Raw genomic sequence first — 72,089 nt, 5'->3', positions numbered from 1 at the left:
TTCTGCTTCTAAGGAAACTACAAATCTGTAAACTGTTCAGAAACCTCAGATCTGGGGCAGTTGGGTGGCTCAGTCTGAGCCTTTGGCTCAGGTCACAATCTCTGGGTCCTGGGGTGGAGTCCCAAATCAGACTTCCTGCTCAGCAGGGAGTCGGCTTCTCTCTCTCTCTCTCTCTCTCTCTCTCTGTATCTCCCTCTGGCTCTTCCCCACTGCTCATTCTGTCTCTCTCTCAAAGAAAGAAAGAAATCTCAAATCTGCTCAGGAAATAAGAAGATAATTTAGAAACATTAGCAATTTGAATAATTTTTATTATTTTTTAAGCATATTTTTAAAAATTAGGGTAAAAACCATATTCTATTGGGCAGAATCAGGAAAATAAGGGATCAGTTTTAGAGGTGATGGTTCAGGGAAGGCTCATTAAGGCTCATTAAGGAGAGTATTAAACTACATTTTGAAGATGTGAAGAACAAAAACTGAAAGGTGTTTGAAGGACACTTCAGATAGGGGAAGCAATATGAGTACAATGAGGCGATCAAGGAAATCTGGAGAAAACATATTTCTGGGTAATTGAGGGACAAGGTTGGGAGAGAGAATTTTCACTACATAACTTATTTATTTATTTATTTTTTACCTTTCAAATGTTGAAACATATAAAAGTGTAACTTTTTCAAAAATAAGTAAGTAAATAAATAAATAAATAAACGATTTCAATGTAAAAAGACTGATGGGGACAAAAGTTAAGAGTAGGGAAAAGTGAGAGTGAGGAAATGTGGAAGAGGAGTTGTTAAAGGTACTGTAAGTGCCAACAGTATCCACAGGAATATGTGTTTTCTCTATCATTTCACCTGAAGAGACAAAATAACAGATTAATCAAAGAAACTCTAACATCACTGTAATGAAATGAGACTTAGCAGACCCAAAGTGAAAAGCCAATGTAGAACTCTGTGTTTGTTAGGCTGACCTAATCCCTCTACTGAGGGGAACCCGTAGAGTCAGTGAAATGTCTTTCTTATTGCTGGCTATTAGGAAAAAGATCACTTTTGTTATTTACTTTTGAAGTACTTTGTAGCCCTTAAGCCATTAATTATTTAAAGAGATATTCGTGTTCTTTCATGTGGTCTCTTTTGCTGAAGAGAGGACAGGGGAAAAGCACGTTTTCTTCAGTTCTCTTTTCAGAACCCAATATTATATCGTAACAACAACTTTTCATGAATGCAGGATGTTGACGTGTCTTAAATAGTTTAGAGAAAAGCTGCATTCTAGGGCTTAGCAACACTGAGTATTGACTGCAAGTTTTGAGATTATAAATAACTGAAAACAGTCTTTTAAGTCACACCTAATGCTGCCTCCTGCTCCTCGGTCTGGAACTAAATTTACCTGTAAGTTTTTTAAGAGTTAAAACTGTATGAGGTGCTGAAATAAAACAAACACAAAAAAACTTGACCTATTGAAAAACAATCTGAGGGGTTTGAAGCGGCAGGGGGTGGGAGGTCGGGGGAACCAGGTGGTGGGTACTAGAGAGGGCACGGGTTGCATGGAGCACTGGGTGTGGTGCAAAAATAATGAATAATATTATGCTGAAAATTTTTAAAAAATACTATATTACATAAAAAAAAAACTTGGCCTATTAAAGATTAGACCTGAAACAGTAAAACTGAGGTATAATCTGCATTGTGAGATTAATTTCTTTACCCTGGTATTTTTTAATGAGCATTTTCAGTTTGTTTATTTGATTTATTTTTAAAAACTGATATGATATTTTGGGGAGCCTCAGTGGAACAGGCAGTTAAGCCTCTGACTTTTGGTTTTGACTCAGGTCGTGATCTCGGGGTGGTGATTTCCAGCTCAGAGCTGGGCTCCAAGCTCAGTACCAAGTCGGCTTGAGATTCTCTTTCCTTCTCTCTGCCCTTCCTGCTCATGCTCAATCTCTCTCTCTCTCTCTCTCTCTCTCTAAAATAAATAAATCTTAAAAAAAAGTTTTTTTAATCCATATATCATTTCACTTCTGTAAAGTGACAATGGTCATGTGAAATACTGCTGTATCCATTCTCCATGCTAGTAATGTTTTCTCTTGGTATGAAGCTCGAGAGTTGAAAAAGTTATCTCCCATAGTTCGTGAGGTCTTTACAATAAATAGCCCTGTTCCCATTCTCATTTTGCCCAACAGAAGTGCCCATATTCTGAGGGTGATTTGACAAAATGTCTCTTAGCTGGGAAGTATCAGAGTCAAACCCAAGTTGTCTGAATTCAATTTTCCATTTTTTGACCCCACGACTGCCTCATCGCTTCTTCCTTTATGTGGCCCATATTGGTACCCTGTGAACTCTCACACAATTTCCCTGCATGTTATTTTAGCATAACGAGAGCAAGACAGAATTAACAACAAAAACATTCATATAGATGAGCTTATCTGTTAAATATGGCTCAGTGAAACCTCAAACAAGAAAATATCCTTTACATGATAAAACCAGAATGGCTGAGAAGCCAGCCTGGTTTCTTCAAGTCAGATACTGGGGTTACTCATTATTAAAAAAAATTTTAAAGGGCAAAGCTATGATGCAAAACAGTTTGGGCCCGAAGCAAGGAGCAAACTACGTGACTACAAAGCAAGGCTTAGCATTTTTTTTCCTGTTCCACACAAAGATACCATTTGGAGCAGTTTTGTCACCTTTTAAAGAAATTTTTTGAATGTCTCCTGAAATTTTCAAAACATACTCAGTTTTAACAATCATCAATACTTTGCTGCATTGTTTCTCTCTCCTGCACTTTAAAAATCATTTTTTTGGGGGGTGCCTGCGTGGCTCAGTGGGTTGGGGCCTCTGCCTTCAGCTCGGGTCATGTTCCCAGGGTCCTGGGATCAAGCCCCGCATTAGCCTCTCTGCTCAGCGGGGAGCCTGCTTCCTCCTTTCTCTCTTTGCCTGCCTCTCGTCTACTTGTGATCTCTAGCTGTCAAATAAATAAATAAAATTTTTTAAAAAATCATTTTTTGGTTGGAACATTTGGAAAGTAAATTTCAGAAGTCATTACATCCGTCTCCTCAGTATTTGTGTGCATGTTTTAAAATAATAACATAGGGGGCATTTTCTTACATAACCATATGCCGTTATTTTATCTAATAACATTAACAGCAATTCCTGAATATTACTCAATGCTAAGTTCATAATCAAATTTTCTACATTAGCTAAAAACTTAAAAAAATAAAAAGAATATAAAAACTATTTTTTTAAAGATTTTATTTATGTTTTTGTTTGTCAGAGAGAGAGAGCACAAGTGGGGGATCAGCAGGCAGAGGGAGAAGCAGATTCTCCACTGAGCAGGGAGCTCAATGCAGGGCTCGATCCCAGGACCCTGGGATCATGACCTGAGCTGAAGGCAGACTTTTAACTGACTGAGCCACCCAGGTGTCCCTAAACATTCTTTTTAAACAATTTAAAATCTCTTAGTCTAAAACAGCTTTCTTTTCTCTCTCTCAACCTCTCTCTTCTCCTCCCTCTCTGATCAATTCTATTTTCTTATGGAGGAAACCAGGTCAATTTCCCACATCCTACATGTGGCTTATGCTCCCTTGCATTGCCTGTCTGTTGTCCTTCTTTGATTTCCAATGGCCTAAACACCTGAATAGAACAAAGTGAATTACACAGCCCCATCTATAAAGTATTCTTTTAAAAGAATATTTCACATAAACTTAGAAATAGTGTGACTCTCCGTCTTCAGTAGAATATACTATAAAGATGATAGTTCTACCACAGACTAATGACTTTTGAAGAATTAATGTGAAGGTTGCAAATGGGATTTTAATTCTAATTCTATTATTTCTTCTGTGTTTATTGGCTTGAATTCTTCTCTTTAGAAGGATTTTGTCCCCGGCGGCAACTAGGTAGCTCAGTTGGTTAAGCATCTGCCTTGGCTCAGGTCATGATCCTGGAGTCCCAACTGGAGTCCTTCAGCAGGATTCCTGCTCAGCAGGGAGTCTGCTTCCCTCTCTGCCCCTCATCTTGCTTGGGCTGTCTCTCACTGATGCTGTCTCCCAAATAAATAAATAAAATCCTTAAAAAAAAAAAAAGAATTTCGTCTTCATCAACTAGCTCAGTATAAACTGAAATGTAATTCATAAAATAGGAACAAGATAAATATTCTCTTCCTCACCTTTAATTATTAGAGTAACGAGTTTCCTTCCTTTTTCTTTCACCTTCTCCTCTATCTGTGCTCTCTTCTCCCTCTTTTTTTTCCTCTTTAATTTGAACTCATTTCTTTTTCTAAATTTAATGTGTTTGACTTAAATTTATGGTCATTATTCTTTTGATACTTGAATTACCCCATTTTGGCCAATGGGAGATTTTTCTAACTTTTTCCAGTGTTCTTTTTGCAGGGATCTATACCCTTTGATGGTGTCCTTACTTTCTGGGAGAATATAAGGTCATAAGCTTATCATGTACATTTCCTGCCCCTATGGAGTCTGCCATTTCTCCAAAGATTTCTTTAAGTGGAAAATGGAATTTAGAAACCAGGATCTTGTCACTAGGGATATTGACTGCTATTGGCTTGTCATTGCTTCTTAGGCTTCTTCTTGAACAGAGCCAACTCTTGGTTTCCGTTCAAGTCATGATCTCAGGGTCCTGGGATTGAGCCCCTCATCGGGCTCCACACTGAGCCTGGAGTTGGCTTGTCCCTCTCCCTCTGCTCCTCCACCCTCTTTCGGTCTCCCTCATAAATAAAGAAAATCTTAAAAAAAAAAAAGAATATGGCAGCAACTTAATACCTAGTTAGGTTTATTTAATTCAGTTTATCTCAATATTTACAGTTTGCTTATTAGAGTTCTTTTTATTATATAAAAATATTTATAACCCCCCTCAAAGTAAAAATTGTGAAAAAAGTTTGCTTTTCCATCCCTGTCTTTTCTTCCTTCCCTCTCACTATAATAATTTTTATTAATTTTTGCTCTATTCATCCACTATTGTTTCTTTTTTGCACATATGAGCAAATATCCAGACTTTTACATAAAACATAACATTCTAGATATCATATTCTGTACTTTATTTCTTTCCTTTAATGATATATTTGAAAGATTACTGTATTTCAGTGTACAGAGGTTTTCCTCATTCTTTTTTACAGTTCTATCTTACTTCATTATGCCAATGTATCGGTTTATTGATGTGTTCCATGTTAATGATAATTTGGGTTATTTTCAGTCTTTTGCTATTATAAACACTGCCACAATAAGTAACCTGCACATGAGTACTTTGTGTTTTTCAATGCACAGTATTTTTTTAAAAGTAGGAGATAATGGAAACAAGAATTCTTTAGTAAAATTGCCACAACTCTTTCTATTATATAGTTTTAGCAAATGAGAGGAGCATTCTAATTACAATGGACCACACAGGTATAGATCTCTCAAAATCGAGCTACCCTATGAGCCAACGATTGCACTACTGGGTATTTACCCCAAAGATACAAATGTACTGATCCAAAGGGGCACATGCACCCAAATGTTTACAGCAACAATGTCCACAATAGCCAAACTGTGGAAAGAGCCTAGATGTCCATCAACAGATGAATGGATAAAGAAGATGTGGTGTGTGTGTGGGGGGGAGTCTGTGTATACACACACACACACACACACACACACACACACACAAAATGGAATATTATGCAGCCATCAAAAGCCCCACAAAATCTTGTCATTTGCAACCACGTGGATGGGACTAGAGGGTATTATGCTAAGCAAAGTAAGTCAATCAGAGAAAGAATTATCATATGATCTCACTGATATGAGGAATTTAAGAAACAAAACAGAAGATCATAGGGGAAGGGAGGAATAAAAGAAACAAGTGGAACCACAGAGAGAGACAAACCATAAGAGACTCTAAATCTCAAGAAACAAACTGTGGTTTACTGAAGTGGATAGGGTGGCTGGGTGATGGACACTGGGGTGGGTATGTGCTATGGTGAGAGCTGTGAATTGTGTAGGACTGATGACTCACACACCTGTACCCCTGAAACAAATAATACATTATATGTTAATTAAAATAAAAAATAAAATAAAAGTTAAAAAAAAACACATTTGTTTACAATTGATTGTTTTGTGGCTGTAAACTAGGTGTATTAGGTAAAGAAGGCTAACTGCTCTGATAAACAACAAAATTGTGGTAACAATGCAATAAAATTGTTGATATGGTGTTTCTAGTTGGCAAGTAGTCTTTTGTATGACCAATCTTGAGAATCTAAAATCCTCTCTTACTTTGGAGTCTCCTGCTTTGTGTACAAACCTCGAATACAGAAAAGGAGCGTGGAGAAGGCACACTCACTATTTAAAAGGCTTGCTGTAGAAATGACACATTCCATTTCCATACCTGGACAAGAATCGATCACATGGCCATCCCTCCTGGCAAGGAAGCAGGAGTTCTAGTGGAATGTTCAGGAAGAAGAAATGGGTTTGGTGCGCAATGAGCCAGTCTCTGCCATTCTGGGCTCTGATTACCTACTTCACATTCTTCAGTATATTTACTCAAATGTCTATATACAAATCTAAAACCCATATAAAGATCATGTCAGTGAAAAGGTGCTGTGTCCTTTCAAGACAGCCTTTGAAGTGTGTGCAGCAAATGGAACAAGGGAGCTTATGACAGGTGCAATTTTACAAATGCCTATATTTTTACATGAGCTATCATTCAAGGTAAAATTTCAGTACCTAGAAGTGACATGGAGACATTTGGCCACCTCCAAAATATGCAGTCTGATTAAAAATGCGTTGCTTTGTAGAAGTGGTTTCAAGTCATGTCTCCCAGTCTTTGAGGTCAATCAAATTACCACAGGCAACCAACGAAGAGTAGAGACTCCATATTTCAGATCCTATTCATCTGAAATTTTCGATGTCATTGGAGATTGAATTATAGCTTGACTTATCCATATAGAATGTTCATAAACCAACTTAATAGAGATCACAAGATAGAGAAATTTTCAAATACATATTTTAAAAGTTCTTGAGCTTTGATATATTTACAAATAATTAATGTTATATAATTTTTTAAAAGATTTTATTTATTTATTTGACAGGGGGAGAGAGAGAGAGAGATTAAAAGAGAGAACACAAGCAGGGGAAGTGGGAGAGGGAGAAGCAGGCTCCCCACTGAGCAGGGAGCCCAATGGGAGACTTGATCACAGGACCCTGTGATCATGACCTGAGTTAAAGGCAGATGCTTAAGGACTAAGTCAACCAGGCACCCCTAGAAATATTTTTTTAAGATTTTATTTATTTATTTGACAGACAGAGATCATAAGCAGGCAGAGAGGCAGGCAGAGAGAGGAGGAAGCAGGCTCCCCGCTGAGCAGAGCACCCAATGCGGGACTCGATCCCAGGACCCTGAGATCATGACCCAAGTTGAAGGCAGAGGCTTAACCCACTGAGCCACACAGGTGCCCTAGAAAATTTTTTTTAAGGCAAATTTGGTATTTTTCCTAGGCAATATGTTTAGCAGCTACTTGGAGTGTTATATATATTCACATGTGAAAGTATTATAAATTTCTTATATATTTATATTTATTTTTATATTTATCTAAGTATTTATCTTCAAGATACTGCATTTATCTTCAAGTACTCTGTAATTCATAACATTTATTAATTAGAACAAACCCTTTCTGCAGATTAGAAGTTCTACTATATTACAAAATCAGTGATGTGACACAAGTACTTCTACATTATAATAATATATAATAACACTGATTTGCCAGACTTTTCCCTCTCCTTACATATTTTGTAAAATTCCTAAATTGTCAGCTTCTTTTGCAGAAAAGGTGACTTGTTTCATTTTGAGACTTAAGATGAGTACACTGTTTTAATTTTAAAACAGGAAATAAAAATCTAAACAAAGAGCCAGCATGTAAATTTCCATATCCTGTGGTGAAATATGATAAATGACCTGGACAGCTCTTGCCTAGAGTTGTTGGATTAATCTATTAATGGAGGAAGAGATTGTCTCAGACCGTTTCCTGCTGAGATTCTGAGTAGTAGAGAAGGCTTATTGAAGAAATAAATGACTATTTCATGAAACATCAGGACACTAGAAGACAATGAAAACAGAATTCATCCAGAAAGAACAACACTGATGCCTTAAACACTGTTGTTCAGTTAGAGAGTTTACATATTTCGTTTAAGACAGATAAAGTAACAGGTACATATGGTCAAAGGCACTAATTAAATTCTCTTCTGAAAGGTTTTTCATTCAGAAAATTCCTTAAAGCAATTATAATAGCTAACAAGATGATTCTCAGTTAGTTAGCTGTATTAGTTAGCTTTCCCTGGATTGTTCAGTGCTAATAAACAGTTTCAAACTGCTCTCACCCCTCCACTGCCCCAACACACAAAAGAAAGATGAGAAAATCTAAGGGTCTGGAAAAGACTTTTGGCGTCTCTCTTGAACCATTTACATCCAACTGAGAGGACCATGGGGTCACACGTAACTCTACAAAGTTTTAACAATGGGTGTGATAGCCACTCCTTTCATATGGTTTTTCCCATGGTATTGAGTTTGTGGAGGAGTATGAAGTAGAAATTTCTTGGCCTTAGACTCCTGTCTTTTTTTTTTTTTTTTTTTTTTTTTTTGTAGTGTTTCATTTTCCTCTTCAGGATGAAGATAGCATTTGGATTCCCTCTCATACTAAGATAACTACGTGGAATTTCAAACTTAAAGAAGTTAGCCAATGGGCTTGTCTTAGTTATCTGTGCCTTGTAACATTGGGCATAAGAAATTTAAGTAACAGCCAAGAGTTTAGATAAAACCAGATTGAGTCTCAGAATCTCTGGCAACATCATTATTTTTGGTAAACAGAATAGTAAGGATCCAAAACTGATTAATGTTCATTTCCCACACTTGTAGAAATGTTTTGAACAACATCTTGTTAGATATTGTACCTATGGGAAATTTTCTAGTTTAGTATGGAATCATTATGCCCAGTGAGACACCACACACATTTCGCTTCCTTGGGTCTTTTCCTTTGGCTGCTCTTTAGCTCTCAATTGTAATCACAGTTTTCCTTGGTGCTGTCATCTGAGGTGTTCAATTAACTAAACAAGTAGGCCATTACACTGATGTGGCTCTAATGTCACAGCAGCCTAAAAATCTAAGCCCGTAAATGCCTCTAGGTTATGAAATAGAAAGTAAGATAACCAATGACAAATAGTCAACTAAGCTTTAAGCTATAGCCAATCAATCAATCAATCCTGCTTCCACACCTTCCTATGTAAGTCTTTTCCCCCAGCTCCTGTCAGTGGAGGGTCCCTAACTATTTCTGGTTTGGTGTTGCCCAATTCCAATAAATTTTTGTTCTTATAAACTCTTACACCTTTTAATATGCCTCAGCTTATCTTTTAATGGTTCTGATATCACTATCGAAATTTTTTGTTAGGTATACTCTGTGGGATAGATCTTTGAAAAATTTTCTTTTCACAAGCTCCTGCCCTTATTTCCAACAAACCTTCTTGAAAATTCCACTTGATTTCCTCTGTCAGCTTAAATATTTCATAACTCTCCTAAATTAGTTCTTCCTCTCTCTACCCTCTTGGTTTCCCCATTTCTTTATTTAATTTTATTTTTTAAATTTTTTATTTTATGTAGGCTCTATACCCAATGGCAGGACTCAGATCCATGGCCCCAAGACCAAGAGTTGCAGGTTCCAGTGACTGAGCCACCCAGATATTCCACCCCATTTCTTTAGATGCTACTTCAGATCCCAGACCACAAATGTAAAAATCTAGGTATCTTTTTTGATGCCCTTTCATTTATTTATGTCCACCTCCCATGCCTTCCTGAATGTCATACCCAGTCAGCTACTAAATCTTATTGATTCTTCTTTCAAGATGTTTTACATCCTTCTCTTGGCTACAGTGTTAGACTGGTTTTAGGTTTTATATCTAGGTGACATATATCATCTTCGCCAGGTTTCTAACAGAAGTTTTCCCTTTTATGATTTGCCTTATACTTCATGCTATATTAGAATCTTAAAAGCAATGAACACTGTATCTTCCCTTCTCAGAAATATTAATTGGTTTCTCAGTTCTTCAGGGTAAAAAGTCTGCTATCTTTCTCCAAGATTTAGGCTGTTGACTTACTGTAATGGTTAAGATCAAGTTGAACTGCAAGTGACAGACAATCCAAAATAAAAGTGATTTGAACAAAACAGATGTAAAAGTTCAGAGAGAACCAGGGCTGGTTTAATACTCCATACTACCACTTGCTTTTTCTATTTCATTATTCCTTCGTGTGTTACTTATATTCTGAAGTTCATTTCATGGTCCAAAATGGCTTTCCAACTCTATCTTCATTCCAGTCTGCAAGAAGAAGAAAAGGGCTTGTCTTTTTTAGGGAAATTTCCAGGACAGTGTGCCTACTGCTGCTCACACCCTTTGGTGAAAATTTATTTTTCTGGCTGAGTGTACTTATATTCTGATGAGCAAGTGCCCCACTAAAAATTGAAAGTGCTATTCCTCAAGAAGTTGTGAGAATAGATATAGGGATATGACCAGGAATCTCTTCCGCACCTAACCTTCTAGCTGCTGCTTCTTTACACCAGTCTGCCAGTCTAGTTAAATTCTCCCTGGGTCCATTTAAACATAAACGCTTCAGAACACTCCAGTTCACACTTGTGTCTGTCCTTTAGAGAAAATGTTGATTTGGCAACCAATCAGGAACTTATTTTGTAACAGGCTTATTAATGGAGTCTTAATGATTAGAGCATTGCTTAAATTTTCCTCCTTGTCTAATCCTTTCAGCTAGATCAAGGAAGAACCTAAGCTCTACATAGCCTATCTCCCAACTGTGATTGCTTGGCATGTTGCCTGGCATACAGTACAACTTAATGACTATATTCTAGTTTACCTAACAGGCTGGGAGCACCAATCTGGCATTTATCACACCTATTTCTTTATTAGGGAGGGATTATGCATCAAGCGTTTTGATGCACAGTATTTACTATTTAGCTGGTGGGATAAGTTATAAACTACTAATATAGGTGAAATCTTATTTGGGAAAACGGGATCAAAACATAGACTCCCTCCCTCTACTCATTAAATCTTAAAGACCAATAATAGGTAATGAAAAATATGAGAAAAAAAAAGACTCAATTTTTTTACTTTGAAAAAGCAGGTTTCCAAACATTCTGAGGACTGTTAGGTATAGAAAAAACAAATTTAGTACTGTATTAAAAGATATATTGGGCCCCCATGACCTTTGAATTGTTTTTCCTGAAATGGCTATGGACTGGGGTAGAGTAGCTTCAGCTGATCTTCTTTGTAACCTACACTTTGAACTTCTGAATTAAGTATATGAAATCTGTGGTCATGGGAAGTATATAACTGGGCAATTGGGATTTTAAAACTATGGCCTTGGTTTCATCAACACTGTAAACACATAGTTTTCTCTTAATGTAATCATCTTTATATGATGAATTCAGGGAGGACTACAGCCTTTGTCCCACAAATGTTAATACACTATTCCATATGTTCTTTTTAAAAGATTTATTAGTGAGAGAGAGCATGCTCAAGCAGGGATAGCAGCAGCAGGAGAGGAGAGAGAAAGAATCCACAAGCAGACTCCCCAGCTGAGAGCAGAGCCTAATGCAGGGGCAGATCCCAGGATCCAGAGATGAAGACCAGAGCTGAAACCAAAGTTGGCTGCTCAGCCAACTGAGCCACTTAGGTGCCCCCTCCCCCATATTCTTTATACTTCATGAAATCCTTTCACAGTTCTATGAGGTTGGTTTATCTGATGTTATGAATCCCTATTTGAAGAAACTGTGGCTTAGAGTTTAAGTTACTTCAGGCTGTATAACAAGTGTGTGCTACCCAGACCCGTTCCATTTTTCTTGTTTTTTTTATTTAACTCTGGATCAGTATGTTGTATTATATCACACGGGAACTCAGAGTTCTTGAAGGCACATTCTTTCCTGAATGTATTAGATAGTGAGAACTAGGATTCTAATGTGGATTACCTAAAAAGAAGAATTCTGCCATTATCTATCTAGGCTGATACCTTTTGAAATAACTTGTTTGTATTTGCTTAAAAATACATGTTTAAAGCAAAATGTTATTCAGAAATTTGAGATTCCCAAATGTGACAGTCTCAAATTCTCACCATAAAATGTAAAAATCAACAGTAGTTAAGGATAGTGTTTGAGAGGAGGTAATAATTGGTCATAGAAAGTTTGGCTGAGTTAGGATAAGGCCATTAAGGAGAGAATCAATAATAGTGAGGTCATCTACTTCATATGTAGACTTTTATGGCAAAAGAGGACTTAAATAACCATTGGATATGGCATTGTACAAAATAATTATATAGCTTTGGCAATATACATTATATACTTGTAGTAGTATACACACAAGTACAGGAGAGATGATCCAAGAATATTAACATACTTGTAGTATGCATTTTCCAGAGAAGCAAAAAGAGTAGGTAATCACAAAACTGCTGGGAAAATGAAGAAACTGATGTTGTCCTGCTATCAGAAGGAAGAGGAAAACCATGGAAGGTATTAAACCAATTTAGGATTTTAGTTTGGAGGATGGATGCCTTGGTTGTGTATACATAGGCAGTTTTTAGGCTTGCCACTTTCAAATCAATGGAAGACAATGTACTGGACAGGAAAAAATATTTAGGAATCAAAAATACTTTATTTCACCCCTCCCCAGCATCCAAGGTAGAAGATAATCGTAGTTATGATTGAGTGCTTATTGTGTGACAAACATATGCTAGAGGGTACATTGAATGCCCTCTCCTTTACTCTTTCAACAACCATGTGAAAATAGGTGATACTATACCCTTTTCTTAGAACTAGAAGTTCCAAAAGGTTAGTAAGTATGATAACAGTGAGAAAGAAGAGCAGAATCTATTTCTACCTGTTCCTGAGCTCGTTCTGTTAAACTCTATTCAGTGAGGCAACAGTGAATTCCTTTAGTTGGACCTCGTAACAAAGAGAACATAGTCTCTAAACTGGAAAAGGTATTAATGCTGGCTTGTGAGTTGTTTATCAGAAAGGCCCAGTGGAGCCTAGGTTAACTGTTACATCGGGTCCCACAGCTTTTACTGCCATTGTATCAGTTCGGTGGGGGAACTGATTAATTCTTCTATTGATGACATCATGAACAATTCCTCAGTTCCAGGGGGTGGGGGGAGCGATAAAAAACCTTAGTATTGAAATTATTGGGGATCTCTTCTCTCGAATTTATCTTCCAGAAATGGAGAATTCCTCTAATTTGATAAAATCTTTCAAACTGAAACTTTAATGTACTTAATACATATTTCAAAATTACTTCATGTCGGAAACACTGTTAAAGTGTAATAACTCTAATTATGAAAGATTTACATCACCACAAGCATCTGGAGATGCACACAGGTGTTATTAATCTATTAGTTGGAAGGCTAAGTAGCTGGCATTATGATAGTACTCTGTGTACAGGACTATTTTTTAAGCCCACCATTTGCAATTGATTACATGGACCATCTGTAACTGTCTGTGAATCATGTTAGGAGTTACCCCACTGACATTTATCGAACATTTGTCATGTAGCAAAATGTCTTGTATAGAAAAGTTGACACATAATGGCTTTCAGGTTTCACTAAATCAACTTTAGATACCAGGCTGTAAGTACAACCCATTGATATGTAGTCTCCAGAAAAATACGGTTTATGATTCGATTAGGGAATACAGCCTCACCCCGAGCCCTCCGCGCGTAGAGCAAAAGGTCTTTTGTGACCAGAGAGGTGACTTTGCTCCACCGTTTGTTCCCGTGGAACTCTCGAGTGGCGTCAAAAGTGGCGAGGAAAGAAAATGTGGGACATACAGCTAAAGATGACGTGGGAGCAGCGGGTCGCGATCGTTCGGGCGGCTGGGGATTTGCTTACGGGGAAGACGCGAAATCTCTGTTAAGCCTGTGGTTCACCGAGGAGTGAACCATTCTCACTCCACGCGAACGCGCCACCTGTCAGACCACAGGAGGCGCTGGGGATGGAGAGGGCGGCGGGGAAGAAGGTGCCCCGGGTCCCGGCAAAAAAAAAAAAAAAAAAAGGCTGTGAGCCAGCGAGCGGGTCTCGGCTCTCGAAGCGCTCTGGTCGGAGTGACAAAGCAGTGGGGTTAGGGGAAGGAGTGCGAGCTAGATCCGGAGGCCACCACACGCAGACCCCGGGATCAGACTGGGAGACCGCGGGCGCCACCGCGTGCCCCTCCCCTGAGCCAGCCTCTCAGCTCCTCCTCCCAGACACGTGACCACAGCCGGCGGGTCTCCTCGCTCCCGCAGCGTAGCTCGCTCTGTTTCTTCCCTCCCGCCGCCGTGCCCTTCGTCTCCTCAGTTCCCATCCCTCCGCCCTCCCCCCACCTCCTTCCCCACGCCCCAATAGCGGCTGGAGCTGAGGAGTGCCCGCCCCTCTGCCCTATTCTTCGCTTGTTCATTGGCTGAGGCTTCAAGGACGCGTCCCGAGGGCGGGTGGCAGCCATTGGTGGGATGAGCAATCCGAGTTCCCGGATGAGGGAACATTCAGCAGTATAAAGGGAGCGGGGAAGGCGGGAGACAGCGCAGTTTGAATCGCGGTGCGACGAAGGAGTAGGCGGTGGGATCTCGCTGGCTGGCTGACTAGTCCTTTCTCTGCCTTGCTTGTTTGAGCTTCAGCAGAATTCGAAATGGTAAACTTCGCGGAGGCGCTCGGAGACTTCGCGGGTTTTTGCCGATGGGAGAAAAACCCGTTACACACGGGAGATGGGGGTGAAGTGGCGACGGTTGGGAACGCGCGGAGACAGGATTTGGAAGAGCGGGGGGAGGTGTTTTGTCGGCGGCGAGCGGAGCAGCCTCCGATCTCGCGGCGGGCGGCGACGGTTGGGTGGCGCGCGCAGCGCCGCTGGGGGCCGGCGGGCGGACGGAGGCGCGCGGCCGCGGCGGGCGCGCTGCGGGGGGCGGGCGGGCGGGGTCGCCCTTGCGGCGCGCGGCTGGCCGGAGACCCCGGCTGGGCACGGGGCCGCGCTCGCGCCCGGGCCGCGCCGCGGTGGGGGAGGGGCGCGCCGCCCTGGTAATCCTATATTCCCCATTCCTCCTTCGCTCGCGGGCGTGTGCGCGCCGCAGGCTGGCGGTAAGGCTGGGAAGGACTCCGGAAAGGCCAAGACAAAGGCGGTTTCCCGCTCACAGAGAGCCGGCTTGCAGGTCAGTGGTGGTTCGTGCAGTCTGGGAATTGTGGCGTTTTTCTTTCCACCGCTTTTCGTGTTTATCATCGCTCTAGATGGGCGTTTCGTCCTTGCGTGGGTGATGCGGTGTCGCGACTTGGTTTGCCGATACGATAAATATCGGAGGGGGGGCGATCACGTGTGTCGATGCTGGGGCGCGTTGCTGCACCAGCGTATATGCTCCTTGGTTTGGCGCGCGTGTGATATTACCATCTTTGACTCTAACATCTTTGTGCATTTATGTTTGTGTGCTTAAAATTAAGTTCCCGGTGGGCCGTATTCATCGACACCTGAAATCTAGGACGACCAGTCATGGACGTGTGGGCGCGACTGCCGCTGTGTACAGCGCAGCCATCCTGGAGTATCTCACCGCAGAGGTAAATGGGTGTACGCCTATAATCTGGAAAAGGTTTTGGGGGGGTTGGGGGGAGGCGGCGAGAGGGAAGGAGGAAAGTGATGCAAGAAAAACTCCCAGGCCCTAAACGCGGCTAGAAGCTTCTGAGAACGCTAGAGGGGGCTGGTGTTCATTAAGGAATCCTTTTGAGCTTGGTTGAGTTTGCTGATCTTGGAAATAAAATTGCGTGCCCCCTTTTGCATGTGTTGCCATTCAGGTAGTAGGGGAAGACATCATTTGGTAGACTTACCTTCATGAAGATTTGATTCTACTCTCTGGGCTTCCGCTTTAAGGAAAGTTGGAAGGAGATTGATTAGAATCTGCCTTGTAGGTACTTGAATTGGCAGGAAATGCATCAAAAGACTTGAAGGTAAAGCGTATTACCCCTCGTCACTTGCAACTTGCTATTCGTGGAGATGAAGAATTGGACTCTCTCATCAAGGCTACAATTGCTGGTGGTGGTATGTAAACACTAAAATTTTATTCCTTCGTAGAAAAAACTTTGTAGCTCGTTATTTTTTAGTACAGAAGAACCCATATTTTTATGGATCTTAAGTGTGGTTGCATTATGAAATTTGATTTGTGTATGTAACTTAGTGAATATTTACATACTTGAGCTTTGCATTTAAAGACCTTTTCCAAGCTGAACATTAAACTGACTTAGTTTTATGTTTTATGTGATGTTTATATATATTAAAAAGTAGTATTAATCGCTGTTCCTCTCCTAGGTGTCATTCCACACATCCACAAATCTCTGATTGGGAAGAAAGGACAACAGAAGACTGTTTAAAGGATGCCTGGATTCCTTATTATCTCAGGACTCTAAATACTCTTAACAGCTGTCCAGTGTTGGTGATTCCAGTGGACTGTATCTCTGTGAAAAACACAATTTTGCCTTTTTGTAATTCTATTTGAGCAAGTTGGAAGTTTAATTAGCTTTCCAACCAACCAAATTTCTGCATTCGAGTCTTAACCATATTTAAGTGTTACTGTGGCTTCAAAGAAGCTATTGATTCTGAAGTAGTGGGTTTTGATTGAGTTGACTGTTTTTAAAAAACTGTTTGGATTTTAATTGTGATGCAGAAGTTATAGTAACAAACATTTGGTTTTGTACAGACATTATTTCCACTCCAGTGGATAAGCTCAATAAAGGTCATATCCCAAACTTTGTGTTTTAAATTTGCTTGATTGTAATGGGAATTCCTTTCTTTTGAGTAGGGATCTCATACAGCAGTTAACATAAGCCTATTTATTCTCTTGAAATGAACTTGGTACAACCAAGTCAGCAGACCCAAGTGTAATTTTTTTTAATGTTATGTAATGAGCTATTAAAAATTTTAAAACGTTGGCAGGAGCTGCAGTGGGGCAAGTTGCTGTTTCTTAGGCTAAGCTTGGCCATCTCGGTTTGTCGGTGGTGTCTGCTCTGTGTGATCGCATCACACTGGTGGGCTATTGCCTTGGTGGATTTGGGGAGGAAGAGGGCATTATAGCTACCTCCACAGCTTCCTCCCCAAATCGGCTCGCCTCCGCCCGCTATATTAGACTTTGGAGATAATAGATTTTCATGTGCTATGGTGTTTTGAAGTTTACTTGAACTAAATTTATCAGTTAACATCTTGGTGGGGGGCTTCATGCTCTTCCCATTTTCCAGAAGAGTGTCAGTATTTATTTGCAAGTCCTGAGTTACATATGTATATTTGCATGCTGACAATAGCTTGATTGAACATGGTTAAAAAATGAGTATTTTTTGGTTGGGTCGAGTGGACCATTTTGACACTTGATTTGTGAAGTTCCTGTCCTAATCTGTTAAATTTGGATGACATTACCAAGCAATAAGTGGTCCCTTTCGCCCCACCAAGGAGACTCAACATGACATTAAAGATCACGAGGAAATGCTATGAAAATGGGGGAAAGGAAAAATCCAACAAGTCATTTTCTGTGGTGGAATATATTTAAAGGGGGTGCCTTCTTGTTTTGGTCATAAAGGATTTGGATTAGGGCTTTTCACCGGAATAATTTGCAAACTGCAAATAAAGTGTTAATATCTTGTGGAGGTACCGAGAAGCAATTTAATGCAATAGGAGTCAGGAAAATGGTGTGTAGCTGAAATTAAAAGGAAATAAAACAATACCGTAGTTAGGGTATAAAAGGATACTGTGGTTAGGTCAAACGGCGCTCTAATGAGCTGAACACCTGTGCCGGAAGCACTTCCTAGGGACTGACAGCGCGGTACTCACCTGACCGAAACCTTCCAAGGCTGAAGGGGCCTAGAAGCGGCCCTTTGATCCCTGGGATTTTTCCCGTAAACCAGCGGCCCCAGCCCCCATCCGTAGCTCCGGCCGCCCGGAAGGCGGGCTCCCGCCTGCGCTGGCCGCGTTGGGAGGTCAGGGGGCACGGCGCTGCGAAGGCGGGAGGCCCGGTCCCCGCCTCGACGGAATCCCCCGGCGGGCAGCCGGGCTGGTATCGCCCGCCTACTCCCCCCTCACCCTCCCCCCCCGTCTCCGGCGTTGGTCGGCTCCGAGCGTGTCGGCGCCGCGCACTGACAGCCGAGCCGGCTCCGACTCCCAGGCCCGGGAGCTCGGTCCAGGGGCCCGGAGGGATGAGGCTCGCGCCGTAGGGGCCCGCGGGGGGCGGGGAGGCCGCCGTGAGGAGGCGGAGCTGTGAGCCCGCCAGTCCGCCCGGGCCGCCGCCGCCGCCACGGTGCCCTGCTCTCCTCCCCGCTCGCCACCGCACGCCCCCCCCCGGGTCGGCTCGCCTCCGCCGCGGCCGGGCGTCCGTTTCCCCACCCCCACCCCCTCCGTAGCTGCGCTACCGGAGGAAACGGAAGAAAGCGCGAGCCATGGAGGGGAACCGGGATGAGGCGGAGAAATGTGTGGAGATCGCCCGGGAGGCCCTCAACGCCGGCAACCGTGAGAAGGCCCAGCGCTTCCTGCAAAAGGCGGAGAAGCTCTACCCACTGCCCTCGGCCCGCGGTGAGGCCCTCAGTGCCCCTTCCCTTCCTGCCGGGTCCCCAGACCGCCGCGTAGTCCGCCCCCGCCCCCACCGTCGCCCCTCCGGGAACCGGCGGCACCCCCGGCCTGCCAGACCCTGCCGCAGGGCCCCGGGAGGAACATCCCGACACACCCCCGCCCCGGCCCCGACTGCCCCGGCCTGGGCCTGGGGTGGGCTGCCCGAGATTCCCTCTGCACTAGCTTGCCTTCCAGATGCCGGCTCTCAGCTGACAGACGAGTGCTGCCGGTGCTCGGGTCCGTTTTGTAAAGGTCTAGCTGTCATTCTGCCAGGAGATTCCTCTGAGCCCGTCTTACCTGAGAGGGGCTTTATAAATGGCTGTTCGGTTGTGTGGCCCCCTCCCACCGCATCTTAATCCTCAAATAAGGCCTAGGCCCCTAAGGAAGTGAGAGGAATGGGGGACTCTGGTGGCCCCTGTACAGGTCTCCGTTCCACCACCTCTGGGCTAGAACCCTATTCCCAGAGCAAACATTTCGAATACCTGAGATGACATTGCTTTTCCCCGTTAGAGCTTTTTTGTTTTTTTGTTTTGTTTGTTTTGTTTTGTTTTATTGGTTGGTTGTTTTTTTAGAAGAGAGGAGCACAAATTTGGCAAGAATGATAGTCAGCAATGATTTCCTGAATAGTATCTGACTGATACTATTTGATAACACCATAATTATGGATAAATCAGGCAAATCACTAAGGAATACCAGACTGGACTGACTTATTGCCCTGTTCAGGTCCTGCTCTGTAGGCTTTAAAGTAATAATAATAGCCAGCATTTACTGAGCACTTTAGTGCCGGGCCTTGTGCCTAGTGTTTTGTATAAAATATTTCATTTACTCCTCAGAACAGTCCTCTGTAGAGATGGAATTTGTTTAACCGGGTTTACCCATGTGTAAACATTTTTTGATGAATGAGTGAATCAGTGAGTGAATGAATAAAAATATTTCACCGAAGATCAGAGTAATTAGTACCAAAGTCAGAGTAGTACTTGAGCTTTCCAGCTCCAAAGAGCCTTTAACCATCATGCTCTATTATCTTGCCATTAGAATACTGTTTCACTGGAGGTTCAAGGTATTTCTAGGTTAAGAAAATTAATGATAAGTTAATAAGAACGTGAGGCTGTTTTATTGTTTTCTCAATTTTTTTATATTGTTGAACCCCTTGTATTCTTTGTTTTCTCTGTCATTTTTGTTACACTGCTGTTGAATACTGTACCAGAGAGGACAGGAAAAGGAAGTGAAAGGAAAGAAAGGAGTTAATATTTTTTTAAAATGTGGCACAAATATGTAACAAAATTTACCAAATCATTTTTAAGCATTTGTTTCAGTAGTATTAACCATTTTTAGATCTCTGGAATTTTTCCTCTTCTAGAGCTGAAATTCTATACCAACAAAGCAACTCCCCATTTTCCCTGCCTGCCAGCTTTGGCAACACTGTTCTTTATTTTTTAAATTCTACTACTTTAAATATGATCTGTAAGTGAAATCATACAGTGTTTGTCCTTTTTGACTGGTTTATTTCACTTAGCATAATGTCCATGAAGTACATGTTGTAGCATGCGATATGATTTTCTTTTTTAAGGCTATATAATATTTCATTTTGCGTGCGCACGCGCGCACACACACCCCAACATTTTCATTCATCTGCCAGTAGACATTAAGGTTGTTTTTATATTGTGGCTATTGTGAATAATGCTGCTGTGAACGTGGGTGTGCAAGTATCACATTGCAAGTTTCTTCTGCTTTCAGTTCTTTGAGATACATACCCAGAAATGGGATTGCTGGATCATATTGGCAGTTCTATTTTTAAATATTTGAGGAACTACTGTACTGTTTTCCAAACCAGTTGCACCATTTTACATTCCCGCCAATAGTGTGCACAAGAGTTAGTTTTTTCACATCTCCTCACCAAAAGTTTTTTAGATGTTTAACGGACTAGGCCACCCAGGCACCCTTACCCATTTTTAATTGGATTATTTGTTTTGTGGTTGAGTTGTAGGAGTCCTTTATATATTTTGAATATAAAGCCCTTATCAGATATATGATTTGCACATTTTTTCACCCATTCTGTAGGAAGTCTTTCATTCTGCTGGTTGTGTCCTTGATGTACAGAAGTTGTTAAGCTTCATGTAGTTTCATTTGTCTGCTTTTAAGCCTGTGTTTTTGGTGTTATATTTGAGAAACCATTGTGCAGAGTTAAAATTTGCATACTGTATGAATACATGATTTCATTTTAGCCATTATCTAGTACTAGAGGGACAGTTTTAACAGATGAAATACTTTGGCTTTTGAATCCTATCTTCTCCACTTTCTAGCTGTAACCTTAATCTTGGGCATAACCTCTGTAGCCTTTGGTTCTTTCATCTGCAAAATGGGGCTGTAATGTACTGATATCATGGGGCTATTGTAAGAGTTAAAGGACTTAATACATGCAATGCGTTTAACAGTAAGCACTCAGTTTTGGGGGTATCATTTCTATTTAACAAATGTGAGGCTCTGAGAAGCTTTAAACTTGTGGTTTGTTATTCTTATATAAACAATTTGTTGTTTTTGTTGTTTGCTTAATGATTCATTGAGAAATTTTATTCTTTCAGTGTTTTTTTTCTTCCTTTCTTTCTTTCTTTCTTTCTTTTAAGATTTTATTTATTTATTTAACAGACAGAGATCACAAGTAGGCAGAGAGGCAGGCAGACGGAGAGAGAGGTAGAAGCAGGCTCCCTGAAGCGGGGCTCGATCCCAGGCCGCCAGGATCATGACCTGAGCCAAAGGCAGAGGCTTTAACCCACTGAGCCACCCAGGCGCCCCTCAGTGGTTTTTTTCTTAACTAAGCTCTATGCCCAACATAGCTTGAACTCACAACCCTGAGATCAAGAGTCCTGTGCTTATGAACTGAACCAGCCAGGCATCCCTATCATATAAACAATTTGAATCAGTCTGCTAAAGGATACTGTAAGATATCAAAGCACAATACAGTTGTTGCTCTTAAAGACATGAACATAGAAAAAAATTAAGAAAAATAACTGAAAATTAATAGTACAATGTCTTGCAAAGACAGTTCTGTGATTACCAAGTAAAGTGGTAGGGTACAGTTGTGGTGTGGTCAGAAAATCTTAGTTCAGATGGAGACTTTGCCTCTAACAGTTTTATAACCAGGGACAAGTTACTTAACATCTCTAAGTCATTTTTTGTGTGAGTTGTGAAGGGTGAAATGTTATGTGTGAAATGAAGATTTTATCACAGGGCTGAGGTGAGCATTAGCTGAAATAAAGTTATGCTCAAATGCTTAGCAAAGTGCATTTTACACAGAATGTTCTCAGAAGATGTTTAATGGAATAATTTAAGGATTTAGGGGAGGGAAAGATCTAGAACATTTGTTTAAGTCCTAAGAAAATATTTAGTGTAGAAAGAAATTGAAGCTATTGGTTAAAATGAAATTTTAAAATTTTATCGCTAAATTTCTCCTATTCTTCTCCTATTCTGAAACTCTCCTATTCTTCTAGATTACTTCCAAATTCTTATAACTCAGGGTTTTGACTGAAGGTTCCTATGGATGTATTTTCCTACTAAGATAGGCAAAAGAAGACATTGCTTATTGACTTTCATTATTCTTAATCGGTGAATGGGAAAACGTGAGAGTAAATTCTAACCAAACTCAAGAATTTTTATCTTCTTTACATTTTATTTTTGCCAGGTGAGCATTTGGATTGATAAAACACTTTAAAAAGTTGGCAAGAGTTTTCCTTAGGGAAAACCTTGGTCTTAAAATGGATTAGGACATTATTGCTTTCTATGTTTTTAGTTGAGGATATTATTTTATGGATCATTTCAGTGGACTTCTAAGAGAACTGAATTTTACAAATATTCAAATATTTTCATACTAGGAGTTTGGTTTATGTTCAAAAGGATTGATATGTATGACTAGCTACTATATATTCTGGAAAAATAATGTCAGCAAGCAGAAAAGTAAACTACATTTTATTTTCTTAAACTGTATATTTATTGAATTATTGATATGTTTTGGACTTTCACAGAGGGATACAATCTCACTGTTTTAATGCTTTACATTGCTATTTACTTAGTATTAACTTTACTGTTTCATACTCATTGGGGCCAATTAGTATAGATATTTTCGTTGTTTGGTTTTTTTTTTTTTTTTTTTGAAGAAAAGCATTTTGATTGTTTTCAAGAATTCTTAGTAACTTGAACTAAATTGTGGCCTACAACTTCAAAAAAGGCCATCCTGTGTCTACTTTAATGAATGGATAACTCATGTGTAATTTGCAGCATCCGTCTGCACAATAGCACTTAAAATAGTCCTCTATTTTTTTCCCTCATATGGGAGATATATGTATAGAATTTTCCTTTTTTTTAATTAAGTTATTTCAAAATTTAAATCTAATAAAAAATTTAGAGTTCTATCCCTCTTTTGCCTCACTTCAAATAGTAAATTAAAGCTTTTCAAACTGTCATTACACATCTGGAGTATTAGCTAACCTAGTCCTTTTAAGGCAATTCGATTTTCTTTCTATTTCTGACTTAATTAAAATTTAGTGACGAGTACAAATTATACATTCAGAACAGTTACTTAGATAATATTGAGTTAAGTGTTATAAAATGATCTCCAAATTTCAGCTAATAGCCAAACTGTTTCAGACATTATAGTTAAAGAAAGAAGACTGAATTTGGTTTTGAACCTTAATTTAATAGTTGTGTGACCTTGCATATGTAACTATTTTTTGGAGCTTCAATTTTCTCATCTCTAAAATGGGGATACCTTTATTCAACACACATTTACTGAATCCACACTTCTTTGTGGTTATCCCGGGAGTCAGTGAACAGTAAGACAAAGTTCTTGTCCTTCTAGAGCTTACATTCTATAGAAATGAAGTATGACATATCTGCTAGACATAATAATGACTTCATTCCTGTGATTCTCCTTTCCTTTCTTGAAACTTAGTTATCTCATCTATAATTTTCACAAGACTATTATAAGAGTTTTGTATTAAGTGCTGTAAGAATGTCATGCATTATTACTAAGCCAAAAGTATTTGGGTGTACTGCCTTTGGGTCAACAGTATAATATTTATTTTCTGTCATTTTTAGATACCTGTTTGAGCACAAAATAATTGCTTTAAGTTAGGATTTTTCTCCATTTAGATTCAACTACTCATTCCATGCTTAGTTAACATGTGGTTCTCCCTCTTTTGCTGCATTCATCCTAGATTAAAAAGTCTTGCCATCACAAACCATTTTAGTCTTAATTATCCTTTTTACTCCCCTGGTATCTGACAGTATTTGCTTTGGCATATATAAGCTTGTATTTTCTGAAATGACACCTGTTTATATAACTTTATTCCCTTCAATAAAGATGATTTGCTAAATAATTAAATGAAAATCTTATAGCTATGTGGCTTAACATGCTAATATATTCACAAATGAAGCTTTTCAATAATCAGGTAAGTATGCAAATGTATATGTAAAAATTGTCACTAGCAAAATGTGGAAAGAGTATAAGTGTTCATCAGTGAGAATTGTTAAATAAATTACATTGCATTCAGATACTATGCACCTATTAAAAATAATAATGTGCCTCAATAATTCTCCATCCACTGATTCCCTCACCCTGCTCATTGGCCATAAATCCCCAGCTGTCTTTGCTGAATTTGAAGTTAAGCCTGATTACTCCCCTATTGCAGTAGTCCTGAATAATAAATAAATAAATAGTGACATGGACCGATATTTTGCTAAAAACTTAAATGCATGATGTTTTATGAATTAAATAAAGCTATCAACACATATAGATTATTCTAATTTTGTTTAAGCATACATAAAAAACTCGACAGTTAACTAGAGTAACTAAAGTCAAATATACCAAAGTGGTGAGTGATTTTCTTGTGTGGGATTTATAAGTGATTTTTACTTTGTTGTGTCTTTTTTAATGAGCTGAGAAACATTACTTTTGTAATTGCACAAATAAAAGCTGTTTCTGGTTTGTGAAGAGGAGGAAAACATCCATTTGTTTTTCAAATTATGCATCCTATTTTAGTTTAGCTAATAGGGGACATTCTATCTAACAGGTGTGCAATAGAAACAAGAAATAAAGACAGACCTTGGCTCTTCACTTTTGGATGATTCATATAAACATTTTTAATATTGTATTTACTTTTTCATTAGTCCCTAATATGGAGTATTCTTTTTTTTTTTAAGATTTTATTTATTTATTTGACAGAGAGAAAGAGACATCAAAAGAGGAGATTAGGCTGGGGAAGTGGAAGGAGAGAGAAGCAGGCTTCCCACAGAGCAGGGAGCCCAGTGTAGGGCTTGATCCCAGGCCACTGGGATCATGACCTGAGCCTAAGGCAGACACTTAATGACTGAGCCACCCAGGTGCCCCAATATGGAGTATTTTTAAATTAAATGTAGATTCTGTCAAAATCCCCAAAGCAAAGCAATAGGTGTGGAAAGTGAAGGCATAAAATGATACTGTGTAATTTTAAAAACCAAAGATAAATGTAGTCTGGTTTATAAGTACTATATTCGCCCTATTAATGTTTGTAATACTGCACATTATTTGCAAATGAGATCTCATGGTAGCTAATACAGAAAAATCCAATGTGTTCTAAATTCTGGCAGTATTTGAACTGAATCATATTACCTTCTCAGGGATTGGTTCCAGAAATTGTTAATAAAGAAAGCCTTGCTGATTCCATTTTTAAGATGACAAAACTGGATATTGAGACCCAGAGGTAATGGAACTTGTCCAAATTTTCACTCTTTGGAGTCAAAGAGTATTTGGTGTGAGTATATGTACACATGTAGCCATTGTTAAGCAGAGCCCCTATGCATGAAATTGTAGACAAATTTTCACTATCATAAAAATGTTGAAAATATAAAACAACAGTGATCCTGCTTCAGCAATAGTCAGCATCTAGCTATTAACCTGGAAGATGTCCAAAACAAACACTGGAGGAGTATTTTTGTGCTGAGAATGAAAGGGAATGCACAGATAACTTCTAAATTGCATGCATAGGGATTTTGTGTCTACCTGTAAATACTAAACGCACAAAACCATTTTCATATCTGGTTCCACAAGTTTTTAAAAAATTCTTCATTTATTAGCTGAACTACTTCTATAAAGAGATAGTTCCCCTTTCCTGTCTTTGGGTTATATAGTAGTACAGTTCATACAGGAAAGACAAGTGCTTGGTTGCTTTTATCAGTTTTCAAGAAAAGGAGTTTGTTCCCTGTTTTTCTACAAAAGCAACTAATTAGTATAATTGACCCTTGAACAACATGGGTTTGAACTGTGTGGATCCACTAATCAGATTTTTTTTTTCTAAATACAGTACAGTTCTATAAGTGTGTTTTTCTTATAATTTTCTTAGTAACATTTTTTCTCTTATTTTATTGTAAGACTATAGTATATAATACATATGATAGACAATATATGTGTTAATCAAGTATTTATGTCATTGTTAAGCTTCCTTCCAGTCAGTAAGTAGTAGGCTATTAGTAATTACGCTTTTACTGAGCCAAAAGTTATATGGGTATTTTTAATTGTATGTGGATTGGTGCCCCTAACTGCTGGGTTGTTCAGGGTCAACTGTTATTATTTTTGGGGTCTTTGGCCAGTATGGAGCCCCTTTACATTTAGCTCCTAAGTACACACAGAGTCCCAATAATCTTAAATAGTTAACCTCCTGTTTGGTGTAACAGAATGTTTCAGGCTCCTCTTGTACATATTCTGTGATAGATCTGGAATCAGTCATATCTACAGTAAGTTTCTATTAATAGAAAATGGTGTTTCAACATTGCAGTCTGGCAGTAAGGATGCTGTAGCTACTAGATTGTTCATTATTTATGGGCTTTTTTAGTGTACAGACTAGGAAATAACTTTTTTCTTCTGAATCTAAAATAGTTTATGAGTTTATACTTTTACTTCTCATTCATATTAAGCACTTTGGGGTGTTAAATTTCTCTAGTTTATATTTCTTTTTTTTCCTAGTTTGTATTTCTGTTTCCTTCCTTCCACAGTAGTAATGCTGGTTCTCAAGGCCATAGTAAATGATAGAATATGTCATGATTATTTTTTTGCTTTCTGCCGTACCATATACTTACATCATAGTTTCAGAGTATTTTTAAATTAAATGCAGATTCTGTCAAAATCCCCAAAGCAAAGCAATAGATTAAACAGGAATCCATGCAACTAATACCACTCCCCTAATGCATTTATTGAAAAGTTAAAATTTTTGGCATATACTCTCCCCATTTGCCCTCCCCATTTCAAGTTTTTTATTTAATTTGAAATAATTTAAAATTTCTATAAAAGTCACAAGAAAAGTATAGACTTCCCTTGTGTATCTAACTCAGGCTTTTTCTATTTGATAAAATTTTACTATATTTGCTTTATCATGCCCTTCCTCTGTCCTTTCTTGCTGTCTCCCCTGTCCTATGCATACATGCACAATTTGTTCTTATTATATTTTTTCCTGAACCAGTTAAGAGTAAGTTGTAGACAAGAGGTCCTGTTAGCCCTCAATAATTCAGTATATATTTCCTAAGACAGGGACACTCTTACATAACCACAGTATAACTGTTAAATTAATGAAACTAATGCATGTACCTCATTTAAATTCTGTCCATCTTCCCAATTATGTCTTTGATAGCAAAAAAGACACACTGCATTTATTTGACATGTTTTATTCTCCAGGTAGCATCTTATCTCTTTTCTCCTTTGACCTTTGGTGGGTACAGGCCAGTTATTTTGTAAAATTTCCCTCAATTTGGGTTTGACATTTCTTCATATGAGTTTTTGGCAGGAATACATAAGAAGTGATGTTGTTTTCTTAGTATAGAATATCAGGAGTGATATGGTCTTTATTGATTGATGCTTATTTTGATCATTTGTTTGAGTTGCTTGTTGTCAGGTTTCTCCATTCTGAACTTACTTTGTTTCCCCTTTGTAATATTTTATGGGGAAATACTTGAAACTGTATAAATGTCCTGTTCCCCAACAAACTTTACCCAACTCCTTTTAGAGTTCATCAATAATTCTTTTATGAATACATTTCTAATGGTTGTCAAATGGTGGTTTTCTAATTCTGTAATTCCTTCTACTATTTAGTAGTTGCATTCAACTTTATTAGTTTGGATTCATGGATTCCTGTTTAATCTATTACTAGCATTTTTTTAAAAAGATTTATTTATTTGAGAGAGAGTGAGCATGTGGGTGAGTGGAAGGAGGGGTTGAGGGAGAGGGAGAGAATCTCAAGTAGACTCCCCACTGACCATGGAGCCGATATGGGGCTCAGTCTCATGACTCATGAAATCATGACCTGAGCGAAAACCAAGAGTCAGACACGCAACCAGCTGAGCCACCCAGGTACCCCTATTGCTATCACTTTTAATTTTGTTGCTCATATTGCCTCAAATTTAGTCAGGAGTCCCTTCCAGCTGACTCCTTTGTCTTTTTTTTTTTTTTTTAAGATTTTATTTATTTATTTGACAGAGAGAGAGAGAGAGAACACAAACAGGGGGAGCAGCTGGAAGAAGGAGAAGCAGGCTCCTGCAGAGCAGGAAGCCCACCGTGGAGCACGATCCCAGGACTCCGGGATCGGGACCTGAGCCAAAGGCAGGCACTTAACCAACTGAGCCACTCAGGCACCCCTCCTTTGTCTTTTTGACTTATCTTCATCACTCTTTGAGCTTCCTTCCTTTCTGGCACAAAAAGATTTTCAGGTTCACTATTTTATTGTCCTGGGAATCAGCTATTTCTCCAAGGAGTTCCTATTTTTTTCAGTGATCAATGGTCCTTGGAAACTAAGATACACACACTAGGTAGGCTTCTTGCTATAGGATTGTCATTGCCTTTGGGCCGTCTCAGTCATTGGAGCTAAGAAATATATGTACGTGTGAATGTATGTTTTTATTTGTATGTGTATGTATTTCTGCGTGTTACATGTGTTTGTTTATGGACATACACACATTTATAGTAATTTAATCTTTATCAATTTTGATATCTGTGCAACACTCACAAACCTCCACCAGAGTTCATTCTAGCCTTCTGTTTCCATATTTGTAATGCCATTCTCAGCCGTGTTGTTGGCTATAACTCCCCTTTTGGTTCCAATAAGCTTCCTTCATTCAAACGTCAGCTGCAAAAGGGAGAGAAGGAAAGGGAAGAGAAGACCAATAATTTGTTTTTTCAAGTAAAAGACAAGCAATGGAATACTATGCAGCCATCAAAAGAAACGAAATATTGCCATTTGCGACAACATGGTTGGAACTAGAGCATATCATGCTTAGCGAAATAAGTCAAGCGGAGAAAGACAACTATCATATGATCTCCCTGATATGAGGAAGTGGTGATGCAACATGGGGGCTTAAGTGGGTAGGAGAAGAATTAATGAAACAAGATGGGATTGGGAGGGAGACAAACCAGAAGTGACTCTTAATCTCACAAAACAAACTGAGGGTTGCTGGGGGGAGGGGTGTTGGGAGAAGGGGGGTGGGGTTATGGACATTGGGGAGGGTATGTGCTTTGGTGAGTGCTGTGAAGTGTGTAAACCTAGCAATTCACAGACCTGTACCCCTGGAGATAAAAATATATGTTTATAAAAATAAAAAATTAAAAAAAAAAACAGATAACCTAAAAAAAAAAAAAGACAGGCCAGAGGAAGCTCATCATTTTAAAAATATTTAAATCTGTTTACAGTGTCAGAGCATATTGTTATTATATACTATATGCTCTTTCTTTTGTCATTTAGTCTTATCTCTGTAGGTCACTATACATTTAGTTCTCACCATCAGTTCGTATATCAATGTTATTTTTAATTATTTTGGATTCTTAAAGCTTTTTCTCTAGTAGATTTCTAGGAAGGGCTTATGGAAACTATGCTCCTAAGTTCTGGAATGCTGAAAACTGTTCATTTAGGGCTTAGTGCTTGACGTTAATTGGTGCGTACAAAATACTTGGCGGAAATTTTCTTTGCTTGGATATCTAAATATGTTATTCCATTGTTTTCTGCAAATACTACTTACAAGCAGAGTTTGATGACAATCTAATCTTCTTTCACTTATAAATTGTTTTGTCTTTTTGCCTAGATGCTCGGTTAATTTTACTGGACTATATTTTGGTGTTGGTTATTTTGTGTCAGTATTCTTAGGTATGTGATTTGCCCCTTCACTATATGATTTTAGATGTTTTTATCAGAAAAGTTTTCTCCAGTTATTGTTTTATTGGTTTTATTCACTTATTTTTCTTTTTTAGGACTCCTGTTATATGTATGTTGGGTAGTCTATTTTCAGTATTTGCCATTTCTTTTTCTCATTTTTTGTCTTTTTCATTTTTTTAATTTAAAAATTTTTCCTCCTTTTAATATTCTCTTTTGCTTACACAAAATTATCTGTAGTTTATTAATTCCTTATTTCATCTAGTTTAGTCTTCTTTTTTGAATTTGTTTTTCTTTTATTTCTTATTGTTTCTTGAGCTTTATCATCTAAGCTCTAAATGAATAATTCTAGGGTTTTTTCCAGTTCAAATTTATGGTATACTTTCATATTATGTATAATTTTTTAAAGTCTTTTCAACTTGTTTTGAAGTAGTTACTTATAACATTTACCCGTTTTGTTTGCAGTATGTAAGTCTTTGTGGTATGTAATCATTGTCTTCAGAGATTTATTTTATTCCTATTCACTCTTTTTCTCACAATAACTTTGTATCAGATATCAGTTCTACCATTTTCTTTTACTAATTTTTTATACTCATTTTTATGTAACGTTAATTAGCCTTTCTAAATACTTAGAGATCCTTCTCCAGTTTTGGGGTAATGTTTGAAAATATGTCACCTTGCTATGTAAGTTCTCTCTCTTTTCTCCTTCCTCACTTAATCTGGAGTTTATTTCTTCTACCCCTGTCCTATTCAGTTTGGGTCCTGTTTGTGTGGCTTTGTTCTGGATGGGAGTTTTTAGTGTTTATAGTGCCTGGAGTTTCTATCCCCTTGAGAGTTTATTGTGGACCCTGTCACTCACTTGCTATGGTAATGAGCAAAACGCACTCTTTTTTTTTACATACTTTTCTCAGTTTTTCCTGTTATGTTGTAATATAGAAAATCCCTGTTGGTTATTTTGGAGTTCTTTTGTTCTGTGGACCAGCAAATGCCCTGTTACTGTGCTCTACTTCTTCCCACACAGGTGATAAAACCCACATAGATCTCATAACTATTAGTTCATCCATACCTTCTGGTATTGGGGATTTTGTGCATGGGGTTTGAATTTTACTATCTAATTGCCAAGATTTTATAAGGCAATTAGCAGAGATTTAAAATTTTAGTTGCTGTGTCACATCCTTCTTCCCAGAATTCTTCAACAAAATTTGTGAGGATTTTGTAACCTCTAGACCATGTTGTCTTCTGCTCTCAGGGTTAACATTATGAGGGCATTAAATACAAATTAAACTATAGTTAAAAATTAACTATATAACATATATTATCTTATTAATAACTAATAGGTTGTGGTCTAAGAGCCTTTCTGTGTCATCTGCAACTAGATATTATAAAAACAATTTCTTATGTCTTTGGTGACCTCTTGAATGCATTAGCTAGATGGTAGAAAGAAATATACACACATACTTATATACGTATACACATATATAAACTTTTATTATGATATAAATAATAAACAACTATATGTTTACAAATTTGCCAGCACTGCTAAGATCTTTAATATATATACAAATATGTGTGTGTGTGCGCGCGCACGCGTGTGTGTATGTGTGTATATATATAAAACAGCCTTATTGAGATTCAGTTCACATATGTATAATTCATTCATTTAAAGTACACCATTCAGGGGCACCTGGGTGGCTCGGTCGTTAAGCATCTGCCTTTGGCCAGGTTATGTTCCCAGGGTCCTGGGATCGAGCCCCACATTGGGCTCTTTGCTCAGCGGGAAGCCTGCTTCTCTTTCTTCCACTCCCCCTGCTTGTATTCCTTCTCTTGCTCTCTCTCTCTCTCTCTCTCTCTGTCAAACAAATAAATCAGATCTTAAAAAATAAATAAAGTATACCATTCATTGGGTTTTAGTACATTCACAGTTGTGCAACCATGGCAGCAAACAATTTTAGAACATTTTCTTCACCTCAAAAAGAACCCTATACTCATTAGCAGTTAATCCTCATTTGTCCCAAATTCCTCCTTTTCCTCCCCACTAGCCCTGGCAAGGACTAATAATACTTTCTTCTCTCTACATTTGCTTGCTTTATACATTTCATATTAATAGAATCATACAATATTTGTGACTCTTTTTTTTTTTTAAAGATTTTATTTATTTATTTGACAGAGAGAGATCACAAGTAGGCAGAGAGGCAGACAGAGAAAGAGGGGGAAGCAGGCTCCCCCGTGAGCAGAGAGCCCGATGTGGGGCTCGATCCCAGGACCCTGAGATCATGACCTGAGCCGAAGGCAGAGGCTTAACCCACTGAGCCACCCAGGCGCCCTTCTTTTTTTTTTTTTTACTGAGCATGTTTTCAAATTCATTTATGCTGTAGCATATATCAGTACTTCATTTTTTCCCCAAAGATTTTATTTATTTCAGAAAAAGAGAATGTGTACAAGTGGGGGAGGGGTAGAGAGCGAATCAGACTCCTCGCTGAGCAGGGTGTCCAATGCAGGGCTTGATCCCAGGACCCTGGGATCATGACTTGAGCCAAAGGCAGACACTTAACTGAACCACCCAGGCATGCCCTTTCACCCAAATCTGTATTGAAATTCTAGTTAGTTAATACACAATGCAATATTGGTTTTAAGAATGGAATTTGGTGGTTCAACACTTAATGTAACACCTAGTGCTTATAACAAGTGCCCTCCTTAATACGCATCACCCATCTAGCCATCACCCCACCCATCACCCATCACCCTACCCACCTACCTCCTACCTCCATCAACCCTCCGTTTGTTCTCTATCATTAAGAGTCTTTTATGGATTGTTTCCCTCTCTTTCTTTTTTTCCTTCCCCTCCCATATGTTCTTGGGTTTTGTTTCTTAAATTCTATGTATAAGTGAAATCATATGGTATTTATCTTTCTCTGACTTATTTCACTAGCAGAATACACTCTTACTCCATGTTGCACCATGTTGTTGCATATGGCAAGATTTCATTCTTTTTGATGGCTGAGTAATATTCCAGTGTGTGTGTGTGTGTGTGTGTGTGTGTGTGTGTGTGTGTATACACACCACATCTTCTTTATCATTCATCAGTTGATGGACATTTGGGCTCTTACCATATTTTGGCTATTGTTGATAATGCTGCTATAAATATAAACATCAGGGTGTATATATCACTTTGAATCTGTATTTTTGTATCATTTGGGTAAATACCTAATAGTGTAATTGCTAGACTGTAGTGTTTCTATTTTTAACTTTTTGAGGAACCTCCAAACTGTTTTCCAGAATGGCTGCACCAGTTTGCATTCCTATCAAGAGTGCAAAATGGTTCCCCTTTCTCTGCATCCTTAACAACACCTGTTGTTTCTTGTGTTGTTGATTTTAGCCATTCTGAGAGGTATGAGGTGGTATCTCATCATGGTTTTGATTTTTATTTCCCTGATGATGAGTGAAGCTGAGTATCTTTTCATGTGTCTGTTAGCCATTTGTATATCTTCTTTGGAAAAAATGTCTTCTTTAAAAGGTTTCTTTGGATAAATGTCTATTCATGTCTTCTTCCCATTTCTTAACTGGATTATCTGTCTTTTGGTTGTTGAGTTGACAAGTTTTTTATAGATTTGGGATACTAACCCTTTATCAGATAGGTTGTTTGCAAATATCTACTCCTGTTCCATAGGCTGCCTTTTAGTTTTTGTTGATTGTTTCCTTAGTACTTCCTTTCTTTTTATTGTTGATAATATTCCATTGTATGGACATATCACATTTTATCTGTTCATCAACTGATGAACATTTGGATTCTTTCCATTGTTTTTCTAGTATGAACAATGCTGCTATGAACATTTGTTAACCAGTTTTTGTGTAGATGTGTGTTTTTATTTTTCTTAGGTATATGTCTTTTTCAGATGTATGATTTCTTAAATATGTTCTCTCTTTCTATGGATTGTCTTTTTACTTTATTGGTAATATTCTTGGAGGGGACAGAGTTTTTAATTTTGGTGAGGTCTAGTTTCTTTATTTTTCTTTGTCACCTGTACTTTTATCTAAAAATGTTTTGCCTGACTCAAGGTCACAAAGGTATATTCCTATATTTTCTTCTAGGAAGAAAATTTTTCTTTACTTCTGTGTTTTCTTCATACACACACTTAGATGTGTAATATGGTTTTTTGTTATTGTGGTTGTTGTTGCTCTTTTTGGTATATCGTGTGACAAAGGGATCTATCTTCATTTTTGTTCGATTTAATTTTCATTTCTATTACGATTATTTCTTTGGTATACAAATTGTCTTAATTTTGTTCTAACCCATTTGTGATCTTTCAACTTAAGTTTTTAAATTGATTTTTTACTTAAATGCATTGTGCTCATATGATTGTGGAATATATGACTACTTAGAAATTCAAAGAGAATAACATTATGGTCTAGCTATAATGTAGTCAGTGTTTTTATTCCTTGTGTGTCTGTAAAGAATGAATATTCACCCGTTGTTAGGTATAATGTTATATCTCTTAGATCAAGCTTGATAAATTAGACATTTATATCTTTTGTATCCTAGTGATTTTTTTCATCGACCCAGTGTTAGTTAATAACTGACATTGAATTGTGATAAATTGTGTTCAATTGAAATGTGCTAAAATCTTCTACCACCAAGGTGGGTTTCTGTTTCTTCTTTTAGTTCTTTTTTTTTTTATATTTAAGTTTTTCTTAAACATTTTTTAAAAGATTTTATTTATTTATTTGAGAGAGAGAGAGAGGGTGTGTGTGTGAATAGAGGGAGAGGAAGAGGGAGAAGTAGACTCCCTGTTGAGCAGGGAGCCTGATTTGGGACTTGATTCCAGGACCCTGAGATCATGATATGAGCTGAAGCCAGATGCTTAACTGACTAAGCCACCCAGGCCCCTCTTATGTTCAGTTTTAACTTATGGAAAGTTTCAAGCATACACAAAAGGAAGGACAATAGTGTCTTCAATTCCTATTGCTCTCTCATCTTTAACCTTTGTGAATATATATGGCCAATCTTATTTCATATATATTTTCTCTCCGCTTTCTTTTATGCTCTTCCAGTATTTTAAAGCAAATCCTAGATATAACAATACTATTGTTTTATAGACTCTGTTTAGATTTATTCATATATTTACCACAGTATTTGCTCACCATTCCCTTTTACATTTTCACCTATCTTGGAAGCATTTTCCTTCTGCCCAAAACGTATATATAAAATACAGTATCCTTTAGATCTTAATGGTGAATTTTATCCATTTTTGTTTCTTGGAAATGTTTTTAATTTTGAGCAGCTTCTAGAAAATAAGTACAGAATTCAAGTTGACAGTTACTCTTTCTGTGCTTTTTGAAGGTATTGTTACCATGCCTTTTAGCTGCCATATTGTTGAGAAATAAATAGAAAGTCTAATTTCTGTTTCTTTATAGTTAATCTCTCATTGGCTTCTTTAGTGACTGTCTCCTGTCTTTGGAATTCTGTAGTTTCACCATGATAAGACAAACGAAATTGTGTCATAAGGAATTAAATGATAACAATTTTGAGTTATTAAGTTTAATTCCTTAATATTCTATTTCTAAATGGTGATTAGTGGTCTGTAAACAGTCATATAAGGAAATATATTTTATCTTAAAAAATCTGGTGAATACTTTTGGAGTACATGATTCTTAATTTTTCAGCTTTATAACTTTGTTCTCAAGATCATGTGTATGTACATGATGTTTCTACAGCACTATTGGAAATAATTATGAAAAATGGAAGCACTGCTGGAAATAGCCCTCACTGCCGAAAACCATCAAGTTGTGGTGATCAAAACAAGCCTAACTGTACAAAGGACAGCACATCTGGTAGCAGTGAAAGTGGAAAGGGCTACACCAAAGACCAAATAGATGGAGTTCTCAGGTAGGGATAAATATGACTTATACCTCACCTATAGTTGATACTAATATACTTTTTGATATTTTAATACCTAAAAAATGTGTGAACTATAATTTAGTGGAAGAATTGGACTCTGGGTGTCTTATAATTTATGTTATTTATGAAATCAGTCTATAAAGTACCAACTCTATGGAAGGTTTCATCTTTTAAAGTAACTATAAGGCAAAAGTTCCTTCCAGATATTTTTTTCCTTGGGGAAATATTGTTTCAATTTTCTGATGCGGTATGATATTTAGATAACTAATAAAAGAGGGAAAGAATTGTTTTGTCTTTGCATACAAGAAAGTAGGAGAATTTCATATGAAAGGAAAATTGAGGACAAATAGCAACAGCATTTTCAGATTCCTACTTGTATTAATGTAGCACAATTTTTTTCTATTTAAGGCCATCATATATATATACATATATATATATATACATATACATATATATGCAAACAAACTAATGTGTTCTTCTTTTAATATTTTTCTTACTGTCATTATTCTGCCTCTGTGTTTTTAGTTTTACCTCATGTTACACTCTACTTAAAGTCAAAGAACTAGGTAGAGTTAGAAAATTGTGAACTGGGTTTTGGGGATCTGATGTGACTGATCTTAGAATTAAGAAAAGATTTTCTGGAAATAAAATGAGCCTTTCAGTGTGAAACGCAACAGAAAATGCTGTTTTGTTTTCTGCTACAGCATAGGGAAGCTGTATTGATATTGTACTGATGTTGCTCTCCAGGGAAACTGAAGTGTAAGATTGAAGGACTCTAAACAATGATTAATCAGATAATTCACATGGAGAATGAATTGTAGTACAGTGAACTAGCTCAAGTGAAAAGCAGCTAAAACTAGATTGTTTTTCTCTTTGTTTTCTTACCTATTTTCCTTCTGATCTTATTTCCTTTTTTCCTCATCGTTTTTTCTCCATTGCTTTTTAGTTCATTCTTTTTTTTTCTGACCATAATTTAGAATTGAAGTCATTTTAATCAAATATCAATGTATTTACATTTTTCTTTTTCCCCTGCATATTTAGATGCTAAAGTTTGATTGTAACATTTTATCTGAGTATGGCCACAGATGTTGGTGTTTGGTTGAAAAAAGAAAAGAAAAAATACTTCCTAATCATGATGAAGCCATGCTTAAAGGGTATTTGATTTGCATGAATGGTAGCAAAGCACTTTTGGGATATAAGTTAATTTTGCTAACTACTTTTATAACTAGTGTTGGGTGAGAGTTGTCTGAATATGTGAGATAAGTGAATGAAAAAATGGACACTTCCTTTTGAATTTCTTCAAGAAAAAGCTTTAATTAAATGGTGTGCTAAAATGTGTTCTAGGAAACCACATCTATTTGAAAACAAATTGTATTTTCTTCTAAAATTTACTTCTGCTGGGAGAGTATGTTCTTAATGAAAGACCTAGATAAAGTTAATTGTATTGTCTGTGATTTCTGTTTAGAATCATTTTGTGATTAAAGAAAAGACAAAGAACTACTTTTATATTTTGAAATATCACCAAAGAAAAGAGTTGGAAATTTTGGAGAATAGTATCCCCTAAATTTGGTGCTATTTTTTAAAAATCTTTTTTCTTTGTTTCCTCTACTCTCCCCTTGAAATGAAAAGAAGAGTAGTTCAATGTATGGTAGAAATAATGAAGAAAGAACAGTGCTTCATTTTACTGTCTCTTGGAATATTTAGGCAGGATATCTTGAGAATGGAATAGTGAAAGATGATGGTGGGTACAGATACAGTTTGTATATGGCCAGATTTGGAAAGATCGAAAGAAGTTGAGGGAGTTTCTGTCTGTTGGCTTCTATATTCCTGTGAAACTAGAGATGAGGTTATCATCCAAGAGAAAAGATGAAAGAAGCCGGAAGAGAGTTGTAAAAGTGTGGGAAATTTCCAGAGGGGAAAGGCAAAGGGAATGGAAGGATTGCCTGTTAGCACTGAGGACCAGCCAAATATCAGACCATGAATTCTTACTGGGTATAAGTATTAGCTTAGTAGTACAGCTGTGTTAGAAATTGTTTCTCTGGTCAATAATTTTCTTATCCCTTTTTATTAAATGCAGTTTTTTTTTTTTTCTTTTGAGGACTAAATGTGATTGGAACATTCTTTAATAGAATCCCTGAGTTATTCAGAGTAACTTCAGTTGATAACTTATATGAGTTGCTTAGCTGAGCTATGTAACATTTACTCATTATATAAGCCTTCATAAGTGTTGCTTAAGTGAGGTAACAGATCACCAGCAAACACTTAGATGCTGTATGGTTTTGTTTTTTGTTTTACCTATACACAGGGGATTTTTTTCTGAAGAAAGCCATGTGATCTTATGTTAGCAGGATTATGCAAACAAGTTGCTCAGTGACAATTTGGCTCAATGGGAGAAGTCATGCAATAATACTGCATCCATTGCATAAGTTAGAGCTAGTTTACAGTAGGACTGAAGAAAAAGTGTATGACTTTGTAAAGATAATGTTCTGTGTAACTAAACACTGTTTTTGAGTTGAAATGTATTGAAAAATTATTGAGAAGTATCCTGGATCTAATTTGAAGTTTTTAATTTCTCATTGAAAAAAAACCCATCTTTTGTTTTAAAAACTTATAAGATCATTGTAAAAGCATTAACAGGGTCATCATTCTGTTTATCAATTAGGAACACTTCTGTACAATTATTATGTCATTTGAATTGTGGGGATTTGATTAGGGTTTGCTTTAAGCTGTAGTTCTTAAAATGAAAAGAAATCGTTTTGCTAGACTTATGAAATAAATAATCCTTTGTCTCAGGAATAAATAAGTATTTCCCTGAACACCAATTAAATTTGGAGTCTATTTAAATGGTCAGCTCTAACATGCAAAAAAGAATTGAAAGAGGACCTTCCTGCCCTACCCAGTATGCATTCGTGCACATAAAAGAAGACATAGGGTCTGAGCTAGATGTACTTCTCCATTTCTGAGCTTGCAGTTAGTCTTTCTGGCCTGAATGTACATTATTTCCTTCCAGAGTAGGTAATAGGTTACCTCTTTTTCATTTCTTTATCTCTTTTTTAAAAATTCTTTGGTGAAGATGGAGAAGAAGATTTGACTCTTTGAGTAAGGAGTGAACTGTAGAAAGTATGACAAGTGCAGTTAATTGGTAAAGGAATGATAAATAGAAATATGAATTAAAATAAATATATGAATGGTAGTTTTTCATTCAGTTGTGAAAAATTAGGTAAATGTATCTGGAGCATTACTTGAAATATATTGTGGTCTTCAGCTGGTGCATTGGTGATTTCAACTTTATACCTCTGCTAGCCTCTCAAAAAATCTGTCTTCTAATATATGATGAAAAACTCAGTGCAGGGAGTATATGGTAAAACTAGCTACACTTATGAATTAGTGAAATAATTGTCTTCCTACCTTTTTTCTCTTTGTGACAATTCTTTTCTTTTTTTAAAGATTTTATTTATTTGAGAGAGCATGGGGGGTAGACAGAGGGAGAGGAAGAAGCCGACTCCCATCTTTGTGACAATTCTTAGCTTTATGACCCATCTCTAGAGGATTGTGAATTCCAACCTAATTTCCCTACACTATCCAGCAGTCCTCTCTTGGGCTGCCTTTTTCTATTGCCTAGACTTTTATGCTTAGGAAGTCTCTACAGAACAATTTTTGGAGGGTTAATCTGGTTATAATAAATCATCTTATGCATGTAAACCAAGTAATAGTGACTAGAATCGTTTAGTGTTTTGTTTATCACTTCCTTTTGTTTTCTGCATTCAGATATTATCTGTTGTATTCACAACTCTACTCTATTCCTTCTCCTCTTCTCCTTTGTTCTCCTCTATTCCAAATTGATGTTTGTGCCAACTTCATTTTTATTATAGCATTTACCACCTTTGGCTTTTAGATCCTAACCATTTCTGCCCTTATATTTGGACCTATTCATCCATCTGTCCATTCGTCATCCATCCATTCAACACATATGGTGAACAAAACATAATCCTTGCTTTCAAGAGACCTGTAGTCTACAAGAGAAGACTAGTCAGAAAAGGTAGCTGCAGTACACTGTGGTAATTGCTGGGAGAGGGCTCACCTCCAGAGGTTTTTGAGGGGGATAGAAAAGGAACACCAAACCTAGTTTTGAGGAATTGGAGTTCTTGAGGAAAGGAAAGGCTAAGTTGAGGTCTGAAGAAATTGTAGAAACTAAATAAGAAGGGAGGCAGGGAAGGCATGTTTTAGGCACCAAACCCAACATTTGAAAATACCTGTGAGAGTAGTCTGTTTAAACAGTGATTGGAAAAGCAAACAGAAAGGAAGAGGTGGGTTACTCTGATGTCTGAAGGACTCATTTTCCTTGTTTTAATTTCTGAGATAGCAGGATTTTCAAGTCAGACAGACTGAGGTTTGAATTCTTACTTGTGAGTCCTTTCCTAATCATCCTATTTAGAGTAGCTGGCCTCCCCATCCATTCTCTCATCTCCTTTGTCATGTTAGATTTTTCTAAATATTTATCACCATGTGATATACTTTATATTTTACTTATATAATTTGCTCATTGCCTATCCCTCTCCCAATTGTAAATTTAGTGTGAGCAGAGATTTTTTTTTTTTTACTGTCTTATTCACCATTAGCATCTGAAACAGTGTCTAGCAGAAAGTAGATGATCTGTAAATTTTTATTGAAGAAATAAATTTCATTTCCCATCTATTACTTGGTTATAGGACTTTTGGCAACTTCCTTAACCATTTTCAGCCTCGATTTTCTCATTGGTTAGATAGAAACAACATCTACCTGATGAGGAATAAGTGAGACAGTTTGTATAAAATAATCAACATAATAAGATTCTGCAACTCTCTGTGTGAAGTCTTTGTAGACCAGATACAGTTTGGAATTCAGAATTGTTCCCATTTTAGAATGGTAATGAGAGTATATTATACATAACATAGTAACATTTAACATCTGGCAAATAGCCCATTACTTAATAGTAACATTTCTACAGCAACATGTAGAAATACTCACACTTAAATGGGATAAATGAAAACTCTATAGGAACTTCATGTCCCTTCAGGTCAAATTTTGCCTCTAAAAGAGTTCAAGTCAGGTTTTTGCAGTCAAATTATAGAATAACTTTCATTTTTCAGAGCTTTATGGATATTGGAACATGGATATGTGATTGTGGACCTGTGCCTGACACACAGTAGGTGTTCTATAAATGTCCCCTTTCCCTTTTTCTCTATCACATAGTTTCTAAACATATCTGGGAGAATGGGTCTCTTCAAAGGCAGGAATCATTGTTTTATTCACTAATATATCTCAAGTGCCCAGAGCACTGTGACATAATTGGTGCTCCATAAATATTGTTGATTAAATAAAGGAAATACCACATTTATGAAATAAAGTTGATTGTTAGTATTTATTAAATATCTAAAGTAGAAAAAAATAATTTTAATTATTATTACCATAAAAACTGCATAAAAGACTTTTGTTGATAGGTGACTATAAAAAAATTTCTGTATCTTAAACATGTCTTTTCTTTTTACCTTTGTTCATTTGACAAATGTTGAATGTTTTCATTGTAAAAGGAGAGCTAAAGCTTATTTATTTCAGAAATACTTACTGAGAATCTACCCTGTACCAAGCACTATCATGGCTTATAGTTTCAGTAGTAAAATAAGATCAGTTTTGTATCTTTCCTTTGAGAACTTGTAGTCATTGCAATTCTTTAGCTGTCTGTGAACAATTATGCCTTAGATCTTTTCACCTATTACTACTTTAAGCTACTCACACATGGAACACATCCAAAGTCATAAAGTACTCCACAGAAAATATTTAAAATATTACTGTATTTTAGTGAAGGAAAATTATTAGGTTTTAGAAAAATATTAATATTTAGAAGTATTAATATTCTCTGCTCCATTCAGAGTATTTTTTTCCTTAATATACTTTAAAGACTCTGGGCTTAAACCATTAACATCTTTAATTAGCTATGTAAGTAACCTTCAGAAGTATGCTAATCATAATGAAAATTGGGTCTCACAACCATTTTTGAGTCCTGTGATCTATATTATTATGAGATTTTCTTTTTCTTAGACAGACACAGATGAGTTCTCTTTAGTATAGCAGAGCTGAGTTAACTTGCCTTGACATTTAAACCACAAGGTATTTGTAATTGTTTTACATGCACTAAACTATTGCTTTGATATTTGGTAGGTCTACGTTCTGTGACAGCAAAAATCTTGGAATGCAATTCATATTAATTGATCTTTAGCTATAACATACTTGTGAAGAGTTTTGGAATTTCTTTGTGCACTTAAAAATTCTGTAAAATTGTTCTTGTCCTCTCATTTTAGTTTTGGTGTGTGCTCTGTCCTTCATCTGTGATTGTTATGGGCTTTGCTTTACTTCTGTAGTTGTGATAAAAAGCACCAAGGACATTCTCATGGCCAACTCTCCTTAGACTGGAAAGAGGTTAAAGGAATGGTCTGTGGAAAAAAGAGAGATTGAAGCAATAGCCTTTAATGGGATAAGCTATCATTTGGCACTGAGAAAATAATCCACAGACGGTTCTTTCTACTATTCTAATAAATAAATAATTAGACATATTACATGAAGTTCTTCTTTGAAATTTACATTATAACACACTCTTTTGTTCACAGCATAAACAAATGTAAAAATTACTATGAAGTACTTGGAGTTACCAAAGATGCTGGTGATGAAGATTTGAAAAAAGCTTATAGAAAGCTTGCTTTGAAGTTTCATCCAGACAAAAACCATGCACCTGGAGCAACAGATGCTTTTAAAAGTAAAGTAAACCTTTAAAGCAATTTTACTAAGCTCTTTTTAGAACCCACTTTACAGTGTTTTAAAATATTAAATTCTGCATTTACACCGGTACATTTAGAAGCCAGCATAAGTAAGGTCCTCAAAATCCTTTAAAACTTTGCTATTAATTGGTTATGCCAAGAGCCAAATAAATGCACTGTGGCTCGACAAAAGCAAAATGCCAGTTTGGGCAAAGTCCTAAGTAACTTTTCTAGATAATCATGCATGCTTTCTGGTTTACCACACACTGATAGTGTGGTGATTATACACAAGCTTCTTGTATATTACCATCTGTTTCCAAAGGAAACTAAAAATACAGATTTGCAAGTTTTTAGGGTAATAAAGGCTGTCTAGAATTGGAAAATCGCTTGGAATTTTCTGCCTTGTGTTCTTATATTTCTGATAACTGGCCAACTTTTGCATTTTCTTATATGTGGTTTTAACTAATGTGATTTTTGTTTTGTTTTGTTTTTAAGAATTAGTTTCTTTGGGCTCCTGGCTGGCCTAGTTGGAGCATGCAGCTCTTGATCTCAGTGTCATGAGCTCAAGCCCCACACTGGGTATAGAGCTTACTTAAAAAAATAATAATAATAATAATTAGTTTTTCTCCTTTTGCCTATTCCATTTTTCTTCATTTTCTTTCTTAATATTATTTCGGGGTTGGTTTGGGGTTTTTGCCAATTTAGTAAATAAATGTTATTTTATTTTTAAAATTTTGTATTTTATTACATATAATTTATTCATAATAGTTAGCTTATAATTCACTGTAAAATGCTTATATTGTGATTGTACCTTCTTTTGAATTTGGTACTTATAGAGCCCACATCCAATGTTTTCAGTGAAGTGCTGGAGTCTTGGAATAATAGGAAGGAAATGCTAATTTTTAAAATGCTCCTGAGGCCCCTACGTGGCTCAGTCAGTTGGGCGTTTGACTTTTGACTTAAGCTTGGGTCATGATCTCAGGGTCCTGAGTTGTAGCTCTGCATCTGGCTCCATGCTGGGCCTGAAACCTGCTTAAGATTCTCTCTCTCCCTCTGTCATTCCCCGCACCTCATGCACTCTTTTTCTCGAAAAAAATAAATAAAATGAAATGCTTCTAAAGGATAGATGATTTCATTGGTCTTTCACAAAATACTGTTTAAATTGTTTCCACCAAAACAGTTTTATATTTTGAAGGAAGTTGCCAAGTAAAATATATTCAGGCAATTATTAATATGTTTCAATTAAAGCAATTGCCAAACTGGTGCTGGTGGAGGTAAAATATCACTGTGACAGTGAGAAACCTTCTCTTTTGTTTCCTTAAGTTAAAAGTGGCATGTTGAAAGTACTGAAAATGTTTCTTCACTCAAAAACACCAACTTTAGCACGTTTCCCCAAAAGTTAAAAAAATTTTTTCACATTATGAATTAAAATCATTTAATTTAAAATTGTTGGTGTTTTTAAATAGTGGAAAACATTTAGGTAGTGAATTTTTGCATATTTGTGATCCACTATGTAATTTCAGTATTCTCCATTAATGTTAAAAATGTTAAACTGCTTTCTCTGACTCCTGTATTTAAATCATTTGGCATTATTAGTCTTGGGATAACAGTTAGTGGACCTCCCAATATTTTTACATCTTATGTATTTTGAAGAGGTGAGCAGCATAAATGTCATGCGAGCTAGACATTCAGAAAGGGCTTTTTTTTACAAAGGTGATTACGCTTTGATGTGGTACATTTCAGAGTCTAATGCCCTACTTCGCACACTAGAAACTTAATATTTATCAACATGCTGGGAGGTGGTTCATCTCTAGAGAAGAGGCTCACATTATTCAATACACAGGAGGTTATCTGTAAATCAGAATACTAATTTATTAGTCCCAAAGAGGATCAGAATAGAGAGTTGGTTGATGAGCCCGTTTTTCATTGAGTGGAAACTCTATAGAAAACTAGATTGTAATCCACAGATGCTTGGTGAGCAAAGGTAGTTAATTAGAAAGTATTACAGTTAGTGTCATCATTCAGGAATAGGTTTCATTTATTCAGCACACAGGGTCTTAATCTTCTGAATCATCTTATTTTATTTTTAACCAATTAATCCCAACATCTGTTTTTTGGATACCAAGCTGTTTATTTTAAGCACATACTGTAGTAGTTTCTTTTGTATGAAAACGGTATAGATTGATTGCTCTGTAACTCCAAAACACTTTTTACAGAAGATGGAAACCACTTGCTTTTTATTTCTTCCAAGAACAGAGAAAGAAGAGGTAATTGGTTTAGGGAGTTAAATTAGGTAAAGAGATATTTTCATTTGTTGTGTTTTGTTTTGTTTTTTAAGTAAGCTCAGTGCCCAAAGTGGAGCTTGAACTCCTGATCAAGAGTCACATGAAAAACAACAAAACAAAACAAAACAAAACAACTGCTGAGCCAGCCAGGTGTCCTTTCATTTGTGTGTTTTGTAAAGCTTTAAAATTTAAGAGGTTGCTGTCAAGGAGGGTAGACTAAATGGACTCTTGAGTTCATGTGGCTGTTTTTTTAAAGTTCTTTAAAGTTAAGATTGTAACTCAAGTTCCTCAAAGCAGGGAATATTTAAATAAAACCACATCTAGAGAGGGACTTGCACAGTATATATAAACACACTTTTAAAAAATATTTGAATGAAATGGATCCCTTTCCTTCTGTCTGACATGGATGTCTTCAAAATATACTTTGTCTCCTCTATCTTCAAAGAAAAATACTTCAAAGTATTTCAGAGACCATTTGAATAGTACGTGTGCCTGTTATACACATGAGAGTAATGACAAGGGGTGTGGTTTAGCTGTTTACATGTTTACTTGATAAATAATAATGGATCAGTTGCTATAACCTGTGTTAGGTCTGGTAGTTCAATACTCAACATCTGGGCTAGTTTTTCTAGAGATATATAATGTCTTACTCTAAGAATTTGTAATTCATTAAGGAGAGAAAAGTATCACACAGAATATTTGGAATAATAGTAATATCTAACATTTGACAAGCATTTTATAGTTTTTCATTCTTATTTTTTCATTTAATGCTTATTAAAAATCTTGTGAAATAGTCAGGGGACTAGTGTCATCTGCCTTTCTCCAGTAAGAAAATTGAGGACCAGAGAGATTAACTGATTTACCCAGGATCTCCCAGAAGGCTGAATATAATTAAATACCAAAACATTGAATAAAGATATTTGAAGAAAAGCAGAAAGATAAAGTAGATTATAATCAGAGTAATTAGAGAAGCCTTCATATAATAGGTGAGAATTAAGAGATTTTTGAACATGAGTGTGATTAGAGAAGAGAGAAAATGAAAGAAATTTGAGTATGAGAATGAGGCAAGTGATTTAAAAATCAGTGAGGACTTCCACTTTCAAGAAGATGGAATAGATATGCTTTTCCCTAATCCTTGCACAAAATATAATTAAGTATTATATGTAAAACAAAATGAACATTTTAAAAAAAGCTTTGGAAGGTAGAAAGAGGAAGGTAAATGAGCTAAGAACCTTGGGACCCAAAAGAACTACATGGCAGTAAGTTGCTTGGGTTTTCATTTTGCCTTTTATATTAGACTAGGTGCTGGAGAAGCCTAGAACTACAACCTAGAAATACAAATAAGCACAGATAAATAATCCTGAAGAAAAGCCTACTTTCTCTAGGTAAACCAGGAAGGGGGCAACTGAGTAAGGTAGAAAATTTTTAAGTAATAACCGTCCAGTACAGCTAAATATCAAAGAAAAAAAACATGGTCCCACCCACACCCAGATCAGCAAAGAACCTAGCCTGTCACCCTCTCTGGGCTGTAATAAGATGCCTTGACATGCCTACCCTCTTTATTGTAGGGTAACAGAGATGATCAAGTAAGGAGCTGGTAATTCTGCTTGGTAGTAACAAGGTGTCCCTTTCCCTCCCCTCTGGGCTAGTGTCATAAATGGCCTAGTGGAGAATTAAGACTTTCACCACCATTTAGAGGTAAACAAAGCCATATCCTTGTGGTGTCAATGAAGCTACCTGGGGGACAGTAATATGGCACCCCTACCTACTCTTACCAGCCACAGGGTATCATTGGAGGCTGGATGGAAGGCTAGGAATCTCATCTCTGCTCAGCAGTTAACGAGGAGCTCCTCCTTTCAGATGTCATCAGAGGCCAAGGGGGAAACTGAACTTTTATTCCCAAGGTGGTATTTTTTCTTCCTGTACCAGAGTAATGTCAAAGGAGGACAGTTAAAAACAGGAGTTTTAGGTAGGTCCAGGGTCTCATAAGAGAGCAGCTCAAGAGGGTATGTGCTATGGTGAGTGCTGTGAATTGTGTAAAACTGATGAATCACAGAACTGTACCCCTGAAACAATACATTATATGTTAATAAAAAATCAGAAAAAAAAATAGCTCAAATGACCACATTTCAGTAGAAAATCATTTGTCATACTAAGAATGAGGAAAACCTCAAACTAAATCTAAAAAGTCATAGATGTCCACATGGAGATGACAGAGAAGTTAGAAGTGTCTAACAAAGATTTTAAAGCATCCATCATAAAAATGCTTCAATGGGCAATTACAGATATGCTTTAATAAATATTGAAAAATGAGTCTCAGCAAAGAAATAGAAGATCGTGCAAATAAACAAAGGGTATAAAGAATCAAATGGAAATTTTACAACTTAAAAAAACTGAACAAAAACTAAAAAAACAAAACAAAATTAAAATCTAGCAGTGAGTGACATAACCAGTTAAATGACAGGAAAGAATCAGTGAACTGGAAAATAGAAAAATAGATGTTATCTAATCTGAACAGCTCCAGGGACAAGTGGGACTATGACAGTGTTTACTGGTTATATCATTGAGGTCTTAAAAGGAGAGGAAGAAGAGAGCATAGCTGAAAAGGTACTCAAAAATAAATAAGTAAATAAAGATTGAATACTTCTTATACTTGGTAAAAGATACAAGCTTACATAATTCAAGGAACTGAATGAACCCCAAATAGGTAAAGCTCCTAAAATCCATACCAAGACATATCATATTCAAACTTCTGAAAACTAAAAACAAAAAGAAAATTTTGAAAGAAGCAAAAGAGAAATTACACCTTACCTGTGGGGGAAAAACAGTTCAAATGAACAGTGAACTTCACATTAGACACCATGCAGGCCAGGAGACAGTGGCCCATTTTTCAAGTTTTCAGCCTTTTGTAAAAAAAAGAACATTTGTCCAGAATTGTATACCCAGCAAAGGCATCCTTTAGGAATGAAGACACAATCCAGACATTTCATACCCTAAAAGAAAACTTCTCTAACCAAAATAAAACAGTAAAAGAAGAAATCTTGAAATATAAAAAAGGAAGAAAGAATGTGGTAAGCAAAAATATGAGTAAATGTAATGTACTTTGCTTCTCCTTTTGAATTTTTCAATTGTTTGACATTTGAAGCAAAATTTTAACATTGTCTGATATGGTTCTAAATGTATGCCAAGAAAATATATAAGACAGTTATGTTATAAATTGGGAGGGATAAAAGAAAGTAAAAAAAAAGGTAAGAGTTTCACAGTATCTTTGAACTAGTAAAATGATGACAGCAGTAGGCTGTGAAAAGTTGTTTATGTGTAATATATAATACCTAGAACAACCATTAAAAAGTTATACAAACAAATACACTCAAGAAATACTGGATAAATCAAAGTGGATTTAAAAAAAAAAACGTTTAAGTAACTCATAGGAAGTCAGGAATAAAGGAACAGAAAACAAAAAATAAAATGGCAGACATAAACCCTAATTTATCAGCAACTACATTAACTGCAAATGATGTAAATACGCCAGTTAAAAGACAGATTGGCAGGGTGAATTTTAAAAAAACAACAACATGACTATGTGTTATCTGTAAGAAACCCATTTCATTTATAGCAATATGGATAGGCTGAAGGTAAAGAGATGGAAAAAGATGTATCATGGAAATGTCAATCAAAAGAAAGCAAGGGTGGCTATATTAATATTAGATAAAGGAGACTAAAAAATTTACCAGAGAAGAAATTATATTACGATAAAAGGGTCAGTCCTTCAAGAAGACATAGCAGTATACATGTGTTCACATCAAAAAAAACAGATGTAAAATATGTAAATCAAAAGCTGATAGAACTGAAGGAGAAATAGACAAATTCATTATTATAGTTGGAAACATCAACACCTATCTGTCAACAACTGATAAAAAAGATTGACAGAAAATTAACAAGAATATGGAAGAATTAAACATTGTTTCCCAACAAGATCTAATCAACATTTGTAGAACACTCTATCCAACAACAGGAGTATAAATTCTTTTCAAGTGCTCATAGAACATACTTCCAGATAGAGCATATCCTGGGTTATAAAATAAACCTCCACCAAGTTAAGACTGAAGTCATACAGTATGTTCTCTGACCACAATGAAATCAAGGTAAAAATTAATGACAGAAAGATAATTGGGATATGTCTAATCACTTGGAAACTGGACAACACACTTCTAAGTAATATATGGTTCAAAGAAGTCTCAAGAAATGTTTAAAATAATACATTAATCTGGATAAAAATGCAGCATATCAAAATTTGAGGGGAACAGCAAAAACAATGTTGAAAGAAATCTTTAACACTAAATGCATATACTAGAAAAGAGGAATGGCCCTAAGTCAGTCATCTAGACATCTACCTTTTTATATTTAGAGATATTAACTACATTTCTTTATACTAGCTGAATATATAGATACAAACTAAAAATGCATTGCCATTTATACATATACACAGGAAATACTTAGTTGTAAATTTAACCTACAGGATTTTTGTGCTGAATGCTATAGAATATTAGTGAAAGAAATCAGTGATCTAAATGAACAGAACAATATATCATGTTCATGGATTGTAAGACTCAGCATAGTAAAGATGTCAAGTGTTCTCAAATTGATCTACATATTTAACACAATTCCTACCAAAATCCTAGGAAAACTTTTTGTAGATAAAAGCATGTTTATTCTAAAACTCATGTGGAAAGATAAAAAACCTGAATAAATAGAAGTAATTTATTAAAATAATGGAGTAGGAGTCATCAGTTTACCTGATTTCAGGACTGACTTTATAGCTACAGTTATCAAAATAGTATAGTATTGGCAGAGGGATAGACAAATAGATAAATAGAAAGGATAGGGAACCCAGATATGGACCTATACAAATATACCCAGCTTATTTTTGACATAGGTGCAAAAGCAATTTAATAGAGGAAAGATAGAATTTTCAACAAATAGTTTTGGAACAATTAGGTATTCATAGGCGAAAAACATTAACCTTGACCTGAATGTTAGGTTTTTTTTTCCAAGAATGAACTTGAAATGAATCATGAAATATAAAACACTTTTTAACTTTTAGCAAAAGTCATGTGAGCAAATCTTTAGGGAACAAATCTTTTGGATTTTGAGGTAAACAATAATTTCTTATACTTAACACCAAAAGCACATTTCATAAGAGGAAAAGTTGGTAAGTTGGATTTCATTAAATTTTTTTTTTTTAGTTTGCTCTGCAGAGACCTTATGAAGAGGATGAAAAGACAAGTAACAGAGTGGGAGAGAATATTTGCCAAACACATATCTAAAAAGGACTAGTATCTAGAATATATAAAGAACTCCCCAAACTGGAAATTTAAAAAACAGACAATTCAGTTACAAAATGAGTGAAAGACATTCCACTGAAGATTACATACAAATGAAAGATAAACAATGAAAAGATTTTTAACATCATTCATTAGCCATTAGAGATAATGTAAAGTAAAACCCAAAGCGATATCCCTATGTACCTATCAAAATGGCTAAAATAAAAAATAGCAATACCACCAAATAGCTGGTATGGATGTAGAGAAACAGTACCACTCATATATTGCTGATGGTTTGTAAGATGACACAGTCACTCTGTAAAACAGTTTGGCAGTTTCTCAAAAAACTAAATAGTCAGCTACCATACAACTTAGCAATTGCATTCTTGAGCATTTAACCTAGAGGTAAAAGTTGATGTTTATACATAAACCTGTACATGAATGTAAATAGCAGTTTTATTCATAATACCAAAAACTAGAAACAAGCCAGATGTTGTTCATTGGGTGAATGATGAAACAAACAATAGTAAATTCATTGTTTGGGATACTACTCAGCAATAAAAAGGAATCAATTACAGTAGGCACCCCCCTTTTATTTGCAGAGGAAATGTTCCAAAACCTACAGTGGATTCCTGAAACCACAGATAGTACTGAACCCTGTATATACTGTGTTTTTTTCTTATACGTACCTACCAGGGATAATTTTTAAATTAGGCACAGTGAGATATTAACAATAATAACTAACAATAAAACACAACAATTAGAACAATATACCATACAAAAAGTTATGTAAAATTTCTCTCTCTCTCACGATATCTTATACTTCATTCACCCTTGTGATGATGTGAGATGATAAATTGCCTACATGATGAGATGAAGTGAGGTGAATGATGCAGGCATTATGACATAGCATTAAGCTACTATTGAGCTATGGATGATAGGTCAGAAGGAGGATCATCTGCTTCCAGACTATAGTGAATTAAGGGTAACTGAAGCCATGGATTGGGGGTGAAGGCGGGGATTACTATTTTGGCTTACATAACAACTTGGATTGATCACCAAAGAATTATGCTGATTGAAAAAACCCAATCCCAAATGGTTTCGTTCCAATTGTATGTTATATTATTTTATTTGTATAATATTCTTGAAATGCCAAAAATATAGAAATAGAGATTAGATTAGTGGTTATCAGGGGTTAAAGAGGAGATGAAGAGGGAGAAAGTGGGTGTAGCTATATGAGAGCAACAAGATGACGATAATGGAAATGCCCTATATCCTGATTATATTAATGTCAATATCCTATTTGTGAGAGTAATTTTACAAGAAATTGCCACTGGAGAAATTAGGTAACAGGTACAGGGATGTCTATATTATTTCTTACAACTTCATGTAAATTTAAAGTTACCTCAAAATGAAAGTGTAAGAAAAAAGAATATGATAGAAGGTACTTTTGGCAAAGTAAGTGATACTGAAGTAGAAATGTATTTTGTAAAGGTTTTTGAATGCCAAATTAAATTTTGGATTTAAATTTTTAGGTTATAAGGAACAGAAAAAATTTTTGATTACAGGTGTCGCACAAAGTAAATGAATAGAAAATGACTTTAGTCACTGTAGATAAAATAAATTCTCTTGCATATATGATTATGGATTATAACAATATTTCATATAGATCTTCTAAAATATCTTAATGTTTGGAAGTTATTTTTTTAAATAGAAAAATTAAAACCTTAAGACCAATATATCAGTAGTTTAAAAAGTAACACATTGTGAAATTACCTGGAATATTCTATTTAGTATGTAAAGGTGAATCCTAAAACTGATATTATTGGAAGTACAACTCTGGCAGCTATTGACAGATATGCTTCTTTTTTGGGTATTTGTTAATACCTTGGTGTTGTTTATAAGTACATTGTTTGGATCTCTGATCATGCTTTCCCATTAGAGCAATATTATAAATGATGGTTATGTTTCTGAATCATAGATCTGTTTGAGAATCTAAAGAAAGTTTTGGACCATCTCAGATAAATAGACCATCGAACTAATTTTTCATACATTGGGGTCCACAGACCACCTAAAAGCTATCTCTGAATGCCAGCTTTTAGAATCGCCATCAGAAGAAAAGTTCCAGAGTATATGGGTATAATTAATTTCATTGTGTTACATAATCATCCAAAAACAACTACCTAATGAGTGTCTATTTGCTTGTACAGTACCTATGGCAGCTACCACATGGGATCCAAAAAGTATTTTTAAAATATCTCTTATTACAAAGGGTTTGCAATCTACTTTAAGAAGTAAGCTATATTTATGAAATGATTATTAGAAGTGTCAGAATGAGAATAGGGTAATTTCTACTTTTAGATCAAAGCACTGCAACTTTTGTAAATAGCCTCAAGAAGACATTTTGATAATCAATGTACCATTGCCTCTTTTGAAAATGGGAGTATAAGATGGGAAATAGAATTCTTTACTATAAATGAATTATCACAAAACTAGCAAAATGAGATAGTAATTCTAAAAACTATCTGGATCCATTCAAAAGCAAAATCATACTTTTTACTGGGCCACGGGGATATTGCAGGGAAAACATAGATACCCTCCCTACCCTCATGGAGGTTACAGTTTAAAGAGGAGTAAATTGTTAATGAATAAAAGAAAAAGTAGCTCACTCTGGGCTAGAGTGTACAAAAACAGTTTTATAATGTCAGTTGAATAGAGTATACCTACTATGCTAAAAAATTTTTGACCTTGAACAAGTATCCTAACCTTTTTGAATCTCAGGACACTCATTTGTAAATTAGGAACAGTAATGAATACTGTAATAATATATTGGGTTCAGGGCCTGGCACTTGGTAGCTACTGTAATTATTATTGGTTTGAATAGCACTAATGAATGACCAGATTAGTATATTCAAAAGAAATAGGGTATTAAAGGATGTAGCAAAATAGTAAGAAAACAAGATAAATGTTCCTTTATGTTCAAGATATTAGGGAGACTTACCAGTTTCCTGTAAAAATTTGTATTGGGAGGTAATAACATGTGTGATTACAAGTAATGTATAAATTTAATGTACAAAGCTAATGTATAAACCTTTTTTAAGGGGGGAAGAGGCAGAGGGAAAGAGAGAGAATTTTTTTTTTCAAAGATTTTATTTATTTACTTGAGAGAGAGACAGTAAGAGAGATCATAAGAGGGGAGAAGGTCAGAGAGAGAGGTAGACTCCCCATGGAGCTGGGAGCCCAATGCGGGACTCAATTCTGGGACTCCCGGATCATGACCTGAGCTGAAGGAAGTTGCTTAACCAACAGAGCCACCCAGGCACCCTGAGAGAAAGAATCCTAAACAGGCTCCACACCCAGCATGGAGCCTTCTACAAATCTTAATCTCGTGAGATTATGTCCTGAGCGGAAATCAAGAGTCTGATGCTTAACCGACTGCATCCTCCAGGCGCCATTAATGAATAAACCTTTAAAAGAAATTGTTACTATTTTACTATTTTCTTGATTAGACTGAAATAGGATTTGTTTTGTTTTACTTTGTTTTTTGATTAATATGACAGTAGCTTTTATATGGGGAAGTCTTTTTATGATAAAAAAAACTTTGCTTACTAACCATAACTCTTTACCTTTTCAGAAATTGGAAATGCTTATGCTGTTTTAAGCAATCCAGAAAAACGAAAGCAGTATGACCTCACAGGCAATGAAGAACAAGCATGTAATCACCAAAACAATGGCAGATTTAACTTCCATCGAGGTTGTGAAGCTGATATAACTCCGGAAGACTTATTTAATATATTCTTTGGTGGTGGATTTCCTTCAGGTATTTTAATGTTAGTTGTAAATAATATATTTTATGAAACTAGAGATTCTCACCTAGATTATTTACGTTCTCCCCTGCATTTCATACACTGTTAATGATCCCCTGATGATTTTTCATGAAGGTAGAAAAAAGTGTTAGGCTTACTACCTTTACTGTGAGTTTACCTTTTTTTGAGAAAATGTTTTATCTTTTGAAAAAAATAAAGGAGTACAAATATTTTCTATTTTATATAAAGCTGAAGAAAGGATGTATAAGTAGAAAATCCACTGGCAGTGTCTTATTTAAATGCTATTACAATTACAGGAGGTATCCTATACCCTAGATGAAAATTTGACTTTGGTTCTCTGAAGATCTGTATAGATATTTCATTCATAACATTATAAATTGCTAATTTGGATGTATTTGGAGGTACTTCCCATTGAAATATTAAAAAGTCTGATTCATGGGTTATATATAAAGTACATGGGTTTTCAAAATTATATTAAGAGAGAAATAATTAGTTGAACTAGGCTATCAAAGTAAAATACTGTATAGAGGTACTATTAAATGAATTGATTTTATACTACCAGCATAAGTTGTATTGAACCCTACTTATATTTACTATGAGTTCTGTGAAAATTAATTTTCTTTTAGAATAGCTCCTATAAGATAGTTAAAATTATAGCTCCAGTCATGTTTACAACATTTATTTAAATGCTAAGTTTTAAACACTCGATTTAAAATTAGGAGAATCTTTAAGAATGTAGCAATATACTTTGGTCTGATGGCCCTGTCTAAATATTATTGAGAAAGATTATGGTCATTGATATGGCATTTTGTAAAGCATCCTTGAAGGGAAGAGAATGTGTAAATACAAATTAATGACTGAATAAAATAATATAGCATATATTTTGACATATTAGGATATATAATTCTCACAGAAAAATTATAGTAGTAATTTTGACAGAAAATATGCTAGGAATAATCAGAAATCCTTCAGGTAGTAGTTAATTTTGACTTACAGTTCTTTTGTTTGTTATAATTTACTTTGTGTCAATATTTCTGATTGCTCACCTTATTTGAAAACAACCTGAAAGTCTATCAGTAGCAGAATGTTTGAATAAATTGTGGTCTATCTCCACATAGTATATTGTATGAATATATTATACTCATTTTTTTTTAAGATTTTGTCTACCTATTTGACAGACAGATCACAAGTAGGCAGAGAGAGAGAGAGAGAGGAGGAAGAAGGCTCCCCTTGGAGGATAGAGCCCAATGCGGGGCTTAAACCCAGGACCCTGGGATCATGACCTGAGCCGGAGGCAGAGGCCTTAACCCACTGAGCCACGCAGGCGCCCCTATTATACTCTTTTTTTTTTTTTAAGTCTTGATTTCTAGAGGTTTTGTGATTCATTGATAAATGAGAAAAGCAAATTTTCAGAGTGATAACTCAAGAATTGTAAAAACAACCAACCACAACAGAAGTCCTCTATGGGTGCAATATTAGGCAGGAACTCTTATTCATGGTTTCATGAAGAAAGAACTTCTACTTTTTAATTTTTTTCAATTTTTTTAAAGATTTCATTTACTATTTACTTATTTGTCAGAGAAGGCACAAACGGGGAGCTGCAGGCAGAGGGAGAAGCAGACTCCCCACTGAGCAGGGAGCCCCATACAGGGCTCCATCCCAGGACCCTGGTATCGTGTCCTGAGCCAGAGGCGAACGAATATTTAATGAACTGAGCCAAGGTGTCCCAGAACCTCTACTTTTTAAAAATGTTTATTTAAATCCTAGTTTATTAACATACAGTGCAATATTGGTTTTAGGAGCAGAAGTCAGTGATTCATCATTTACATACAAGACCCAGTGCTCATCACAAATGCCCTCCTTAATACCCATCACTCACCCACCTTCTTCCATCAACCACCCACCTCCCTCCATCAATCCTCAGTTTGTTCTCTATCATTAAGAATGTCTTGTGCTTTCTTTCCCTCTCTCCTCCCAGCTCCCCCCACCCCACTCCCATATCTTCTTCTCTTTTGTTTCTTAAATTCCACATATGAGAACTTCTACTTTAAAGGAAGCAAAGTCTGGGAAGAATCATTTTTGTTTCCATCCCCCCTTTACTCACACGAGAAAAGGGCAGTAAGCATTCACTACTCAAACATGCATTATTTTAGTAGTTTAAAAAAGTTAAATAAAAATGTAAAAGAAGGGGCACCTGGGTGTGTCAGTCGGTTATGCATCTGCTTTCGACTCAGGTCACCATCCCAGGGCTCTGGAATTGAGCTGTGTTGGGCTCCCTGCTCAGCAGGGAGTCTTGCTTCTCCCTCTGCCCCTTCCCCTGTTCATGCTCTCTTTCTTGCTCAGTCTCTCTCAAATAAATAAAATCTTTAAAAAATGTAAAAATGTAGAAGAAAATATGATTTTTCTGATCACAGTTGCTCCCCTTAATTTAACCTTTTAATTTTTTAGGTAGTGTACATTCATTTTCAAATGGACGAGCTGGTTATAGCCATCAACATCAGCATCGACATAGTGGACATGAAAGAGAAGAAGAAAGAGGAGATGTATGTTTATGATATGATAAGAAATCTCAAAATGGCAGATTTCTGCTCAGCAAAAGCAATTAGAGCTGTCTGAAAATAGGACAAGTTGTTTTAAAAGAAAATAATGAGTGTTCTCATGCCAGATGTATTCAGTAGAGACTAGACAGTTTTTAGGGATATTGAGGGAGCAGGGGTAGAAGTCAAGGTACGGGGTGGTGGGCAAAATGATACCTCTGAGTTTGTTGTTCTATGATTCTGATGAAAATACTCCTGCAGTATGAATGCTTTGAAGTTCTCATTGTTGGTCCTAAAACATTTAGAACTAATACTGAAGAACCTCAGTTGGAAGTTACTTTCCTTGTTCTAATGTGATTATACCCAGCTGCATATAGCTCTTAAATTACATGGAGTAGAAAGAAGCTAAATGGAAAGAACACTGGACCGGAAATTGAAAGGCCTGGGCCCTAGCTCTACCACTCATCTGCTTCCGCATATCACCCTCAAAGTCAAGGGAAAATTAGTTTTGCAAGAAAGACAGAGAATTTCCTCATCTGTAACATGAGATCAGTTTATGTCAGTGTTTTCCAAATTGGGGTCTCTACATAAAGCACATGGAAAGTGGTATTTTTAAGAATCACTCCAGGAAGCTGGTGTGATCAGGCAGATTTGAAAGCACTGAACCAGATGATCTCAAATGTCCTTTCTGTCTCTAAAAATATATGACAGCTGTTAGATTATTAACAACTACAACTATATTACAATTTATTATTTTTTTATGATTTTTTGTAGGGCGGTTTTTCTGTGTTTATCCAACTGATGCCCATTATTGTATTGATCCTCGTGTCATTATTAAGCCAATTGATGGTCTCTAATCCTCCTTATTCCTTATATCCCAGATCGTAAGTAGCTAAGTGAATTTTTTTTAAATTGTTTTTTATCTAGCTTCCTTTAAAGGGCCTTGTGTTCCTTCAACTTCTAAGTAATCTTCTATTACTACAAGTATACCAGATTTTAAAATTTCTAAATTGAAAAATAGTTACTCAAGTGATAAGTTTGTATTATGATGTTAGTTACATTTCTGTTCCATGTGGATAAAGACAGAAGTACTATTTTTGAACCTGATAGCAATTTAATGTGATAGGTAATATGTTGAAATCAAAGGCAAAAAATAGTTTAAAGGACAAAAATACTTCAAAGACAAAAGTAGGATTGTAATTGATGTTATATAGATATATATCATTGAGGAGTAAATTACTTCATTCTTTTCTTTATAAAATATTGGTTAAAGACAAGCAAATATTACTTTTTGTTATATGAAGTATTTTTCTACAATATACTTACATATAAGAGATCAGGACAAAAAGGAAATTTAACACAATATGCATTCTAGAAAACTTTAGTGTAATACGGTGAACATAAAGGAAACTTGATAAAATCATACTGTCAGTGATTTTACAGATTTTACAGTGATTTTACAGAATGGCCTAAAAATGTGAAGTAACTTTTTATTTCTAAGTAAGATTTTTATTAAATAAAAATTGAAAGAACTTAAAAGGACCATACTATATTAAAATATGATTACTTTTTATGACATTGATGGTGGTTTTAGGCAATTCAAAATAATGTAAATAAATGACTACCAATATTAACGTTTTAATTATTTTTAATTGTTTTTGTTAGCTTGGTTTGTAGTAGTAGGATCAGAATATGCAATTTTAATTAAAAAATAATGATCAAGCATTTCTTTTACAGTGGATCAGGACAAACTATTAAAATGCAAACAGAAAACTTGGGTGTCGTTTATTATGTCAACAAGGACTTTAAAAATGAATATAAAGGAATATTATTACAAAAAGTGGAAAAGAGTGTAGAAGAAGATTATGTGACTAATATTCGAAATAATTGCTGGAAAGAAAGACAACAAAGTAAGTTTATGAGATCTTTAACATTTAGAAACTCGATCAGAGTCTTTGGAATTGATTATTGTAGATTTCCCTACTCAGAAAATGTTCTAGCATTGCCTGGCATCATAATTGGAGCTCAGTACATCAGACAGCATGTTTTGTATGGCCTTGTAACAGTATTTAGCACATAGCAAGCTCTTAGTCAATGGTATTTGTGGTGTTGTTATCAATAAATATTTGGTTGAGTAAATGAATAATACCATATTGTATTTAAGGTGTTGTCAGTTGTAACATGCATCATTATTTTATGTACCACTAAGAAAAAAAAACTCTGGCACATTAGCTATGTCATCAGTTTTAATATGAATCCTGTTTCAGAGTAAAGTTTGAAACTCTTCACTAATTTAACTTAAACATTTAACACTTAATATATAATGAGTTCTGTTGACATTCCATTTTCTTTTATTTATTCTGTACATGACTGCGAACACGTGGTGAATTTGTTTAGCCTTTTCTAGCCTCAACTTCCATAACTTAAGAAGCAGTTCCACCTATAAAAGCTTGACCATTAGAATCTACAGAGATGCTGCATATGAAGCTAGTATTGTTATGGTTATTATTTTTCTGACTTATAAATAATAATGTAGACAGTATACTGTAAACTTCAGAATTAAACAAACTGAAGTTGAATCCTAGCTCTGAAATTTTTAGCTGAGTGATTAGGGCCAAATATTCTAACTTGTTTCTTTATTCCCTCAGGTGTAAAATGGATGACGATGATGAGTGGGAGGAGGAAATAACTGTCATTTATATAATACCCATTGTTTCAGTGACTGTCCTAAGCACTTTATATATATTAACTCATTTAATCTCCACAATAACACAGTAAAGTTATACCCATTTTAGATGCAAGGAAACTGAGGCAAAGAGAATTTAGTAAGTTGCCCAGGGCCATAGAGGTAGTCCATGATTCAAACAGTCCATTAGTCTCCAGAATCCAGGCATTATGCCCCACAGTTTTCTCAGTAATACCAAACTTTATGGTTTGTTGTGAAAATTAAATCAGATAATAAAGTGTTCCACATGTAGTAAAATGCCCAAAAATGGTAATGGTTATCTTTGTATACTTCCAAGAAAGTTCTTATCGCTAGCCTTGGTTTCTTCATCTATGTTCTATATAGTGGCAGTTAGAAGAGATACAACTTCCTTGGTGTCTCAGGCTCTGCGCCTGTTAAGTCAGGGTGTTCTCAGTGTGGAGAATGTTACATTAGACTAGTGGCTTTCAAAGGGGAGTGGTTTGCCTCTGCTTCGCATTACATCTGATAATATCTGGAAACTTTTTGTGTGTCAGCACAGGATGGGGGTGGAAGAGATTATTGCTGGCACCTTAAAGGCTAGAGGCCAGGGTACTGCTAAACATCCTAAACAGCCCACAATCCACAGGGTAGCCCCCACAACAAAGATATGTCTGGCCCACAGCTGAGGCTGAGGAAATGCGTTAGCAGAAGGTCTTAAAGGCAGTGAATGCCAAATCTTTCTTACTTCATTTCATTTCATTTCATTTTACTTTTTGGTGTCTAGTGCCTTACACAATCCTTGGCACATCATAGGCAGGTGGTAAACTTTCGATGGATATATGAATAATTAGGTGAAGGATTAATGAATTCATAAGAACGAATACATGAAAGACTTGCTTATTTTGTGTCAAAAGAATGACTAACACATTAAAAATAAAACCTTTTGAATACAAATTCTAATCTTCAGCCAAATAGCGGCAATTTTTGGATTATGCATACTTAAATCCTATTACCGTAAATAATTGGGACATTGACTATATAAATAGGAAAGAGGGAAAAGATATTCATGTTTATGGAAGATAGTATAATGTTATGGCCAAAGTGCAGGCTCTGAGGCTGCCTTGCAACATAAGATCCTGGTTCAACCAACATGTTACCTAAGACAAGTTAGTTAACCTCACTATATCTGACTTATGTCATCATTAAAATGTGGATTGTAACAGATAATACACGTTACCATTTGGCATAATATCCTGCATCAGTAAGTGTTCAATATTATTACTTACTATAATTAAAATTGTTTTTTTTTTCTACCCATACTATAAGCCAAGTGTTTTTGCCTGGCATACTTTAATCTTTTAATCATTTGGCAAGACTGGTGTTAATATTTCACAGACTTTCAATCTGTGTTCTGTTTACTCTACCAAGCTATCGACAGCTATATTGTACACAATTATATGTGTGTTTTTTAAAGTTACTATCAGAAGTTTTAACTAAATCTGATTTTATTAAGTCATTATTTATAAAATAACTTGCTTATATTCAACAATGTCAGTGAAACAAGACATAGCTCTTAAAGACTAAAAAGAAAAGACAAGTACAATAGTTGATCCTGCATTGGATCATGGATGGGGAGGGGAGGAAATGTCTATAAAGCACATCACTGGGGCCGCTGGTGAAATATGAATATGAACTATATATTAGATAATAGAATTATAGTATTGTTAAATTTCTGAATTTGAAAATTGTATTGTGGTTATGTAAGACAATGTCCTTGTTCTTATGAGAAACATGCTGAAGTAATTAGGAATGAAAGGTATGATGTCCACACCTTATTCTCAAAAGGTTTTGCAAAATAATAAAAACCACCATAACAATAACAGCTTTTATTATAGAGATAGCTAAAGCAAATTTGACAAAATGTGTAGAATTGGTCAATCAAGGGGTAAAGAGTTTTAGAGTGTTCATTGTAATTTTTGTGTAGATTCATCTAATTTTTGTGTAGGTTTGAAAAAAATTTTTTAAGATTTTATTTATTTATTTGAGAGAAAGAGAGATGGAGCACAGGCCAGGGGGAGGGGAAGAGGGACAAGCAGTCTCCTTGCTGAGCAGGGAGCCCAATTTGGGACTAGATCCTAGGACCCTGAGATCATGACCTGAGCCGAAGTGAGACACATAACCAACTGAGACACCCTGCACCCCTTGAAATTTTCAAAATAAAACTTCAAAAGTTCAGAACATCTAAAAGTTAGGGGGTATATTATTTTTTTTAAAGATTTTTATTTATTTGAGAGAGAGAGAGACAGAGATAGTGACAGACAGCACAAGCGGGAAGGAGAGGGAGAAGCAGGGAGCCAGATGCTGAGTAGGGAGCCCAATCTCAGGACCCTGGGATCATGACCTGAGCCGAAAGCAGATGCTTAACCAACTGAGCTACCCAGGCGCCTCTAGAGGTTAGGGGTTTTAAATGAAGATGGAAGTTAGAGGAACTCAATATAACATTAATTAATCCACTGATTGAATGTTTTACTTGTTGATTAGAATGAAGGCATCTTGTTTTATAAATTAATGTCATCAAAATGTTGTTGGCCAATAGAGTTTTTTTTTTTAACCAGTGTTTTTCCATTTTGCAGTCATTTCTAACACTCTCTAATGTCTAGATTGATACAATAGGTATTATAAAATACAAGCAGTAATTTGAAGTAATGGAAAGAATATTATGTTAGAAGTTGGAAGTTTGCCTTAGAATCTAAATTGTCATTGATTAGCTCTGTGAATTTGGGTTTATCTACCTTATCTGGGAAGACACATCTGCAAAAGGATTTTACAAGTGCCTCAAATAAAGGGGATGGAGCTAATTTTTTACCAAGAAGTGGAACAAACAATACTAAAATTTATATGGAACCAGAAAAGACCCCGAATAGCCAGGGGAATGTTGAAAGAGAAAGCCAAAGTTGGTGGCATCACAATTCCAGACTTGAAGCTCTTATTACAAAGCTGTAATCATCAAGACAGTATGGTACTGGCACAAAAACAGACACATATATCAATGGAACAGAATAGAGAGCCCAGAAATAGACCCTCAACTCTATGCTCAGCTAATCTTCAACAAAGCAGAAAAGAATGTCCAGTGGAAAAAAGACAATCTCTTCAACAAATGGTGTTGGGAAAATTGGACAGCCATATGCAGAAGAATGAAACTGGACCATTTCCTTACACCACACACAAAGATAGACTCAAAATGGATAAAATACCTCATTGTGAGACAGGAATCCATCAAAATCCTTGAGGAGAACACAGGCAGCAACCTCTTCGACTTCTTCCTAGAAACATCGCCAAAGGCAAGGGAAGCAAGGGCAAAAGTAAACTATTGGGACTTCATCAAGATGAAAAGCTTTTGCACAGCAAAGGAAACAGTTAATAAAACCAAAAGACAACTGACAGAATGGGAGAAGATATTTGCAAATGACATATCAGATAAAGGGCTAGTATCCAAAATCTATAAAGAACTTATCAAACTCAACACCCCCAATCAAGAAATGGGAAGAAGTCATATACAGACATTTCTGCAAAGATCATCCAGATGGCCAACAGACACATGGAAAAAAAAGATCAACATCACTTGTCATCAAGGAAATACAAATCAAAACAATGGGATACCACCTCACACCATTCAGAATGGCTAAAATTAACAAGTCATAAAATGATAGATGTTGGCAAAAATGCGGAGAAAGGGGACCCCTCCTACACTTTTGGTGGGAATCCAAGCTGGTGCAGCCACTCTCAAGACAGTATGGAGTTTTCTCAAAAAGTTGAAATAGAACTATCCTATGACCCAGCGATTGCACTACTGGGTATTTACCCCAAAGATACAAATGTAGTGTTCCAAAGGGGCACATGCACTCGAATGTTTATAGCAGCAATGTTCACAGTCACCAAACTATGGAAAGGACCTAGATGTCCATCAACAGATGAATGGACAAAGAAGATGTGGTATATATATACAATGGAATGCTATGCAGCCATCAAAAGAAATGAAATCTTGCCATTTGCAATGACATGGATGGAACTAGAGGGTATTATGCTGAGTGAAATAAGTCAATCAGTCAATTGTCATATGCTCTCTCTGATATGAGGAGTTTGAGAAGCAGGGTAGGGAAGGAAAAAATGAAACAAGATAGGATCAGGTGAGAGACAAACCATAAGAGACTCTTAATCTCACAAAACAAACTGAGGGTTCCTGGGGGGTGGAGGGGTAGGGATAGGGTGGTTGGGTATTGGGGAGGGCATGTGCTATGGTGAGTGCTGTGAAATGTATAAGCCTGATGATTCACAGACTTGTACCCCTGGGGCAAATAATACATTATACGCTAATGGAAAATTTTTTTTTTAATTTAATTAATTTTTCCCAAAGGTAAAGCAGTGGGGGCGGGGAATGGAGCAATTTTGAAATTTTGATTGAGTAGTTAAATCCTAGCTGGATTGACTGAATAAAAGGTCATTTCTGAAGATCCTTAAAAAGAGGATATACTTTTGCTGAGAGTATATTTTGAATGTGGTCCTGACTGATGTCCTTTACTTTGGCCATTGTTTTCCTGAAAGTGACTTTTTTTTACTGGGTCTTGTTGCATCTTTTCTAAGTGCCCCACCCTTTGGAAGTGTTAATAAACAGTGAGATGACTGAGAGTAACAGAAGATAGCAAAGAACCGTTCCCTAAAGATATATAGTCCATTTATTTTTCTTTAGTAATGCTACCCACATACTGAAGGAAGTCTTAGAAGTACTCATTTGTCAAATAGCACTACTGTGATTCTATAGTGAGCTTTTTTCCCTTTTGTGTTCCTTCAGTAAGATTTTCTTTTTTAATTCAAGCAAACTCAGGACAAGATTCCAAATTTTTCTACTCAATTTCTGGCATAATTAATTGAAACCTTAACAAGAGGTCACAGCAAAACAACCACTAGCAGGATTGAATAGCATATAATTTATCTTTAGTATGAAAGATCAAGAGGATGCTTCTTTAGAGCATTAGGTTTTAAACCATTGAGGACAGGAGTGAGAAAAAGTGTTGGGTTGATAGGATTTTATTTTCATTTCTTTCCTAGAATAGCTCTGTGTCGGTTTTACAAGCTAGGCTTCCAAAGTCTTTTAGAGCAATACTTGGATGTCTTTCTTTAAAAAAAAAAAAAAGTCAGTTAATAAAAATACTATTGAAGGGTTTCTTTTAAACAGCATTTCAGCTTAAATAGCTAGGTGACCTAAATTATTATCTACTTAGCAAAATATTTTTGTTTGTTAACAGAAACAGATATGCAGTATGCAGCGAAAGTATACCGTGATGATCGGCTTCGAAGGAAGGCAGACGCCTTGAGCATGGACAACTGTAAAGAATTGGAGCGGCTCACCAGTATTTATAAAGGAGGATGAACTGGGATTGTATTTATACCTTTTAGCGTACTCTTTATTTTTTCTGTAAGTAAGTTTAGTTTTATCATGAGAGCTAAAGAAAAAGATTGGATATTAAAAACTAAACTGAATAGTTGGTCCCTGAAATCTTGGACTGTTTATGACCTACTGGCTCCTTTAATAGTAGGGAACTGAAAACTAAAATTAATGTTTTAGTTACGCTTCTGGCAATTATTTTCACTTTAAAAGCTTATATTGTTCCTAACTAAAAATGTCTTGAGAAAGGATTATCACACCTGTAGCTGTTTCCAGTTTTAGTGATTCTTCATGTTTCCTTTGGTCATGTAAATATTTATGGAATGATCATTTTGTGTACATATGGGTTACTGCATTTTTATTTAAATTCTTTTAGCATTTAACTCCATGAGACACTTTAGTTTAAACTGATAGAATACATGGTCTGTGACAAAATTATGTTTTTCTTGTCAGATGTCGAATGTTTGTGGAGTTTAAACAATGAAACTTTTTCAAAAAGAAAAGAAACAACAAAAAGCTATTTAACTGTGTAAATCTTGTAGCATTATCAGCTTAGAGGGAATTGATATTTTTAATATTGCCATTATATTCCAGAATATATATTGAGATACATGAACTGGTGTAGAGTATCAGTTTGCTATTTAGTTTTATGAATTGCTAAGCCATGCATAGAAATGAAATGCTATACTGATAGATTTTAAAGAAAATATGAGAAAATGGCTATGTAGATATTAAATAAAAATGGTCTTCAACAGTAAATTGAAGTTATGTAATTTGCAATTCCAGTAATTCAAAGGCCCCACCACATGTTTATATGTCTGTCTTTAAAGGCTGCTAAGATTTATGAAGAAGAGGACCCACCTGTTTTGCCCCTCTTGGAAATTTTAGTTTCTTCTTAGTGATCATTTGAGCAGGATCCAAAGTAAATGGGTTCTTTATACAAATGAGTAATAAGAGAAAAATACTACAAAATCGAAGCTTTGTGCCTTTTAACCTGATTGCCAACTCTTAAACATATAAGTAGATTACAGCACACTTACTTGATCAGAGCATGATCTATTTGGCCACGTGCAACAGTGAGCAGAAATATAGCAGCAGGTAGAATAGTGATTTATAGCAAGTTATCCTTACAAAATTCTGAGCTAAAAACTATTTGCCATTGAGTAATTCAATTAATCTTATAGGATTAAGCTCTCTGTAACTCAATCCATAATATAAATTAGAAAAATAAGCTGGAAATTGAAGTTTTTGGTGCCTGTATATTGAGTATGAAACTATTTGATTTCTAGTCTTCTATGTTTATCAGTTCTAATATTTTAATGAGATTTGCTTCATACTCAGTTAATGGAACACAAATGCATTTTTGGTAATTTTTTGTATGTGTGAAAGCATGCTAGTTCTAGTGGCAGTGTTCTTTTGGTTAAAGATTTTTTTTTTTCTGACTGTAGTTGATTTTATAGCATTTGTTGAATAAAACTGCTAAAATGAGCATTCTTTTTAAAATGTTCTCTTGTATCCCCTTTTCCAGGTGAATCAGTAAAAATATCTGAATGAATTAGTGAATTACACTAAACAGCATACTGCCCTAGGAAAACTGGACAGCTTCACCAGTTTTCTTTTAGAAATGAAACTTTTAAATTAAAAAAAAGAGCAGTGCTTAAAAGAAAATACAAATTTAAATATGTTCTTGAGCCTGCAGAATGAATTTTTAGAAAATAAGTTCATAGCATTCTCACTTCGAAAATTCATATACATCTGAAAACTTACAAAACTTTAAATGAAAAAATTTCATTTATTTATTTTTCCAGTTATAATGGGAAATTTACACTACTGTGATTGACGCTAATGTGACTTGAAGTCCTGTTGAGTGATTCTTTTCCCCTTAATCTTGGCTTTATAAGGATAGATGAAATTATCAAGTTAAGTGAAGTTGTAGATTATGAAGTCATATATGGCTTTTGGACAGTATTATATTTCCATTGCTGCATTCCATCACATTTCATAAAATGTTTGGGAAAATGTGTTTGATAAAATAAAATTTTCAAACAACTGTGAGAAATAACTGATTGAGTGCCTGATAATTTAAACTACATACAAAGTATGCAAGGAAAGATTAAGTCTTCAATGTCATCTATATTTTGGTGTAAAGGCCCAACCAAGTAGTCTGAGAATTTTGTGTTAATTCTAAAAAGTAAGACCTGTCTTGAGATGTAAGGTCTTCATGTGTGCTGTTCTTACAATAAAAATCCCAACATTTTACCGTCTTATTTTTATTACTACACAAGCTTTGCAATTTCATTTGATAAGTTGTACTGTTCATTTTAGCCATTGCCTGAAAGCTCTCAGTCTTTTAATGCTGCTTTACTAGCCTTTCAAACTGGTATTTTAGAAGTTTGGCAGCAACTCTATTTATTAATGCTTTACACTTTTATCTCTTTTTACACATACATATGAATGTTGTCCTTGTGAGGATTTGGTGGAAAGTAAATAGTACCTTTTCTCCTCCTTTTTTGGTTCCTTAGTTCCGAAGTAGACTGGTGCTAGTCGCTTATAAGCTTCAAAATTTGTTTTGATCAAATCTGAGAATTTCATTCTCAATGAGAATAATTCAAGTTTTAATCCATCTAATAAAAACAATATATTTTGGGAACAAATTTCATTTGAATGCTTAAATAAGTATTTGTTTCACAATCACTGCATTTTTCTTTATAATTTACAGAGATTTGATAGATGAATAAATCCTTAAGGCATGTATATGCCAGTGCATTAAGCCACTCTACTTTTGTGTCAGCTCAGGTATTCACAGGAACAGGAATGTGGAGGTCCAGCCCTTTACTGTGATTGCACTTTTATGCTCAAGTTTTCTTCCTGTTAAATCTTAACTTCACTACTATTTAAAATAGTGTATAGTGAGAGAAATGATTACCCTCTCCAATTTTTCTTTGTTGATCTGTAATAATTTTAAATGCAGCTGTTATATTTAATAACTGTGACACATTATTAATAATGCATTCCCATATATTTCCTTTAAAAAAATATTTTTTGATGTTGACCTGAGAACCAAATGAGCCATCTTTCCAGTTAAGTAAGTGTTACGTCAAAGGACCATATGGTTCAAAAGGAGAATCTGTGCATTTATTCAGCTTCCCCACATGAAGCTTAGGTTCATGTTACCATCTGTCTTCATCCTGAGTGAAGCAAACTGAAAGGGCATTCATAATCCTTTTTCTTATGTGAACAGGAAAACTTCTGAAAACGAACAATTAATCAGAATTTCAATCCTTACTAAATAGCTAAAAAACTATGTCTATTGGCTACATTGGACTATTGCCTAGTTAAAATCTGTAAAATTCTCTATAAACCAATGAAAAAGGAAAGACTAATATAACAATAACCTACAAAACTTTTTAAGTTCTAATTTGTAATTACAAAGAAGTGAGTAGAAAGGATCTTCAAGGAATTCTTGCATGTCCCTTTAATAATCTGACAGGCAACACAGTCCTAGAATTCAGGCTTCCTTTTTGGTTTCCATTACTATTAGAGACACTTTCATATATGGAAACATTTTCCCCCAAAACAGTACTTCAAAACATACTCCTTATATTAAGGATTATATAACCACGTTTTTTGTAAGTTCTCTGTGTGTAACTTTTTCCTGTTGGTATGTGATTCGTTCTCATTTAATTTTATTACCTGCTGGTTTTGGGGCCAATGGACTTGTGAATATTCTGTGGATGTGTCTATGTATAGGTGTATATATATATATATTTTTCCAGCTAATACCTCAAATGTGTGATTGTTTAATATATACCACACTATGTTTGCACAAAGCAGGGCTTCCATTATTAGTGGATATTCTTATTTCTAACTTTGAAAATCATTTTACAGAATTTCATTGGTGTGAATTCTTTGCATTGATCCTTTTCAAATTTTACAACTGAGATTCCTACTAGAAGGCCCATACTTCAAAATATAATTGTATGTTTCTGTCTCTAGCAATGGAACTATGTAGGGGTAAGAAGTGTTTCTCAAAGTATCTAGTTTAGTAAGTAATTATGAACAATTGGGATTATTCGTTGCCAAGCTGCCAAGCTGTCTCGTAACTGCACAGCGATGACACCCGGCATGAATTTGAGCAAGTCTTACTCACTTTGGCACAGGAGTCGGGACATTCCAGTCTGATTCTACTTTGCCATTTAAGAGTACCACTAAAATAATAGAGGTTTTCCGGTGACATTGGAGTGTTTTAAGCATCGATTTCAAAATGAAATGTTTTTGAGTTGCTGACTATACGAATGATAAGAAACACACATAAGTTATATTTTGTAATTTATTTCTATTAAGAAATGCTTCTTACCTATTTTTGTTTTATCTTCATTTTTTCAATGGCTACATAAGACTTTCTTCCATTTAAGGTTTAAATCATGTGTTTTTTAAAAGCTGCGGTAATTTTCAAGGTGTGATGAGATTTTAATGGAAGCCTTGTGTAAGTTAAATGAAGTGAAACTGGTAAAGGAGATCTTACTTTGTCTATAGTGCATTTAAGATTATATAATTAGATTTAAAAATGTCTGATTTGTAAAATACTTAATGTGATATCAGACTTATAAAATAAAATTTTCTGTGTGAGAACTCTGTTAAAAAATGCATTTGATTTTTAATGAATGTTCTGAATGATTTGTGATGAATTTTTGTCTTTCAGTCTCTGCAGTTTATCTCAATATATGAATAAAAAGAAGGTCTGTTCTCACTGTAAAGGATGTGTTTTTATCATGTTTTATATTCTTAAAGATTTTATTTATTTGACAGACAGAGATCACAAGTAGGCAGAGAGGCAGGCAGAGAGAGAGGGAGAAGCAGATGCCCTGCCGAGCAGACAGCCCAATGCGGGGGCCGATCCCAGGACGCTGGGATCATGACCTGAGCCAAAGGCAGAGGCTTTAACCCACTGAGCCACCCAGGCACCCCTGTTTTATATTCTTAGTATCCACTTTCTTTCATTTATTTAACCATTCAACAAATGTATGAAAGCTTTATTCCAAGCAGTGAGCTGCGTGCTGGGAATTAATCACTGAACAAGACAGAATCCTTATGGAGTTTACATCGCTTCAGGAAAATAAATGTCAAGTAAATAACTAATTATGGTGAATGCTACAAAGAGAATTACAAGGTACAATGAGAGCACATATCTAGAAGACTTAACCTACTGTGGAAGGATCAGGGAAGGTTTCTCTGAGAAAGTGAGCTTAAGCTGAAACCCAAAAGACAAGAAAAGTAGGAGTGAAGTGAATCCTAAAGATATATTTCAGGCAGAGTATGCTAAGTTGATAAGGCCTTAGAAATTTTGTGGAAGTGAAAACAAACTTACATGAGAACAAACTTGTATGATTATAGCGTAGGAAGTGAAGGGTAAGTTAGAGAATTAAAATAAGATAGGGGCCAATTTCCATAAGACCATATATAAACTGTGATGATAACTGGACTTTATCCTAAGCCAGTAGAAAACCTTTGAGATTTTTGAGGATGGAATTACATAATGAGATTTGATTTTCTAAAATATCATTTTAGTTATTATGCAGAGAGGACTGGAGGGCAAACATGAATGTAGGGAAGATAGGGAGTTCCTGGCAAAGGAGAGATGATCATGACTTGGATTAGAATAAGAATACAGATAAATGAGTGATGTTGAGAGATATTCAGGAAGTAGAGCCAAGAGAATTATTTGATTGAACGGATTTGGAATAGAGGCAGCAATTAAAAACTTCACAAAAATTTGGCTAAGAAAGGGAGTAGAGAAAGATATTAGCTGAAAGAGGATGTGATTTCTAAGGAAGGCTTTTTATTTTTTCAATTATTAATTACATGAGATTTTATTTACTGCACGAGAGATCTGTTTTATTCTGTTTTTCATTCTGATGTAAAAGGGCAGGTAGAAAGTGAAAGTAAAGATAGAGGAAAAGAGGGATAGTAGCAGTAAGTGCTTGATATGTCCAGGAGGATATTATGTCCACTTGACAGATAGAAGAATACTTTAGCTAAGCGACCACCAGCATTCTTTCAGCATGGAGGATAGGTAAAAGGCAGGCAGATCTGTAGTGTTGGTGGTAAAGATGTCACAGCTTTCACTGGCTTGATGAATAGGCAGTTTATCTGAGTAAAGTGGGGGAGGTAAAAGAAAAATAAACAGCCTTGGAAAGAAGACAGTTTGAAGAAAAAAATTTTTTTTTCACTGAGTCCGCTGACGAGTGAAAAAGTCGGATTTTTACAAGTCCCAGATTGGTGACAGAATTTAGTCTACTTAGTTGTGTGTGTTTTCTCCAGCCTAACCTGTCAGCCTAGGCATAGGCAGTGGAATACAACTCACTGAACTCATCCAAAGTTGGGGTTCTATCAGGCTGGAAAGAAGGTAGGGGAGTTTAAGCTGTTGACATGTGAGTGATTCATTGTCTATTATATGCAAGCCAGAGATCAGAGGAATTAGTAATTTCTCAGGTGACTGGCTAAATCCAGAGTGTGATGATAATGAATGGTGGTATAAAAGAGAAAGTTATTGCATATGACCTTGTAATTGTATTCTCAATGCATCAAATCCCATACCATAGCCAGAATCAATATTAGCAAGACATTTTCCAACTTGGCCAATCTAAGTGATAAAATTTTCATATTTGTATGTTGGAAAATCAGCAAGACTCTCTCTTCCCCATGAGTTTGAATACCAACTAGGATTTTCACACTAATAGTGGAGCCAACCTAAACCAAGACGACTGGTAATTTTTCATGGGAAAGAAGAATAAAAAAATTAAGCTATCTCTGGCAATATATAAAAGCTAAGAGAAGCAAGCTAAAAATAAGCAGAAACAAAGGCAAACAATAAAGTTAGAACTTTAACAATGTGCTCATTTAACTATTTCATGTATTATATATACTAATATACTATTTCTCTGGTATGCTGTGTACTAGAAAATTTGAATGGTGAGATAAAAACTTTACGTGCATGTGTACAGTTTCTACTAGTTACTTCCTGAACCTCAGGGATCATCTGGTACACCCCCCTTTGGAAAACTGTACATAATGCTGGTAATTTTTTAGGCCAGTAAATATTTCCCCTAGTCCTATACCAGTGGCAGTGAGTAAATTCAAATAGATTAATCTCCCATTGACTGCCATAATTCAGAAACCATCACACTTGGAAATTAGAAATCTTAGTTCTTTCAGTTTGAGGACAGAGTGGTATTTGGAAGCTTGGAAAGCTATGCTTTCCCTTTTTTGCCACCCAAGAAGGAGGGGGAAAAAAAAAGTATTTTCCAGGTCAACTATCATTTATCGAGGTCAGTAGGATGGAACATATTAAAATGAAAAACCATTTCCAGAAATTGAAAGAACTTGCTAGAGTTCATATTTTTACTTGCCTCTAAACTTGGGAGCAAATGGTGAGGGGTCAGGGACGGATAAGAAGTTGTAGTCAGGCCCAGGATTAGTAGTTTCTTTTAACCACTTTTAGTCTACAAATGCTGAATGAGTTGCCTACAGAGTGCAAGACA

General features: G+C 36.0%; 2 protein-coding genes across 7 annotated transcripts; both read left to right on the top strand.

Moving 5' to 3' along the window:
* Nucleotides 1-14,510: 14,510 nt before the first annotated feature.
* LOC106005408 (histone H2A.Z) lies at nt 14,511-16,757 on the top strand. The gene is made up of 5 exons (XM_045067050.1): nt 14,511-14,667; nt 15,101-15,178; nt 15,462-15,575; nt 15,924-16,053; nt 16,321-16,757. The coding sequence occupies exons 1-5, from the start codon at nt 14,665-14,667 to the stop codon at nt 16,380-16,382; spliced, it is 387 nt and encodes a 128-aa protein (XP_044922985.1). The 5' UTR covers nt 14,511-14,664; the 3' UTR covers nt 16,383-16,757.
* A 1,067-nt stretch (nt 16,758-17,824) lies between these two features.
* On the top strand, nt 17,825-69,305 carry DNAJB14 (DnaJ heat shock protein family (Hsp40) member B14). Of its 6 annotated transcripts, XM_045067048.1 has the most exons (9): nt 18,455-18,564; nt 25,252-25,334; nt 35,472-35,643; nt 42,300-42,445; nt 53,690-53,875; nt 56,331-56,425; nt 57,194-57,303; nt 58,157-58,329; nt 64,409-69,305. In XM_045067048.1, the coding sequence occupies exons 3-9, from the start codon at nt 35,489-35,491 to the stop codon at nt 64,531-64,533; spliced, it is 990 nt and encodes a 329-aa protein (XP_044922983.1). In that variant the 5' UTR covers nt 18,455-18,564; nt 25,252-25,334; nt 35,472-35,488; the 3' UTR covers nt 64,534-69,305. The 6 variants fall into 6 exon arrangements, with proteins under 6 accessions (XP_012909506.1, XP_044922982.1, XP_004748232.1 ...); XM_045067047.1 differs by lacking the exons at nt 25,252-25,334; nt 35,472-35,643 and adding an exon at nt 40,785-40,840 and having other exon boundaries at nt 17,919-18,564; XM_004748175.3 differs by lacking the exon at nt 25,252-25,334 and having other exon boundaries at nt 17,927-18,564.
* Nucleotides 69,306-72,089: the final 2,784 nt, after the last annotated feature.

Source organism: Mustela putorius, unplaced genomic scaffold (assembly GCF_011764305.1).
Source record: "Mustela putorius furo isolate JIRA1106 unplaced genomic scaffold, ASM1176430v1.1 tig00003871_pilon_pilon_pilon, whole genome shotgun sequence".
NCBI classification, from domain to species: Eukaryota; Metazoa; Chordata; class Mammalia; order Carnivora; family Mustelidae; genus Mustela; species Mustela putorius.
Note: the sequence above shows the minus strand (reverse complement) of the source record. Positions and strands in the feature narration are given on the sequence as shown.

Bases quoted from the DNA above. Each gene is read 5' to 3' on its own strand.
- LOC106005408 (XM_045067050.1), top strand. The intron at 15,576-15,923 runs GTAAATGGGTGT...TCTGCCTTGTAG, and splicing joins TGGAGTATCTCACCGCAGAG to GTACTTGAATTGGCAGGAAA. The intron at 16,054-16,320 runs GTATGTAAACAC...TTCCTCTCCTAG, and splicing joins GGCTACAATTGCTGGTGGTG to GTGTCATTCCACACATCCAC.
- DNAJB14 (XM_004748175.3), top strand. From the start codon at position 18,432: ATGGAGGGGAACCGGGATGAGGCGGAGAAATGTGTGGAGATCGCCCGG. The intron at 35,644-42,299 runs GTAGGGATAAAT...TTTTGTTCACAG, and splicing joins CAAATAGATGGAGTTCTCAG to CATAAACAAATGTAAAAATT. The intron at 53,876-56,330 runs GTATTTTAATGT...TTAATTTTTTAG, and splicing joins TGGTGGTGGATTTCCTTCAG to GTAGTGTACATTCATTTTCA.